The sequence below is a fragment of the Lepus europaeus genome, chromosome 13 (genome assembly GCF_033115175.1).
Source record: "Lepus europaeus isolate LE1 chromosome 13, mLepTim1.pri, whole genome shotgun sequence".
Lineage (NCBI taxonomy): Eukaryota > Metazoa > Chordata > Mammalia > Lagomorpha > Leporidae > Lepus > Lepus europaeus.
Window position 1 is genome coordinate 60,804,073 of NC_084839.1, and position 71,357 is coordinate 60,875,429.

The window sequence follows — 71,357 nt, forward strand, 5'->3', positions numbered from 1 at the left end:
TGGGGCTGGCGCTGTGGTACAGTGGATTAAAGCCCTGGCCTGAAGTACTGGCATCCCGTTCAGGCACCAGTTCTAGTCCCGGCTGCTCCTCTTCCGATCCAGCTCTCTGCTGTGGCCTGGGATAGCAGTAGAAGATGGCCCAAGTCCTTGGGTCCCTGCACTCACATGGGAGACCTGGAGGAAGCTCCTGGCTCCTGGCTTCGGATCGGCACAGCTCCAGCCATTGTGGCCAAATGGGGAGTGAGCCAGTGGATGGAAGACCTCTCTCTCTCTCTGTCTCTACCTCTCTCTGTAACTCTTTCAAATAAATATTAAAAAATAAATTTTTAATTATTTGAGAGTCAGAGACAGACACATACAGAGAGAGAGTTCCCATCCTCTGATTCATTTCCCAAACACCTTCAATGGCCAGGGCTGGGTCAGGCTGAAGCTGGGAGCCAGGAACTCAATGCAGTCTTCCATGGCTGCCTCCCACAGTGTTAGGAGGAAGCTGGAACCAGGAGAGCAGCCAGGACTGAAACACAGGCACCACAGCGTGGGGTGCGGGTGTCTCAGCCGCCATCTTAACCATTAGGCAAAACGCCCGCCCCCAGAAGCTTTATGAAGACCCCTTACATGTATGGGTTTCAATGCTTTTTTGTACATAATTAACTTGCCTTTTAGTTCCATTATTTCCATACGGTTTCTCAAGTAACCCCATATATTCAGCTGTCCCTTCATGGTGGAGGTGAATTGGTTTCAAAACCCCTTGATGATAGCAAAATCCATGGGTGCTGAAGTCTCTTATACAAAATGGTATAGTATTTTCATATATCCTATATGCATCCTCCAATATACTTGAAATCTCTGGGTTACTTATAACCTAACACAATGTAAATGGTTGTTATACTATACTGTTTGGAGATTAATGACAAGGAGAACATGTCTGTGCATGTTACGTACAGGTGTGACTTCTTTTCCTCCTGAATATTTTCAGGCCGTGGTTGGTTGACTCTGCAGATGCAGAGCCCGTGGATCCAGTGAGCAAGCTGGACCACATTGTGTTCCTCCACACATCTGTCCCTGGACACAGGTTGCTTCCACTTCTTGGTGATTGTGAGTCATGCTGATATAGGTGTGTACATTTGGGTGTACTTGTGTACATGTGTACCTGTGGGTGAACATTTCTCTTACAACACTTAGCTAGTTTTTTGACACTCTATCTACAGAAGTGGTCCTTCACCAGGTCAGACCTAGTACTTTCTTTACCCTGAAATGAAACTCCTAAGTCATAAAGACTACCTACTACATAATATTTTTAAAAATCAGTTAAGGGGCCAGCACTGTGGCATAGTGGGTAAAGCTGCCCATATGCGCATCAGTTCGAGTCCCAGCTGCTCCACTTCCAATCCAGCTCTCCACTGTGGCCTGGGAAAGCAGTAGAAGATGGTCCAAGCCCTTAGGCCCCTGCACCTGCATGGGAGACCCAGACGAAGTTACTGGCTCCTGGCTTCAGATCTGCCCAGCTCTGGCTGTGGCTGCCTTTTGGGGAGTGAACTAGTAGATGGAAGACCTCTCTGGCTCTGGCTCTGGCTCTGCATCTCTGGAACTCTGCCTTTCAAAGCATGAAAAAATCTTTTAAAAAATAAAATTAAAAAATCAGTTAATAAAATGATGTGTGCTTCACTGCAATCGTGTAGGAATGATCACCAGGGGGAAGGGAGGAAGTCAGAAGTTTGTCCACTGCACAGGGCAGTGACTGCCACAAATGCAGTCCTAGGAGTGCTGTACTGGTGAATTAGACACCAAACAGTGTTGCCTGCTGGCATGAGTCCAAAAAAGGGCAACCAACACTTAGTAAAGCCTGAAATAAGCAAAGAAAAACCTGTCTCCTATGTCCCTAGCAATTACGGTCTTGGAAAATCGGTGCCTATTCAGATCGGGCAAACAATTTGTGAAGTCTCCAGGTAAAACAGAATTAGGTTCTCAGTCTGGATGGTTTAAAAGAGAGTATCCCCTTGTGGACTTCATGTATGGCGTCAGAAGTGAAGGACAAGGGAAGGTCGGTTGTGCAGGATGGTTCTAGACACTACAAGACTTCCAGCATCTCTGGCCCAGGCCCAATAAACACCAGTCATTACGGCAGCCAAGAAATACCAAGTAGCCCTCGACATTTCCCAAAGGCGCCCTAGGAGGCAGTACCGTCCGTACGAAGGGTCGCTGTTCTCTAGTGAGCAGCTTCCACGCCTGTCTCAGGTAGGTCCCAAGCACAGTAATGTCTGTGGCTGCGACAGCCATAAGAAAGCAGCTGGCAGATTTGTTAGTCTAACTGACCAATTAGCGTGAAGTCTGCTGCCGTGCTTGTGCGAGGCCATGCTTCCCACAGGTTGCTCCCAGCCAACTGCTGAGCACAATGGAGATGCTAAGGTATACCGATCCCTAGGAGGCTCCAGACTCTTCTGACAGCTGGTTTTGCCTCGAGGTTCCCCAGTGGTGCTTTGCTGCACCTTCGTTCCATTGCATGACAGTCTAGGGCCTTTCCGCTCAGCCTTGCTTCTCTTTCCTTCACTAAGGGTCAGACCTGCGTTGCCTTCGGACAGCTCTCCTATCCCACAACTCCCTCCAGACGACGTCTCATAAGGATTTCCCCTAACACATTGTACATTTTAACGCCAGCTTGGCATCTGCTTCTTGGAGGACTTGGACCAACATAGTACCAAAGAACCACAAGACTCTATGGCCTACAACAATAACTGCTTGTTGCTCATGCTGGGGTGAGGGAGTGGAAGGTAGACAGCTCTGCGCACCCCTATATCTGGGGGTAGACTGGCTGGTACTCAATGCAAGATGTGCTCCACTGTGATGACTGGTGACTGCGCCCTATGCTTCTCTGCTTCTCCAGCAGCAAGCCCAGGCATGGCCTCCTGGCAACAGTTCAGACGTGAAAGAACAGCCCAAGGCCTTAGCCATTTTCAAACCTTTGTTTGCAAGGGCAGCTGCATGCGGGGCCCAGGAGAATCACGCAACTGAGCCACATTCAGCGATGGAAGGCCTCCAAAGTACTGGGAGGGTTAGCACACAGGCAGCGGGGAAGAACTGAATTGCCCTTGCAATCTGCCGCAGTCTGCACGCTTTCTTATAAGTGAAGTATCACTGTCAATTTTTTACAAATTGTAGCTTCCCTTACAATTTTCTACAATCATATCATGACGTAGTCACATTTTGACGGAGAGGAAGTGTGAAATGCTGACCATTACCAGAAGCCTGAGTTATCCATGTGAGGCATTTCGACTGGAAAGGGCTTCCATTATTTTCTCTGGTGAGGTAAGGTCCATTTTCTCTCCTCTGTGCAGTGACCAGAGGAGACAAAGCTTAGATCAGTTTCAGATGGTGAAGAATCTGTATTTTCTGTGTGTATCAGAATGACTGAGTGAATTTTCAAATCCCTTCTACACAAAAGTACGGAAGTTAGGATGTTATGTTTTAAAAATAAATTAGAGGGGTCGGCGCTGTGGTGTAGTGGAAAAAGTTGCCGTCTGCAATGCCAGCATCCCATATGGGCGCTGGTTCAAGTCCCAGCTGCTCCTCTTCCGATCCAGCTCTCTGTTATGGCCTGGGAAAGCAGAAGATGGCCCAAGTCCTTGGGCCCCTGCACCTGTGTAGGAGACCTGGCAGAAGCTCCTGGCTCCTGGCTTTGGATCAGGCCAGCCCTGGCTGGTGCAGCCATTTGGGGAGTGAACCAGCGAATGGAGGACCTCTCTCTCTCTCCCTCTCTCTCTCTCTCTGCCTCTGCCTCTCCATAACTTTGCCTTTCAAATCAATAAATAAATATTTTAAAAATTAAATACAAAATAAAGAAATTAGAATGAATTCAAAGTTACCTCTGTGATGACACCACTTACTGCCATGCCAACATTGTTTCCTGAGTGTCAGGAAAATCTATCGCATTCCAGGTCACTAGCCAGGAATCACATCTCCATCCAGGCCTACCCATGGCTGTGGGCACTGTGAATGAGGGCCATTTGTCCTGTGTGTCCCAATGGAAAATGATAGAGAGCCACAGCTCTAAGCCACACGCCCTCTCCCAGCTCTAAGCTTCTGTAACACATGCCTTTTCCCTAAGGTTGCTCAACTACTGTGCAGAAAAATCAAACATGGGGCCTTTTCCCCCCATCATTTATTTTATCTGGTAATTTTGGAAAATTTTAAACATACGGAAAAGTTCAAGAACAGCAAACACCTACAAGCTCATCTAGTTTCAGCAGGAGTTAACATCTTACCTCTTCCACTGCACCCTTCCCTTTATATTCACACACATTTCCCCTTTGCCAAGGCACCCAAGAGTAGTAGACAGATGCCGTGACACTCTGCCCCTAAATACTTCTCCACGGACTCTCAGGAGTGGGGCCGTCGTCCTGTCATCCAGAGCAGGGTTGCCACACCTGAAAACCCCTCAACATCGAATTCAGCACACAGTCCACCCAGAAACTTCCCTAATTGCCTCAAATATGCTCCAGCCTTCTTTCACTCTAGATTCTGTTGCATTTGGTGGTTATAGCTCATAAATCTACTAACTGAAAAAGCAAGAAAATATATATGTAGATGCCTGGTCCTACCATAGGGCTAAAATATCACCATCTCCAGAAAGAAGCCCTGGATTCTGTCCATTTCAAACTCTTTGTGGTCACCCAGTAAAAGTCAAGTTTGGGACCAGTAAGCTCTACTTGTAAGGTCAGTTATCTTTCTAGAGTCTATTATCCCAAATACACTTCATCCCACCTCAGTGAATTCTTGTGCCAAGCACTGTAAATCCGTGTGACAACAGTAACTCCCTGGATCCGCATCTGTTGCTTCTCTACCTGACCTGATCTCCCTCCTTCTGTCACTCCTGCTGCTCACTTTCCAGCTCACACTTGCTAAGGATTTGCCTGGTAGGCTGTGAAGGCCTAGCCCTGGACCTTATCTGGACTTCTCTTTAATTCTAAACTCCGTTCACTTAATGCCATTATACAATATTTCTGAGTTAAATAATGGGCGAGGGAGGGTTAGAGGGGGGAGACTGGCTTATTGAAATGCAGATTCCTAGGCCCCGATCCAGGAGGGTTATGCACTTCACCCAGCTACCCAAGTCATTTTAACTCTCCTCTCTTGTTCACTCTGTGGGCCTTGCGGGGCGATTTGCTGTTAGTAAGTAAACATCTGGTTATGTTGTTGAATTAAATCCCTGCTCTTAGATCGACTGCACACGAAATCCAGACACCGAACTGACGTACACCCTCAGTGCGTTCACTCTCCTCTTCTGACGTGGGTATTTCACAGTCTCCTCTAAGAGGAAAACATCAGTTCATGCCCCTTAGCTGCTCTCCAAACCCATAAAGCAGACATCTCGCTCGGGCTTCACCCTCCCACCCCAACTTGACCGGTATTGACTCAAACTGCTTATCTGAGTCCGGGCCTGACCTTTAGGTTCTACAGGACTTATTACAGTGCGCCCAGCCCCATTTTTGGCAGATTGAAATGATACTGAGGGGAGCCTACAGCAAGGATTACAGACGACAAAATCACCAGCGTTTTGATGCCAGAATGCTACTGTGTACTAAGTTGTCCACTGCGTAAGAAAAAGAATGGATTCTTTCAGATTTTCATTCTACTTGCTCTGTGTGCTAAGTAATCTGACTCGTTTGAGAATTCTTTTTTTAAATTGCATTGTACTTCCTATCAACTGTGTCTTGCACACATGGAAAGAATTGAACTGGCATTTGACCTTTTTCCTATAATTGGTAGCTAACCTATCTGGTGCTTAGTAAAGGTAAAGAAGTACCCGAGAATCCAAATTTGCCTGTGATGGAAAAACAACTGTCTATTTTCAGTTCGTACATGGCAAAAAATAATTCTGGCTCTGTGATTGCAGGCATGCTACTAGTGACTCCAGTGAAATAGGTGGGAAACATGTCACGGTATTCAGACAGCCTCTTTGCTAACAGAAGCCAACATGTGGTATAACACAAACTCAGTATTCTGAGATATTTAAGCACACTGGCAGTGACAACCCATCACTGCGTCAAGATAGGAATAACACTACTGTCACCACTCTAAGAAATCCACAACCATTGCCTTAATGAGGGAAACTGATTCTTCCTCATGATGGCTGATGCAATCCTGGTTTTAAGGACAAGAATAAATGATGCCAGCTGGCGCCGCGGCTCACTAAGCTAATCCTCCGCCTGTGGCGCCAGCACACCGGTTCTAGTCCCGGTCGGGGCACCAAAGTCTGTCCTGGTTTCTCCTCTTCCAGTCCAGCTCTCTGCTGTGGCCCGGGAGTGCAGTGGAGGATGGCCCAAGTCCTTGGACCCTGCACCCGCATGGGAGACCAGGAGAAGCACCTGGCTCCTGGCTTCGGATCAGCGCGGTGCGCTGGCCGCAGCGCGCTGGCCGCAGCGGCCATTGGAAGGTGAACCAACGGCATAGGAAGACCTTTCTCTCTCTCTCTCTCTCACTGTCCACTCTGTCAAAAAAAAAAAAAAGATTAAATGATGCCAAAGTAAAAAGTGTGTATATTTATGGCGTTCCACATGATGTCCTGATATATGTGTGCCATGTGGCAAGGCTAAATTAATGTATCTTTAATAGGTACTACCTTGCATCATCATTTTTTTGGTAGTGAGAACACCTTAAATCAGTGGGGAAACTTTTTGCTGCCAGGGCCACGTGGATATTTACAACATCCTTCGCAGGCCACACAAATTTTCACCTGCAAAACTAGTCTGCTATAAATTTGCTGAATTTTGAGTCCTGCCTGCGGTTGCCTTGGCAGGGTCAGACCACATGATTTTGTGGGCCTTGTACAGCCTGCAGGCCAGACATTCCCCGGCCCTGGCTCAAATGTGCTCTTCTGACCATTTTCAAGTATATGATATGCTGTCGTGAACTATGTCACCAAGATACACAACAGCTCTCCAGCCTTCTTCCTCCGGTCTAACTGAAATCTTGTGTCCTTTGACCCACAGCTCCCCAGTCCTCCCACCCTCAGCCTCTGGTAACCACATTTCACATTTTTCTTAAAAATATTCGATTTTATTTATTTGAAGGGCAGAGTGACAGAAAGAGATTTTCTAACCATTGGTTCACTCCCCAAATGGCCACAACAGCCAGGTCTTGGGCCAGGCTGAAGCCAGGACGTAGGGTCCCCCACATGGGTGGCAGGGGCCCCAGTAGTTGAGTCGTGTTCTGCTGTGTCCCAGGTGCATTAGCAGGGAGCTGGATCTGAAGCAGAGCAGCCAGGGCTAGATCTTGCACTCTGATAATGGGATGATGGCATCATGTGGTGGCTTAGCCCTGACACTGGCCCCTATTTTACTCTATTTCCATGATTTTCACTGTTTTAGATTTCACATATAGGCAAGATCATATCCTATTTCTTTCCATGCTTTCATTTAACAATGTTCTCCAGGGCTGGCAGTGTAGCTTAGCGGATAAAGCTGCTGCCTGCAGTGCCAGCATCCACATGGATGCCCGTTCAAGTCTTGACTGCTCCATTTTTTTTTTTTTTGGACAGGCAGAGTGGACAGTGAGAGAGAGAGAGACAGAGAGAAAGGTCTTCCTTTTTGCCGTTGGTTCACCCTCCAATGGCCACTGCGGCCGGCGCACTGCGCTGATCCGAAGCCAGGAGCCAGGTGCTTCTCCTGGTCTCCCATGCGGGTGCAGGGCCCAAGCACCTGGGCCATCCTCCACTGCCTTCCCGGGCCACAGCAGAGAGCTGGACTGGAAGTGGAGCAGCAGGGACAGAATCCGGCGCCCCGACCGGGAGTAGAACCCGGTGTGCCGGTGCCGCAAGGCGGAGGATTAGCCTGTTAAGCCACGGCGCCGGCCCTGCTGCATTTCTAATCCTGAAAATGAGCCAGAAAAAGTATCAGAAGATGGCCCAAGTACCTGGGCCCCTGCACCCACATGGGAGACCTGGATGCAGCTCCTGGCTCCTAGCTTTGGCCTGGCTCAGCCCTGGCTATTGCAACCATTTGGGAAGTGAACCATTAGATGGAAGGACTCTCCTCTCTCTCTCTCTCTCTCTCTCTCTCTCTCTCTCTCTCTTTCCTTCTCTGTAACTCTGCCTTTCTGACATTCAAATAAAAAAATCATTAAAAAAAAAAAAACACACAGGGTTCTCCAACTTTACCCATGTTGCTGCAAATGATAGAATTTGCTAAGGTTAAAAGCCTGAGCCTGGATGGGTGTGATTGTGCAGCCAGTTAAGTCGTGGCTTGGGGGCTGGCACTGTGGTGTAGTGGGTAAAGCCGCTGCCTACAGTGCTGGCATCCCATATGGGCCCCAGTTCGAGTCCTGGCTGTTCCACTTCTGATCCAGTTCTCTGCTATGGCCTGGGAAAGCAGCAGAAGATAGCCCAAGTCCTTGGGCTTCTGCACCCACGTGGGAGACCCAGAAAAAGCTCCTGACTCCGCATTGGCACAGCTCAGCCACTGTGGCCAATTGGGGAGTGAACCAGCAGATGGAAGACTGACCTCTCTCTCTCTCTCTCTCTCTCTCCTTCTCTCTCTCTCTTTCTGCCTCTCCTTCTCTCTCTGTGTAACCTTGACTTTCAAATAAATAAATCTTAAAAAAAAAAAGACATGGCTTGGAACTCCAGAATTCCATATTGAAGTGCCTGGTTCAAGTCCCAGCTACTCTGCTTCTAATTCAGCTTCCTGCTACTGTGCTTGGGAAGCAGCAGATGAAGGCCCAACTACTTCAGTCCTGCTACCCACATGGGAGACTTAGATGGAGTTCCTGGCTCCTGGCTTCAGCCTGGCTCAGTCCTGGCTGTTGCAGCCATTTGGGGAGTGAACCAGCAGATGGAAAATTTCTCTCTTTCTCTCCCTTTCAAATAAATGAATAAATCTTATTTTAAAAAAATAAGGATGAACAGTATTCCTATATATATATATGCATATATATATATATATATATACACACACACACACCTCATTTTCTTCATTCATCTGTTAATGGACATTTAGGTTGATTTCATATCTTAGCTACTGTGAATAGTGCAGCAATGAATATGAGCACAGATGTCTCTTTGACATACAGATTTCATATTACTTAGACATATACCCACTAATGAGATCACTGAATCATATGATAGTCCTATTTTTAAATTTTTGTTTAATTGAAAAGCAGAGAAAAAGAGACAGAGAGGTTTCCCATCCTCTGGTTTATTCCCTAAATGCCCACAACAGCTGGGTCTGGGTCAGGCCCAAACCAGAAGCTGGAAACTAAATTCCAGACTCCCAGAGGTGTGGCGAAGATCCATACACTTGAACCATCACGTGCTGCCCCTACGGTGTACATGAACAGAAAGCTGGAATGGGAGTGGAGTTGGAAGGAAAACCCAGGCATTGTGATATGGGATGTGCATTAACGACTGTGTCAAACATCTGTCCCTATTTTTAATTTTTAAAGGAATCTGCATACTGTTTTCTTACATACAAGGGCCCTATTTTCCCCATCTTTGCTTGCACTTTTTTGTATTTTTATAGTAGCCATTCTGATCGTGGTGTTGTGGCATGTAATGTGGTTTGGATTTGCATCTAGCAGGGTAGTCATTCGGCCTGGGGGTTAGGACATCGTTAGCCTGCTCACCACACGTGTAGGAATACAGGGTTCAGCGCTCAGCTCTGCCCCTGATTCTAGCTCCCTGCTAATTCGGACACTGGGAGGCAGTTGTGACGGCTCAAGTGACTGTGTTCCTGCCACCCATCTGGGAGACTGGGAGTGAGTTCTTGGCTCCTGGCCTCAGTCCACTGCTGTTGTGGGTTTTTGGAAAGGGAGCCAGTGGATTGGAGCTCTGTCTGTCTCTGAAATAAGTGAAGAAATAAAATTAATTTACATTTCCCTGGCAATTAGTGACACTGAACATCTTTTTCATAAACCTGGCATTTCCATCTTTTGAGAAATGCCTATTCGATTCCTTTGCTCATTTTTAAATTGGATTATTCTGTTATTATTGAGTTCCTCACATATTTTAAATATTAACCCTTGATGTGATGGATGGTTTGCAGATATATTCTCCTACTCCACAGATGGTCTCCTCACTCTGCAATGCAGAAATTTTCCAGTTTGATGTAACTGCATTTGTCTGTATTTGCTTTCATTGCTTGTGCTGTTGGGATCACATTTGAAAAAAAAGAAATCATTGCCTAGCTAAAGCCATGAAACTCTCCCCCCGTGTTTTATTCTAGGAGTTTCACAATTCCAGGTCTTTTTTTTTTTTTTTTTTTTTTTTTACAGACAGAGTTAGACTGAGAGAGACAGAGAGAAAGGTCTTCCTTCTGTTGGTTCACCCCCCAAATGACCGCTACAGCTAGCGCTGCGCCGATCCGAAGCCAGGAGCCAGGTGCATCCTCCTGGTCTCCCATGCGGGTGCAGGGCCCAAGGACTTGGGCCATCCTCCACTGCCTTCCCGGGCCACAGCAGAGAGCTGGACTGGAAGAGGAGCAACCGGGACTAGAACCCAGTGTGCCGGCACCGCAGGTGGAGGATTAACCTAGTGAGCCATGGCACCGGCCAATTCCAGGTCTTATATCAAAGCTTTTAACCTATTTTCACTTGGTTTTTGTATATGGTGTGAAATGATGGTGCAATTTCATTTTTCTGCAAGTGGACATGGGGCAATCCAGTTTTCCCAGCACCATTTATTAAGGAGACTGTCCACAGGAGCTTTCTAATAGAATTGTCCAGAGAGTCTCGAGAGCTTTGGCCCTTCTGGAATTAGTGATTTGTGTATTCTGCTCTGGCCCACACCACATGAGCATTTAGGCAGGGATACCACCATGAGTCAAACACGGCTGAGAGTTCGCTGGTACACCCTCCGCTGCAGGGGGTGTCTAATTCCCCTCCTTTGATTTGGGGCTAGGCTTAGTGATTTATTTTCTTTTCTCTTTTTTAAAGATTTATTTTATTTATTTGAAAGCCTGAGTTACACAGGGAGAGAGACAGAGAGAGAGACAGAGAGAGAGAGAGGTCTTCCATCTGCTCGTTCACTCCTCAAATGGCCACAGTGACCGGGACTGAGCCAGGCCAAAGCCAGGAACCAGGAGCTTCTTTTGGATCTCCCACATGGGTGCAGGGGCCCAAGGGCTTGGGCCATCTTCTACTGCTTTCCCAGGTGCTTTGGCAGGGATCTGGATCAGAAGTGGAGTAGCCAAGACTTGAATATGGGATGCTGGCATTGTAGGTGGCAGCTTAACCCATTACACCACAATGCAGTTCCCATTAGTGATTTTCATGACTATCAGAATGTAAAAGAAGTGATGCTCTGGGACTTCTGAGACTAGGTCAGAAGTCCTGCAGCTTCTCCTATTCCTCAAGATACATACTCTGCGGGATGTCAACCTCTATGTTAAAAGTTTGACCTCCCTGAAATTGTTATGGGTGAGTAAGCCCAACCTGGAAACACACACACACATACACATACACACATACACACACACACATGCAGAGAGAGAGAGAGAGGCCTAACCAGTCCCAGCTGTTGCAGCCACACTAGCTCAGGGGCCGGTCACATGAATGAAAAATTGACATGATGTGGGTTTACTAGAACAAGAGTTCTAGTAGAAAGCTATAGCCAAGGCCACAGGCGTGTGATGCCAGCCAAGCAGGTCCCAGCCATCCCCAGCCCCAGGTGGGACTTGAGTCATCATGGTGCAGATGCAAAGGCCGTGGGGTGAACTTGTGGCCTACAAAACCACAAACATCAGACGGTGGTTGTTGTCTTATGCCAGCCTATCTGATGGTGGCGTGTTACTCAGGAAGAGGTCATTGGAGCAGATGGGGGAGAGTATTTGCATTACTCAGCTGTGCCACAATAATGCAGCCTCATGCACAACTCTAAACTCTGTGAGTTTCCTACAAGCACTTATGAGGGTATGTCAACAAATTTGTCAAAAATGGAATTAGGGACTGGCATTATAGTAACAGGTTAAGCCACTGCCTATGACACTGGCATTTCACATGGGCACTCGTTTGATGCTGGGCCCCTGCACCCATATGGGAGACTAGAGGAAGCTCCTGGCTCCTGGCTTCTGCCTGGCCCAGCCCTGGCCCTTCTGGCCATTTGGGAAGTGAACCAGCTGATGGAAGATCTCTCATTCTGTCTCATCTTCTCTTTCTGTAACTGCCTTTCAAATAAAATAAATAAAATCTTTTTTAAAAATTGAATTAAAAGAGAAGTTTATTTTGGAGAAAAATTCAAATGCATGCATAGTTTTTAATGATACATATTTTTCCATGATCTTTTTGAAGACCTCTGCTGTTTTTCTCACTTGTCCATGAGTTGAGGGGATGCTCTTCTTCAGGCTGTGAGGCAGTAAGGTGTGGTCAAGATTTTTCTGCTACAGGCCCGAAGGGGCAGCATCTACCCAAGGCATGCTGTATTGTAGGTATGCAGAAGTCCAAGGGCAGGACTGGCATTGTTAAACTGCTGCCTGCAGTACTGGCATCCCATATGGACACTGGTTCAAGTCCCAGCTGCTCTACCTCTGATCCAGCTCCCTGCTAATGGCCTGGGAAAACAGCAGCAGATGGTCCAATTGCTTGGGCCCCTGCACCCACGTGGGAGACTGTGAATAAGCTCCTGGTTCCTGGCTTCAGCGTGGCCCAACCCTAGCCTATCCAAGTAGGAGGAAGAATGGAGGAAGCACCTGCTGAATGGTACTCCAATCTGTGACAAGAATCAAGCATTTGATGGAGGTGGTGATTATGGTCAGTGATGTCAGATTAAATCACTTTTAATGCATTTCTGTGACTTGGTATGCATGCATCTAGAACCCAGCAAGAACACATAGGTCATATTTTGGAGGTGGGGGCACCAAATATCTAAAAGCAGGAAACATGTAAAACTATGCAAGACAAAAAAATGAAAAAAATGTAATAGTGAAAGGAGAGTAATTAAGAAAAAAGGGATAAAGTGAGAGCCTTTTATGAAGGTACGGTAGCATCATCACTGTCCCAACAGGCTAGGAGAGGATGCCTGTTTCATGGTTTGCCTCACAAGTACACACAGCAGCTATAGGCAGCCAGTTCCTGAAAGAGGCCCCCAGAGATCAACTCCTTCCTAAGCAGATTTTTGCTAATTCAATGTCAGTTACACCGGGCATGGAATAGAGCATCCCCGAACACTGCTGTCCCACTCAGCATCACAGTTATATCTAATGAAAGTATTAGTCATCAAGGGAGTTCCCTGCTCCCAACAGAGGGTTAACGCTCAACACAGCTCTGGGGTGCACAGGAATGGCACAAAAAGCTATGGGTAGCAAGTGATTCACAAAGGCAATGGGAGGGAAATGGTATCTGAAATGCAACTGGATGGAGAGGCCAAAAATATATATATATATATAATGTGGGAGCGGTACAGTCCTATTTTTGCTCCATGTCTGGAGGGCACGAACTGGAGAGTGAGGTCAGCTCATGGTGGGGCCTGAATGTCAGGATGAGGAACATGCTCTTAAGCCTATGAAAGCTTCTGAGCAAGAAGAGACACGAAGGAGGTGCTCTTTGATAGCATTCTTCTGTGCTCCGTTAGTAACACAAAGCCCCATTTTTAACTGGGTGCATGCCTGTGCAAAATGAAGCAGCCAGGTGTGGTCATTGCACTGAATTCTCAGTAAGAAAACAGAAGCAAAATAATGTGCTCAAGTTTTAGGCAGTGTTCTTTTGTTTTGCTTTTTAAAATTTATTTATTTGAAAGGCATAGTTAGAAAGAGAGAGAGGTCTTCCATCCACTGGTCCTCTCCCCAAATGGCCACAACAGCTGGGATTGGGCATAGCTGAAGCCAGGAGCTTCTTCTGGGTCTCCTACATGGGTGCAGGGGCCCAAGCCCTTTGGCCACCTTCTGCTGCTTTTGCAGGCCATTAGCAGGGAGCTGGATTAGGAATGGAGAAGCTGGAACACAACCAGGGATCTTGGCGCCATAAGCCACTGCTTAACCCACTATGCCACAACAGCAGCCCTAGGCGGTGTTCTTTAAGGGAGAAGGCATGCCCTCCTTTCTCCTTTTTTCCTGCTGAGTGCAAGCTGAACGTAGTCCTAACACGTAAACTACTCATTTGGAAGTTTGACCTGGGGGCTGGAGGAATACAGGATGCTTGGAACAAGAGGCGCTCTGGAGGTGGGAAGACTAATTAGGAGAACATTTCGATAGCCCAGATAAGAAGAAAAATGAGTACTGGGCCAATGTGGTAGCAGCAGGAATGGTGCGGAGGCATGGATGTGGCAAAGATTGCAAAAGCAGAGCCCGTGGAACTTGGCGGCTGATCAAATGCGACACCAGAGAGGAAGAATCAAAGGTCACTCTGAAGTCTCCCAGATGTGAATGGGCCAGCAGTGCTGCTGCTACCAGAAGCAGGGGAGTCAGAAGGAGGGGCAGGCTGGGGAGCAATCGGGAGCTTGGCCTTGGCCGTGCTGAGTGGGATGTCTGCTGGCTACCCAGGTGCGGGGGGGAGGCAGGAGCTGGACAGTCCTTTCTGGGGCATAACTGGATCACCTTTTGCACGAAGGTGGCAGTAAAAACAAAGGGAAGGGCTGACTGGCAAACCAGAGCCTGCATCTACAGGAACTCACTCTCCAGTGCACACAGAAAGACACTGCGTTCTGGAAAATCTGATTTAAAAAAAAAAAAAAAAAAAAAAAACCAGGAGCTCAACTGTCAAGAACTCCTCCTCACTCTCCAAAACACCCTGCAACAAGCTTCCGCCAGTAAGTGGCTGGATTCAAGTTATAAAAACCCTCCCCGTCTCAAATTCCGGACAGCTCCCCAGTGTTCCTGTGTATCTGCTGTGACACGTTCTGACAGGGCTTTTTCAGGGAGAAGTCTCCCACTGCACCCCGCAGGCGACCCAGGGCCGGGCTCCGGGTTTGGTGCCATGGAGAGTCCCCTCTCACTTATGGGCAAACCTAGAACCCTAAACGGGCGGGTGCGGTCCCCCCAGCCCTCCGTCAGTCCTTGCGTGCACCCGCCACGCTTTGTTCCAAGGCCCGGGCCTATGCTGGTTACCACGCGTCGTCCAGGGAAGGATTTCGGGTAGCAGGGGGAGGGCCCCCGGCGTCCTCGTGGGAGAGCCCAGCAAAAGCGCTCGCAGGACCCCGCAGGGGGACCCTCTGCGCGCCCAGTCCCCTGGAGAAGGGCCTCCGCGACCTTCCACATCCTCTAGGCCTTCCACCACGGAAGTCCGAAACCCCGGCCGGCTGGCAGAGGCCCGGCGAGCGCCAACGACTCTGGGTGGTTCTGCCAGCGCCCGCGAGGCAGCCCAAGGCGCGGGTATCGCGTAGCCCTGGCCGCGCCCCCGCGGGCCGCCCCTCCCCCGCGGCGACGGGCAGCGGCCGGGCTCTGATTGGCCGACGGGCCGGGGGCGGGGCGGGCCGGCCGCGCCCTGAGCCCTCCCTCGCCGGCGGTCTGCGTCCCCCGCTCGCGCCTCGCGCGTTGCATCATCTCCAGCCCGCGGCTGCCCTGGGGAGGCTGGGCGCGGCGCGATCCGCTCTTACCGGAGCAACTGCCCGCTGTCTCACACCTCTCCTCGCTCTTCCGCACCTGCGCCCGCCCTAGCCCGGAGACCCCCACCCACCAACCCCGCCCCGGGGCTGGCTCCCAGAACCTGCGGGGCACAGCCGGCAGGCCCTGCCGAGCTCCGCCGGATCCATTCATTGGGAACCGCGTCTTCTCCCAGAGCCCCAGTTCCCAGCCGCCGCCGGCCCAGACGCCGGGCAGCGCCATGGAGAAGGGCAGAGAGACCAACGGCTACCTCGACAGCGCCCAGACGGGGCCTGCGGCGGAGCCCGGCGCGCAGGAAACGGTGGTGGGGCGCGCCGGGGGCCGCGCCGGCTTCCTGCGGCGCCACGCGCTGGTGCTGCTCACCGTGTCCGGGGTGCTGGCAGGCGCGGGGCTGGGCGCGGCGCTGCGCGGGGTGCAGCTGACCCGCACGCAGATCATCTACCTGGCCTTCCCCGGCGAGATGCTGCTCCGCATGCTGCGCATGATCATCCTGCCCTTGGTGGTCTGCAGCCTGGTGTCGGGCGCCGCCTCGCTCGACGCCAGCTCGCTCGGGCGTCTGGGCGGCATCGCCATAGCCTACTTTGGCCTCACCACGCTGGGTGCCTCGGCGCTCGCCGTCGCCTTGGCGTTCATCATCAAGCCCGGAGCCGGTGCGCAAACCCTGCAGACCAGCGACCTGGGGCTGGAGGACTCGGGTCCTCCCCCGGTCCCCAAAGAGACGGTGGACTCTTTCCTCGACCTGGCCAGGTAATGCTCTCCTCGCGGGGGGTGCAGTGGGAGGGAGGCACCAGCTCTCCAACGACCTCCAGTCCTACCCCCCCCAACCCCCCACTCCCCACACACACGCTCTCCTATTCTCCTAAAAATTAGCTCTTAATCTGCTACTGGTGGCCTTTAAGGCTGTTAAAAACATCCAGGTACCGCCCGGAGTCTGCCTTCTGCCTGCACCCGTACGGACTGCCGAGGCGCGCGGGGCGATCCTGCAGCGGGCTACATCTTCTAACAAGAACCAGGCCTGCCGTTCGGTGTGTGTGTGAGGCACGGCAGCTCCCGCCTCAACTTCAGCCCTTATACTTACTCTCAGGCTGCATGCGCCGGTAGAAATGTCTCCACCACGCTCCCGTGTCTTCACCCCAATTACCTCTCCCCACCGTGGCCCAAAGCCTCTAGGAACACTGGTTAAATTTTACCTGTTGGGCCATCCCACTTGCAACCCATGGCCTGCTGTTGCAGCGCCAAGGATCTGCATCTCCTGAGCTGTCAGTGGACCCAAGGTGAGGGTGGGAAGCCGTTACCTCTCCTGGGTCCTTGGAGCAGGTTGCTGTCCACCCCAGTCGGGACCCCTGGCAGAGGATTGCGGCTTTCAAAGGATTTGCTTTGTGGGAAGGCGTGAGAGCTAGAGGAGAGGGAGAGAAGCCTCTTCACTTGGTTTGCCTGCTTTTTGTGACTTGTAGAAGTTTCCTCTCAGCCCTTGAGCTGATGCTGTGTAGTTTCCAGGAGCTCAGCCTCTCCTGGCTTCTCCATTAGCCTGAGGTTCTCAGATGGGGGAGTCCTCCCTTGGCTGATGCAACCCCGTTCAGCTGAGTGAGGCGTGCAGCTGGCTCCTCCTCCAGGTTTCTGCTAACTGTGGATTCCGGGCCTCCGAGGTATGTTTTGTCTTGAGTCACTGAGGCAAAGCTCCTCATTGCTGAGGCTGTGCAAAGCGGCTAACCTTGGGCAAAGTGATTGCTTTTCTGCTGTTTCCATTTCTCCCTTTGGAAAATGTGATGCCTGTCTGTCTCTTAAGGGAGAGACTGTTTGTTTAAAGCAATAGCAGCAGCAGTAACAATCCAGGCCACTTATAAGGGGGAAAACACTGATGAGGACTAAAAGTTCTTGACTGTGATGGCACTGCAGCTTTTGTTCCCTGTCTGGCAGCTTGATAGTTGGAGTTTGGGGAGACTTTTAAAGTTCAACTACTGGTTCACTCCCCAAATGCTGGCAGTGACCGGGACTGGACTGGGCCGGGCTAGGCAGAAGCTGGGTACTCAATCCAAGTCTCCCACGTGGGTGGCAGGGAGCCATCTCCGCTGCCTCCCAGGGTCCGCAGGGCAGGAAGCTGGAGTCAGGAGCCAGAGGCAGGCGCTCTGGTGGGAAGGAGATGCCAGCATCTGAACTGCAGGCCAGACGCCTCCTCTGGAGAGGGACCTTTAGATGTATGCTGACAGAGGTCTGCTAACACTGAGAGCACCTTTGGCTTATTCCCTTCGGGATATCCGTCAGCTTTTGCAGGGAAGGAAGGCAATTATGGGGTTAAAGGATTTTTTTTTGGGGGGGGGGGCGGGATCTGTGGCCCTGGGAGAGAGGGTAGATATTAAGCTCTGTGCTGCTGGTGATACCCCATAAGGAAGGTCACTAATATTTTATCTCCAAAAGAAGGTCAAAACCCAAGGGAGCAGGTGCTGAGGTGGGTGGCTTCCTTGTTACCAGCAGCCCAGCTGGGACTTCTCGGTTCCTGATCAGCTTTTAGATGCAAGCCCCTCCAGCTGCTGCTTCTGCAGGGGATGATCTGGCGTCACAGCTTAGTGGTTAGCATAGGGCCCATTTTTCAATGACTTGGCCTGTGCACCTGTCCAGGAAGGCTAAGAAAGCCTTTGTGGTGGCTTGTTGGGGGTAGGTAGTATTTCTTAATGCTTCCCACAGCCAACCTCAGCCCCGCAGCTCATGGATAAAGGTGTAGCAGGTGGTATGATCCTATTTTATGATTGAGCAAACTGACATGTGGAGAGATTAAGTGATTTGCTCAAGGTCATGGAGTGACTCAGAAGAACTGAGGGTCTCCTCCCCCAAGGTTCAAGGCTTGGTTTCTCCTACTCTGTCTTCCCAAGTCAGTGTGTCCTGGTGATGATGTCACAGTCCTGGGCTGGTGTGGCTGTCTCAGAACTATTTGCTCTGGACCCAAAGGGGATCTAGGCATGAGACTGGGTTAGGGCAGTTGCCCACTTCTTTAACCAGGGGCTGTGACTGAGCCCCTTAAGGAAAGTGTGCGTGTCCCTGCTCAGGTTAGGCCTCCTGCAGAGCAGCTGGCGAGAGGAAATGGTCCTGAGCAGCCTGGCAAGGTTCCCCGGGTCTGAGGAGTCGCAGGGACAACAGTTTTAAATCGCTTCCTTCAATAAAACCTCACAGATGCCAACTTCCTGCGACTCTAGTCGTGTCTTTTGGCTAAGACAGTGCCCGGCCCTTTATGCCTGTGAGTGGGTACATGAAATGACACTGTGCCAGTAAACACCTCAGGTGTCCAGCAGGCCCTGGGAACTGCCCAGGACTCAAACACCTGAAAGAGTGGGAAAAGTTTGTATTGAGTTAGCGTAGCTGCCGCCAAGGCCGTTAGCTGGAGTCCATGCCCTTTGCTGGCGGCAGAGTGCCCCAGAACTGCCTCCCCATCCCTGCCAGGATTTCCCAGGTTTTAAAATTTTTTAAATTTGTTTTCATTGTATTTGAAAGGCAGAGAGACAGAGGGAAAAGGTCTTCTGTCTATCCCCTGGTTTACTTCCCAAAGGCCCTCAGTGGCTGGGGCTGGGCTGAACCAAAGCCAGGAGCCTGGAACTCCACCTGTACCATTCAGAGGGGTACGGGAGTTCCAGAACGCTGTGTGACCCAAAGTCAAAAGGTTGACTTTTGATATATTTTATTGGAGTGAATTGGCATGGGCACCAGTGAGGCAGAGACAGATTATCAAGAACGTGGCTGTGGGATGTGTTGACCCTCTCAGTGCTTACACGGGCATGTCCGTAGCTATTCTGCACCTTGGTTTCCTCATCTTCTAGCGGGGATTATCTAGCACCTGCCTCCTGGGATGATCCTGAACTTTAGATGAGTTATGTCCACAAAGCCCTTAGGACAGAGTTAGCCGCAGTATCACGGGGCGATTGGGTTTTTCCAGTTCAAGTAAGCTCATGGGCGTAGCCCTCCTTTCATAGCCTGAGAGAAATGAGAATAAATGGGAAGAAAAGGGGTGGTTAGGGGAACGCAGGATGACTTGAAGCTTGTGTCGCCTCGGGGTGTCGGGAGCCGCACGGCGTCTGGAGAAATGGGACTGTTCTGAGTCTTCAGAAAGCTGTGGAAAGTGTGTGTTATAGGAAAACTATCCATGTCACCAAAATAAACTTACAGCTCCTTTTCCCATGAACTTTTTGAAGTCCCCTCATAGACTGGTACTAAGGGCGTTTTGGAACATGGACAGACATCAAAGCAAAACACAGCACAGCCTGCCTTCCCAACATGGGGCAGAATTCCCCCCTGACATTCCAGTCCCAGTGCCTGTGGTCTCCAGAGTCGACTGCAGTTACCACCAGCTGTACGTGGAAGGGACTGGGGCGCCTGACTTAGAGTGTTCCTCAAAGGCTGCAGTTTTCCACGGGGCAGCCAGAGGCTTACCTGCAGAGGCGGCGTGCAGGACTGTGCCTGGGCCACTGTCTTGCAGTAGCCTGGCAGGGTGCCGCCATGTCCGTGAGCAACATGATTAGGATTTTGTCTGTCATCTGGGCTTCTAGACGTTTCTCTTTTCCCTGTGCTCATTTGCTCAGGCCTGATGAACTTTCTTTCTCAAGGACTGGTCTGAGTCTGTTTGATGCCTCTTCGCTGCAAAGGGCCCGTTTCTTTCATAGATGCAAAGACAACTAACTCTCAGAGTCTGGAACCTAATGTTAGCCCTCAGGATTGCAACGTCGAGGAAGTGACTTGTAACTGCTGTGAAATATTGACCATGGCTGTATGCACATCGTCTCTCTTCTACAGGCAAGGGAAAGCCGGCACACAGAACAAGGATCCAGATCTACAGAGGTTTCTCAGCTTCACTAGTCACTAAGGGAAATAAATAGCAGCTTGCAGTATTTTTTTCAAAAAAATTTTAACTTTTGAGCGTTCCTTCTACTGCCTGGAAAATACATGAAGTTTAGTTTAGAGACTGCCAAGGGCATAGGAAGGCCGGTAGTGAGTGAGGGTAGACACTACCTCAACGGCTGGGTGTAGGCAACTTGATTAGCCTCTCTGTGCCTCAGTTTCCTTCTCTGCACAATGAGACTAATAATAAATGCCTACTGCCTGAAATTGTCTTGAAGACTGAATGAGTTGATACGTGAGTGCCTTGCTGATATTCTAGCACGTTCCAGCCCCTCAGAGACAGCTAAGAGCGACTCCATACAGAGCATCAGTGCCATCCTTAGCTTTGTTACCCAAAAAGCCTCCCCAGGGGTCCAGCCCCAGTCTTTCCGCCTGAATCTAAAACTGGATGTCGACCTCAAAAGGGCCTTGTCAGAGTGGGAGCCCACTGCCCAGCCCTTCCTTAGCTTCCAACCTGGTAGGGGGTCGCAAGATCTAAAGGGACAACTCCCTGTTAACGGGTCCCATAGCAATCAACACCAAGGACAATAGCTGCTTACCCTGTGTACATACCATGCCACATCCTGTTCTGCAGAGTCTGACACTCTCATAGATGCAGTCCAGTATTTTTTTTTTTAACCTAAATAAAAGGAAACGCTTTGGGAACCAAAAATATACATATAGCTAAGCAAACAGACTGTTTGACGCTCTTCTCACAGGACAGGGAAATGTGTACCGTCCTTGACGACAGGACCAGCCCAATAGCAGTACCAGATGTGTAAAGATGGCTGTTCAGGCTGGCACAGTGGCGCACTAGGCTAATCCTCCGCCTGTGGCACCGGCACCCCGGGTTCTAGTCCTGGTTGGAGCGCTGGTTCTAGTCCCGCTTGCTCCTCTTCCAGTCCAGCTCTCTGCTGTGGCCTGGGAAGGCAGTGGAGGATGGCCCAAGTCCTTGGGTCCCTGCACCCACATGGGAGACTGGGAGGAAGCACCTGGCTCCTGGCTTCGGATTGGCGCAGCACACTGGCTGTAGCGGCCATTTGGGGGTGAACCAACGGAAAAGGAAGACCTTTCTCTCTGTCTCTCTCACTGTCTAACTCTGCCTGTCAAAAAAAAAAAAAAAAAAAAAGGCTGTTCTGAAGTCGCTCAAGTGGACCTGCCTGTGTGAGCACAGCCCCTCCAACAGCAGATCTGCACTGGCCAGGTCAGCCTCGGCTCACAGCAGCTTTTCTGGCTTCTCACCCTAAGTAACAGGTCCAGAGATTGTTATGGCACTGGAAGGCTTGCCCTTTCATCCCCTCCCAATCTGACCCTGCCCTGGGTCCCTGGATGTAGCAGTACAGCCTTGGCATCGTCACACGTTTCTGACTTATACACACAATAATAAACACATTTTACCTTACCGTATCCATGCACGGAAGCCCTCCACTTCAAACCCTCCCCAACACACACACCAGAACACAAGTTCCACCAAGCAATATTTTAAGTGTGTTACATACTGATGTTTTCCATTCTGTCCGAGGTGTTTCATCTTTGATAAAATGCTGGTTAAAGCCAAGAAACAGATGTTGAGGCCTCCTCACCTTTGAGAAACATTGGTCTTACTGCATAGATGGTATTATGTAATTCAGTAAACCTCTACTCGCGAACCTGAGTCAGATAAAGAGTCCTGTGGTTAGCAGCACCCAGTGTTGAGTGAGACGGAGCCATGTCAGAGCAAGCATAGGAAGACGGTCTGGTCCTGGCCCCCAGGCTGCAGGTCGCACAGCTCCACGTCTGTGCTGTCCAAGGTGACAGACGCCGGCCGCGTGCAGCTATTTAAACTCAGTGTAACTGTGAGCATAACTAGAGTTTCAGCTCTGCAGTAGCTCCAGCCCCATTTCAAGTGCTCGGAAGCCACATGACTGCCATCAGAGGACACAAGCATAGATGTTTCCATTGGATAGTGCTGGTCTCGGCGGAGTGGAAGCAGATGTGTCACCATCACAGCCCTGGGCTCCGGGGTCTCCACACGGTGAATGGTGGGTTGGATTAAACTGGATCACCTCTAAAATCCCTTCTGGCTCATTCTGAAAGCCCGTGAACTCACTGTGTGAATGGGAGAAGCTGGAAAAGCGCCTGAAAGTCGCAGGGCACAGCGGAGTCACAAAGACCGAGCACATGGCCACAGCCAAAGGAGGGAGGGCGAGCAGAGGGCAGAGAACCTCGGGGCCGGCAGGAGGCACTGCTCCTGCGCCTGGGCTGTGGCCACCACAGGACCAAGTGGATGTCTGGATGCCTGGGCCTCAGCCGCTGCTCCCCTCGCCCCCCGGGGCCACTCCTTCCTAGGGATTGACACCTGAGAACTGAGCTCATAATAAAGAGTTCAGACATGCACTGAGGGTGATTTTTGGTTGTAGGATCTTCTCTGCAGTTAGCACTGTTAACTGTTTTTCTCACTTTTTCAGCAACTTTGAGGTGTGGGAAAGGCTGCACTTGCACCCCCGAGGAAACAGCTCGGCCCTGAAGGACGAGACTCACTTGCAGGGGAAGTTGTTCCCGTGGGGAACTGGAGGTTTTCTAACCCCGCTCTTTCCTTAACTTCTGTGTCCTGTGTACCTAGAGCCCTGTGGCCAGCTTGGACTGGGAACTCCCGAGGGTTGTCATGTGGTGGATACGGAATGGGGAAACACTGGCGCAAAGCCCCTTCCTGCTTCTGAGGTGGCACAGCACGCGGAAGTGAGATGCCAGCCCTAGCCTGCAAGATTGGAATCAGTTGCTTTGTAATGGAAATAACAGGCAAGCCTGAATGGCTTTCTGTACACTAAAGACTAGCCAGTACAAGTGCTGGTCTATTCCTACATTTTGCTTTAAAAAAAAAAGTAAATGTATGTGTGATAAAAATCAAATTTATAATCACAAGTTTGCCACAGTTAATTCAGCTAAAGGTCACTTTCTTCTGCTTAAAAGCCAGCCTGTGCCTGCTGGCATCGCTTAAGGGTGCTGAAAGCAATTTAGGTTCACAGACAGAGTGGGAAATGCTGTGGGGGCTGATTCTGCATGCTGGTCTCCCTGCGACAGCACTGAAGGAGGCACCCAATGGGCTGGTCGCCTGCCTCTGGGTGTCTTATAATATCCCTTGTGCTAAAGTGAAATCCATAAATAGAATTACCTGCATACATAATTTCAACATCATGTGGCTCAGCTGGAATAGAAAAGACAAAAGGAAAATGGTTATACTGAAAACAGCGGGTTCCAAAACGGAAATGCTCTCAAAGTGCCTGGATGCTGGGAAGCTCCAGTAGTGAGACCTGCCTGGGGAACAGACTGACGCTTGACTCTGGGGTACGGAACTGAGGACACAGAGCCTGCAACTTGCCATCAGTGGGGTGATTTTCCAAGAAGATGAACAGTTCTTGGAAATGTTCTGAACAAACCGAAAGAAAAATCATCCCATAATTTATGCAATAGTTACACTTCTAGAAATTTCAATGCATGTTCAAATTGTGCAACAATATCTTTTAGAGTTTGTCTAGGTTCAGATGATTATCAAAAAGGTTTTTATCTACAAGTATGTCACACAGGACGCTGGAAGCCACCAGGGCCTTGAGACGATTGCTTGTGAAGACTTTGTTAAACTTAGCAGGATGCAGCCCCTCCCCACACTTACTCACCACTGAAGAAACACGGCCGGCGCCGCAGCTCACTAGGCTAATCCTTCGCCTGTGATGCTGGCACCCGGGTTCTAGTCCCGGTTGCTCCTTTTCCAGTCCAGCTCTCTGCTGTGGCCCGGGAAGGCAGTGGAGGATGGCCCAAGTGCTTGGGCCCTGCACCCGCATGGGAGACTGGGCGGGGGGGGGGGGGGAGAGGTGGGCCCCTGGCACCTGGCTCCTGGCTTTGGATCAGCACAGTGCACTGGCCATGGCGGCCATTTGGGGGGTGAACCAATGGAAGGAAGACCTCTCTCTCTCTCTCTCTCTCTAAATAAAAATTTAAAAAAATAAATAAAAAAAGAAACACCTCTCATTTACTGCATCATGGAAATCCCTCTGGATTTTACAGTGGGCACACCACTTGACACTGAAAGTCACTGCAGGGGCTGCCATCAGTGCACAGTGGGTTCAGCCACTGCCTGCAACACCGGCATCCCATATGGGTGCTGACTGTTCCACTTCGGATCCGGCTCCCTGCCAGCGCACCTGAGAAACCAGCAGAACATAGCCCAGGCTCTTGGCTTCAGCCTGGCCCAGCCCTGGCCACTGAGGCCATTTGGGGAATGAACCAGCAGATGAAAGATCTCTCTGTCTCTCCCTCCCTTTCAAATACATAAATAAACCTTAAAAAAGTAAACCAAGAAAAACTCACACCCTAGCTGAAAGGCCAGCAGTGCAGTGATCTTGGTGTAGTGGGACACAGCCAACCCTAAATAGCACAGGAGAGAGGGAGAGGAGAACCAATTGGGGCCCAGTCACGGAGCCGCAGTTGGGGTGCTTAGGCCAGGTGGAAGATCCCAGCACCGGCCAGGGGTGAGGGGAGAGAGAACGTCCTGTCAGGTGGGTAGGAGGGGACATCTCAAAGCAGACACGTGGTACTCCAAATTACACAAATCCTGATGAAATGCTTTCTTTTCCCACAGAAACCTGATTCCCTCCAACCTTGTGGTTGCAGCATTCCGCACGGTAAGGCTGGGCGCTTTGCTGAAAACACCAGGTGTGGCCATTCTGTACACAGAGAAAGGGTGTGAAAGAAAGTCTGCTTCCGCTAGGCTGATCCCACTGCTCTTAGGAGCAAAGACGGTTTTCATTTCAACTTCACAACCTTTCGTATTCTGTTTGTGTTTTTGAATCTGCATGTAAGCACAAGAGCGATTTGTGCACCTGTAATGTGAGGCTTTCAGTGCTCGTCACACAGGAGTGGAGTGTGGGGGTTTTTGTCTCTCTGCTGCCCTTGGCCACGGCAGAGCTGAACATCTCTGCCTTGGTAAATCAAAGCTGAGGGGAGCCAGAGCTCATCACAGGCGGGCACAAGGCAGGCTTCCGGCTCTGTACCTCCTCATGGGCTCCTCCTGAAGAGGGGTAGGAAGCACTGTGCTCCAGCAGATTTCACTCGATCCCTCTGGCTGCCATGGGCAGACCTCTGTGTGCGCCACACGATAGCGCAGTCAGCCCTGGGAGCCATGACTGGCCTCTGGTGAGCGAGTCTCCCAGGTGACACAGCCAGAAAGCGCCATCTTGCCTCACATCCCCAGCTCTGCAGAGCGGCGGCTCAAGCCAGGGTAGAAACAGATGCTAACGGGCAGCCGCACTCACACAAGCTGTGGGACACAGCGGAGCATAATCGGCACGTGGAAACACGATCTCTGGCATTGTGGCGCAGCAGGTGGAGGTAGCAGCTCTCACCAGGAAGTTGTGCAGACCTTTCTCCTAACCACTGCCTAAGGAAAATAAGGAAATTCTTATTTTCCTAGATAAGCCAGAGGCCTCTTGAGGGGCATGCTGCCTGTGACTTGAAGTAACTTTTGTGCCATCCCCAGAGGCCCTTGTCAGGCTAAGCGAGTGAGGCGTGTCCAGAACATTCGGCGAGAGTAATGAGGAGGCAGTGACAGGTGCCACCATGCTGTCCATCCCTCTGGGTCAGTCTTCCCCTGGGCATTAATGGTGTTTCCTTCCTCTTGATTGCAGTATGCAACCGACTACAACGTGGTGACCTACAACACCAGCTCTGGAAACATCACCTATGAAAAGGTAAAGTCATTTATGAAAAATATTTACACAGCAAACCAAGCTTCTTAAGGCGCACGCATACATGAAGTGTCTTCTGAGCAGAGCTGGGAGCCCTGGGTGTGAATGGACCATATGAAGCACACGGCTGGGGTTTGCTCCTTTGGTTCTGTACCAACATGGCCAAATGCACTTCTCAGAGCCCTGGAGTCCTCCAAAGATCCATACAAGTTTTAAAAAGGCATAAAGAGAAAGTTCCTATCTGTTGGTTCACTTTCCAGTTGCCCATAACAGCCAGGACTGGGCTGGGCTGAAGCCAGGAGCTGGGAGCTCCATCCAGGTCTTCCACAGAGGTGACAGAAACCCAATTACTTGACCCATCACTGCTGCTTCCCCGGGTCTGCATTAGCAGGAAACTGGAATCAGAAGCCGGGGCCAGGACTCAGACTCAGACACACTGCTTGGGGATGCAGGCATCTTAGCCGGTGTCTTAGTGGCTAGCCAGCTGCCCATGCCCGCCCTTCGTGTAGTGTCTTATGATACCTCTTCTGTCCTGAAACAATTCACAGCGGACTTCACCTGCCCCACCCAGGTAGCTTTTAAAAAATCAACATAAGGGAAAAACAAACGATTTATAATAAAACCTATATTTCACCATAAAAATGCACACCTCTACTAGGTATGATGGAACTTTCAGATATTCACACGTGCTTAGAATGAATTCATCTGGATTTGAAAGCAGTAAGACAGGATTTGACTAATTTTGTAAAAACAAGTGCCAAGTAGGTGTGTGTGTATATGTACATGGACTTACCCTGAATGCCACAGCTCACCTGCACTCTGACATTCTGTGTCGCACTGCTGGCCTGGACATCATCGGCACTTTGGCTGTTGGTGGTGCAGTTTCCGAAAAAGGCAAATAACAGTTGGTAAAGTCCAGAACGAAATAGAGTCTTCCTTCTCTTCCTGCCAGCTTGGTATTCTTGGGAAATCCAGCATACGTGAAAACTAGGCAGATAAAAACTGTAAAACGGAGTCCACTCCAGCTCAACTCACTATAAACAGGGTTTTCCTCCTATGTGACCGCAGAAGCCTGTGTGGTGTAGGAAAGTTTAGCTTCCGTTGCCTGTCAGGAGGCTTCCCAAAAAGACACCACATCATTGTGAGAACCAAAGCGCCTCCCCACGTGCACAGATCGTCACTTAATCAGTGGTCCTTGATTAAGGAAGACATGTCACCTCCACCCTCTAGCCAGAAGCCCCCACCTGACGATCCCTGTCCTCCGCAGCTGGCTAACTGGGGTGTGGGGTCAGCCAGGCCCACTCTCCAGTCAGAGGCCCCTGCGTGCCACCTTCACGGCACAGTCGTGTCACGTCTGAACTGTGGGACAGCCTGATCACGTGGGGTTGTTATCCCACTAGTCGGAGTGGCGGCCTTCCAAAGCTGATCAAGGCTATCCGAAAGGAAGAGTGAGGAGTAAGTCCGAAACTCTAATTGTCCCTGTAGCGCCTTCAGTTTTTTTTTTTTTTTTTTTTTTTTTTTTTTTTGACAGGCAGAGTGGACAGTGAGAGAGAGAGAGACAGAGAGAAAGGTCTTCCTTTGCCGTTGGTTCACCCTCTAATGGCCGCCGCGGTAGCGCGCTGCGGCCGGCGCACCGCGCTGTTCCGATGGCAGGAGCCAGGTGCTTATCCTGGTCTCCCATGGGGTGCAGAGCCCAAACACTTGGGCCATCCTCCACTGCACTCCCTGGCCACAGCAGAGAGCTGGCCTGGAAGAGGGGCAACCGGGACAGGATCGGTGCCCCGACCGGGACTAGAACCCGGTGTGCCGGCGCCGCAAGGCGGAGGATTAGCCTGTTGAGCCACGGCGCCGGCCTTCAGTTTTGACAAACGGTGCATTGATCGGTTGCTCTGATTTCCCTGCTGGGAATGCTGGTGATCTGTGAGCATCCGTGCAGCTGACTGCCCCAGCACCTACTGTGAATTAACCCAGGGATGCAAGGAGTCAGGCTTGAAGACAGAGAGGGACAGTGTGTCCACGCTGGTTCCAGGCTTTCATAAACCTTGTGGCTGTAAGAGTGTCCAGACAACCGTCCAAAGAGGGAGGGGCATTGGAGAGGGAGGGACATGTGGTTGTCTTCTTGGAGCTAGCTGTATCTATGGAATGCATAAAATCTGTTTTCACTTTATTAAAAAAAAAAAAAAAGACCCAACAGTCCTTGTCCCCAAGGGTAGGATGTTGGTGACAGAGAGAGAACAAGGGCCCCAAGGACACCCACAGAGCCCCTGCCCTGACCCCTGGCTCTAGCTTCCTTGCCTGCTTCAAGCCCATGTAAGATACTCACTTGTTAGGCTTTGCTGGAATCATCAATGCATTGGCCAGTGATTTATTCGGCAGCCACCATGTGCCCTTCGTGAGTGCTGGACTGTTGTAGTGCTCACTACGGACCAAGCCCTGCTCACGCAAAGCTCGGATTCTAGGGGTAGAAATCAGATAATAAATGTATGTCAGCCTGTGATGGGTGCCAAGATGAAAAATAAAGCAGAGTAGACTGTGTGTGTGTGTATGTGTGCGTATGTGTGTGCGCACGCGCACTGGCTGATGGTGATAAAAGCTATTTTAGGCAGGGTAGTGAGGGAGGTCTCCTGGTGAGGTGAGAGAGGAGCTGTGGGAAAGCCCAGGGGAAGTGATTAGGCAGTGGGGAAACATAAGCATAGGCACAGCTCAGACGCAGCTCTGATCATGTCTGTAGTCTCCTAACCCACCCAGGGCCAAGATTGCCAAGGTGGTTATAGCCCGGCACACCTTACTCTAAACCCATGTAGTGACAGTGTCCTCCACAGAAAGGGGGTCTTTTCTTTGGAAAGATTATTGGCCGGCACCGTGGCTTAACAGGCTAATCCTCCGCTTTGCGGCGCCGGCACACCGGGTTCTAGTCCCGGTTGGGGCACCGGATTCTATCCCAGTTGCCCCTCTTCCAGGCCAGCTCTCTGCTGTGGCCTGGGAAGGCAGTGGAGGATGGCCCAAGTGCTTGGGCCCTGCACCCGCATGGGAGACCAGGAGAAGCACCTGGCTCCTGGCTTTGGATCAGCACGGTGCGCTGGCCGCAGTGGCCATTGGAGGGTGAACCAACGGCAAAAGGAAGACCTTTCTCTCTGTCTCTCTCTCTCTCTCACTATCCACTCTGCCTCTCAAAAAAAAAAAAAAAAAAAAAAGATTATTGTTACTGCCCTCGAGTCAGAGAGTCACTTCTTTATTTGGGATCACGTGGCCTCCAACACCATATGAACTCCAGACCTGCTAACCTGAACTTCTGAATAGTAGTCGAATTCCTTGGTTGCACTAAGTCTGGGCCCTGAATTCCAGTTAGGACTTGGGGCATGAACAAAAATGTATAAGCTGGGACTGGTGTTGTGCCACAGCAGGTTAACTTGCGGCCTACAGCGCCAGTGTCCCTTATGGGTGCTGGCTCAAGTCCCAGCTGCTCCACTTCCAACCCAGCTCTCTACTTACACACCTGGCAAAGCAGCTGGGGGTGGCTGAAGTCCCTGGCCTCCTGCACCCATGCAGGAGACCCAGAAGAGGCTCTTGGCATCACCCTGACCCAGTCCTGGCTGTTGTAGTCATTTGTGGAGGGAACTAGCAGATGCAAAATCTTTCTTTCTCTCTCTCTGTAACTCTTTCAAATAAATAAACAAATCTTTTTTTAAAAAAGTGTAAGTTGACAGCCATAAGATCACAGCATGTGTTAGCTCTGTGCTTGTAGAATTATAGTACTGACTTCCACAGTCTACCCGCAAGCTAGAGCGGCACCAGGATCCATACAGCCCTTTAGATGGTGCCCAGCAAAGTGAGCCTAGGATGACCTCCAACAAAATACCCCAGTAAAATAATAACTAATTCTTGTTGATGTAACGAAGGCCACTTTGTGTTTGTTAACCTATCTAGTCTTCATAACCACCTTACATTTTAGCTACTACTTTAGCCCCATTATATAGATGGGGATTGGAGGCACAGAAAGGTTGATAGCTCATCTAACCTTGCACAGCCCGTAGTTATACGTAACTGCTGTATCCCCATGTTGTATGTTGCAGTCATCGTCTGGTATTTCAGCTTTCTTGATCATATTCGAACATTTTGATGATGAATTGTTATAAGAAAAGGAAAAGCCGCCCCATCAGTTTTTATGATGTGTGTGAACACATGGTTCTTGGTACATTTCTTGTGAATCAGACCTGTCACCTATGTGTCTCTAGTTGATTTGGAACGTTTTTAGAGAACTCTTTAGAAAGCCGTTTTTGGGGTAATTTTGAGTACCTGTTGGTTGCCGACACTGGACGAGGTCCCAGCCTTCGTGACAGTGCTGGAAGGAAGTGGGGGCCTTGGGGCTTGGGCAGGGCAGTGATCTTCACGCGCGTCCCACAGGAGAGGAGGGCTCTGAGTTCTGCCAGCCTTTCTTCGATTGTCTCTGCTCTGAGTCAGGGAAAAAAAAAAAAAAAAAAGCCAAAGCTACTGATTTCGTCCATTTGACTTCATCTTGTAGATGAAGAACCGCAAGCGCAGAGAGGTGAGCTGACAGCACAGCGCAGCCAGAACTCAGAGCTGCGGCCTGAGTGCTCTCTCTGTTTTCACCAAGCTGCCTCGTGCCTCCCCGTCACACGGCTGATGGCATGAAGGGTGTGTCTGCTGCAGGCGTCCATCGTGAGAGTCAGTGGGGCCGGGAAGAGTAAAGAACACAGGATGTCTGTTGGTTTGAAGTGAGTGATTTAGGAAACAGTCTCCGGAACGGCCTTTGTGAAACTTGTCAGCTGGGAATTCGCTGGCAGAGCCCAGCGCCAGAAACAATCAGGCAGTCATTGAATCTTGATCTGAAGAAGCTCTTTACCAACCAGCTCTTTTAATAGCATCCCTTTGAAGCGACTGTCCAACTCCCTGTTGATTCTACACAGTGACGGGAACTCACATCAAGCCATGCCATTTTACCAGTTTTTGGGGTTCACAAGGTGACGTTTTCACTCGTTGGCTTTCCATATCCTCAGATTCCATCCCCCTTAAGTTTTCTGTCCTCTTATTTGTGGAACTGCTAAAGGTCAAAGAAAATCTGGGTCTACTGACTCCTGGGCGTAGTGTCTGGTGAAGATAACAAGCAAATATGAGGGAGGAGACTTCAAAAGGTTCCTGGAAAATGGAATTCAAATATAAGTTGATTTTGATTTTAAAAATGAAATCCATTCATAATTTTTTATAACATGCATTTCCCATGAAGTTTTTGGAGACTCTTCATATGCATGGATTTCACATTATTTTTGCATCAAAGTTAACTTTTTTTAAAAGATTTATTTTATTGGGGCCAGTGCTGTTGTGTAGCAGGTTAAGCTGCCGTCTGCAGCACTGGCATCCCAGATGGGTGCTGGTTCAATTCCCGGCTGCTCCACTTCTGGTCCAGCTCCATGCTAATGCACCTGGGAAAGCAGCAGAAGATGGTCCAAGTGCTTGGACCCTTAAACCCACACGGGAGACCTGAAAGAAGCTCCTGGCTCCTGGCTTCAGCCTGGCCCAGCCCTGGCCATCGAGGCCATTTGGGGAGTGAACCAAAGGATGGGAGATTTCTGGCCATCGAGGCCATTTGGGGAGTGAACCAAAGGATGGGAGATTTCTGTCTCTCTCTCTCTCTCTCTCTCTCTCTCTCTCTGTAACTCTGCCTCTCAAATAACATAAATCTTAAAACAAACCAAAAAAAGATCTACTTGTTTGAAAGGCAGAGTTACAAAAAGAGAGAGAGCGAGATCGTCCATCTACTGGTTCGCTCCTCAAATGGCCACAGTGGCCAGGGCTGGGCCAGACTGTAGCCAGGACCCAGGAACTCCAACAGTTTTCCCACACAGGTGGCAGGGGCCCAAGCTCTTGGGCCATCTTCCACTGCTTTCCTGGCACATTAGCTGGGACCTAGAGCAGAAGTGGAGCAGCCGATATAGGATGCCAGCATTGCAGGCAGCGGCTTTACCTACTGCACCACAGTGCCAGCCCCTCAACTTACCTCTTAATTCCATTTAGACAGACGTTTTGAAGCGCCCTCCTGGGTCATTCATTCTCACTTGGTTGTCGTAAACGTGGCCTGTGCTCTCTCCTCTGCGGGTGTAGATCCCCATTGGCACCGAGATCGAAGGGATGAACATTCTGGGATTGGTCCTCTTTGCCTTGGTGTTGGGAGTGGCCCTAAAGAAGCTGGGCTCTGAAGGAGAAGAGCTCATCCGTTTCTTCAATTCCCTCAACGAGGCCACGATGGTGCTGGTGTCCTGGATTATGTGGTGAGTGTCGCTCCGCACCTCCTCTCCTTCTCATTTCCCCGGCCATGCAGAAAAGATCCCACAGCTACATGGCCCAGTGCTGTGTGTGTGGTTCACACACCATTGGCCAGTGCAGGGGCTGATGGGGGTGGAGACTGCGCCTCCCCTTGTCCATGGTCTCAGGATCCCAGGCACACACATGGTCATCTCCTTGGTGCTCACCCTGACCCTTGGTGGCTCTGTCACAGTGATCTATTTATAGGTTCCCACCATCAGCCCATATCATCTGGAGGGGCATTGAATTCCATCAGTTTGCTCTCTGCAGCATAAAGTAAAGCTCATTTATCTTACAATGATTTCAAGCTTCAAAGAGACAGCCTGGAGACCAGTCCATCTTCACCCCATGCATATATAACCTTGAGAAGTCTTCAGTTGTATAGGCTTAAATTTGTAAATGTTTCTCTGTGTAATATATATATAACATAAAATCAAATATATGTAAGCAATCATATATGTAAATAAAGAGTTCTGATTGCTGAAAAGGTTTCTCTAAACTGTTAGAAAATAGACAAAGTATGGACGCAGACAATTTACAGAGGCAGGAAGCTGAATGACCAGTGAACATTTTAAGAGATGCCCAACCTAACTAGAACTGAGGGAAATGTTTAGTCTGGGAATCACGAAGGGTCAAGGAGGGCTTTCCCAGCCACGGCACTTCTAGCACCTGGGGCTGGTCGTCCTTTGGCGGTGGGAGGAGGTGGTTCTGGGGCACTGTGGGGAGTTGAGCAGCGTCCTGGCCTGCACCTGCTGGAAGACAGAAGCATGCTCCCCTAAGGCTCTGACGACCAAAACTGGCTTCCAGGCCAAAACTCTCCTGAGGGCAAACTCACACCTTACCTCTGGCTGGGCCTGTGAGTTGGAACAGCCACACTGGAGAACAGTTTGACAGCCGCCGGAACTCAGCAGCTCCACTGCTGCAGGTCCCTGCCTAGAGACACAGGCGTGTGGGCACCGAGCTGCATGTCTGCAGTGGTGTTTGTAATGCTGGAAACCTGGCAGCAGGTTAAAGGTCCACGAGCAGAACCATGTCATCTCCATTCTGAAGAAATGCTTGGGACTAACAAGGTTAAGGTGGAAATAACCCGTTCAGTATTTCCATGAACAGACCTTAGCACATACACACGGTGGAAGGTCAGTCTGTCTTAACAAGGACGAAGTTCCATCACGTGCTGCGATGTGGATGAACCTTGGGGAGCCTCTGCTGAGCAGAGTCACCCAGACACAAGGGTCAAATATTGTACGATCGCACTTTTGTGTACCGAGAATAGTCAAATTCCGAGGGACAGAAGGTGGAACAGTGGTTCCCGGGAGCTGGGGGGAAGGGAAAAGGGGGAGATGTTGTGTTGGCTGAGCACAGAGTTTTAATCAGGGATGACAGTGTGGATGTACTTAATACCACCGAGCTGTATGCTTAAAACTGGTTAAAATGATGACTTTTATGCATATAGTGCCGCAATGAGAAAAAAATGGGGTGGGTTTCTATGTACTGATATGAAAAGATCTCAAAGACATAACGTGGGGGCCGCTGCCTGCGATACTGGCATCCCATATGGATGCCGCGTCTACTCCTGGCTGCTCCACTTCTGATCCGGCTCCCTGCTAATGTGCCTAGGAAAGCAGCGGAGGATGGCCCAAGTGCTTGGGCCCCTGCCACCCAGGTGGAGGATCTGGAGGGAATTCCTGGATCCTGGCTTCGGCCTGGCCCAGCCCTGACTGTTGCAGCCATCTGGGGAATGAACCAATAAATGAAAGATCTCTGTCTCTCTATGGGCAACTCTGATTTTCAAATAAATAAGTAAATCTTAAAAAAAAAAAAAAAAAAAGACATAACCTTAGGTGAAAAAGATATCAACACCCAGGTTTCAATTCATATGTATGTATGTAAACGCATGGTAGTCAGTGTGGTTATCTGCCCTTGGGATGGCAGCTAAGGAGAGTTTTGACCCAATCTACAGGATTTTTGTTTTTTTAAAAGGATAATGTATTCAGGTATTACTTTGGGACTTAAAAATCAATACCTCCCTTTAGACTATTTTTAGAAAATTCTAGAAGTCAGTGACATTGACTGGTTTTTGAGGAGGGGAAAACCCTGTGTTTAGGAGACAGATGTGAGAGACTTCACACTGTTCACCCTTTCCTATCCCTTGAAATTTGAACTATGTAACATTAACGCCTTTATAGTTATATTTACAGATAAAGTCAACCGTTAAAACGTTCTTCCTTAATTTCTATCAGTTCAGTAACAGCTGACTTTTGTTCTTTGTAGCTCCCGTAATTCATTCCTTTCCATCCTGTCTTTAAAAAAACAAACACACCTTCACGCTCCTGGAGTGCTCCCAGAGTGTCATTGTTAATGAACTTTTCCCACGGGATCATGTTTTCCAAACCACGAAGAGCGTACACCTTGACAGAAGTCCCAGCATTGGGTCAGTTTTGTACCACAGCAATCCTGTGGAAGAGGTGTTAGTCTGTTGTGGTTTTATAAAGACTCAGGAGAAGCCCGAGTCAAGCTCATGGTCCCAGGGGCTTTGGTCTTGAGCCCCTTGCCTTTCCGCCTGGGGTCTCGTGGTTGGTGGTGTCCATCCATAAAGAACATAATCTGTCCAAGAGGAAGCAAGTCGGCCTTGGGGTCCTGCCTGCATCACCCATGGGGAGTGTTACCCCCGTTTTCCTCAGTCTTGAGGCCTGTGAAATGGGGATGGCATGCCTTATCCCTCTTTTTTTTTTTTTTTAATTTCTCAGAGTTATCCTGGGGAGAGATGAAGACAGCCCACCTGAGAGGCCTTGTGTTCTGTGTCAGGAACACCTGCGCCTCCCGGCGCCACTCCCCCTGCCGCCCTGATGGATTCCCTGTGCTTCTGCCCTAGGTACGTGCCGGTGGGCATCATGTTCCTGGTGGGAAGCAAGATTGTGGAGATGAAGGACATCATCACGCTGGTGACCAGCCTCGGGAAGTACATCTTCGCGTCCATCCTGGGCCACATCATTCACGGAGGACTCGTGCTGCCGCTCGTGTATTTTGTCGTCACGCGGAAGAACCCCTACACGTTCCTGCTGGGCCTCCTCACACCATTTGCAACAGCGTTTGCGACCTGCTCCAGGTGAGCGGGTGTGGGGTGAGGCTGGCTACTCTGAGTCGTTGTGTGGATCCAGGTGAGCCCGGTGACAGACGCACACGCAGTTCTTGGTCCTCATGGGAAGATTTTGCACCCAAAGGCACCATGCAAGTCTTGAGAAATTTGAAAGAGGTGAATCCAAGTAAATAGTGTGACAGGTAAATCCAGAAAACCGTATTTTTGAATATTTGGGGAGTTGACAAGGTCTCGTGCTGTGCCAGAAACTTTGAAACTGTTCTGAGCTTTCCCCCTTGTTTCAAGTGATGAGAGCCAGAAACCAGGATGGTGCTCGTCTCGCTCTTCCGGGGCCTGAACTTCGTCACGTATTTGCCTGGCTGGGAGGGACCGTCCTCACATTCCATTGATGATTTCTCCATTTCCAGCTCAGCAACGCTTCCCTCCATGATCAAGTGCATCGAAGAAAACAACGGTGTCGATAAGAGGATCAGCAGGTTCATCCTGCCCATCGGGGCCACCGTGAACATGGACGGTGCCGCCATCTTCCAGTGCGTGGCTGCCGTGTTCATCGCCCAGCTCAACAACGTGGACCTGAATGCAGGACAGATCTTCACCATCCTGTAAGTTCCCTGTTCTCGCCCTCATCTCTGGGCCTGCCTCAAAGCTTGAGGGTTTGCTTGTGAATTTCTTTGAAGAACCAGTCTTGCCACCACTCAGCGTCTGGTTTGTAAATGGAGGGCAGTGTGAATTCATTACCCTCCTCCCTCAGTATTATTAGGGTTGGGTCTAGGATCCCCCACCACCCCAGGATACCAAAACCTTGGGAGCTGACATACAGCAGTACAGGGTATGTGTAGAACTTGGACACGGCACCTCAGATCACACATAATGCCCACTACAGGGTTGGCACAACGTAGATCGTCGTCACGCTGTGTTCTTCAGGCAATAATGATATAGAAGAGTCTCTACATGTTCGGTACAGTTTTTTTATTTACCAATTTTCATCCATGATTGGTTGAATCTGTAGATACAGAGCCCAAGGGTGAAGAGGGCCAACCATCCTTGGAGGGAGTAGACCACCTCATCATAGGCACGGTAGATGGTGGTGTGGTTTTGAGTTTCCAAGCCGCTGTGGCCACCAGGTCCTGCGTCTCTCTGCGCCAACGCCATGCACTGTGTTTGGAGCTGACCTTGCTTTGCCTCCCCCCTTCCCAGAGTGACCGCCACAGCATCCAGTGTAGGAGCAGCGGGCGTGCCAGCTGGAGGGGTCCTCACCATCGCCATTATCTTGGAAGCTATCGGGCTGCCCACGCGTGACCTCTCCCTGATCCTGGCTGTGGACTGGATTGTGTAAGTAGCAGTCGCAAGTCCTAAGGACACCAAAAAAAAAAAAAAAAGAGAGAGAGAGAGAAGTCTATGCTAAGTTCCCTAAGACCTTGCCACTCTGCCAGCACATGGGGCAGGCAGACACTGAGAGCACACTCCCTGCCTCGTGGGGGAGCCTGCCGTTGAGCTGGCAAAGCGAGATGGAGAGCTAGGAAAAATGCCACAAGATGGGCGTCAAATGCCACGGACACCCATGAACGACTGTGAGCTGTCATCACCAGGAACCTCCCAGAGTGTCCAGTGAAGTCAGGGCGGAAGGCTGGGGCAGCACAGGCCCAGGGCACACAGGTCCGTGGGGGCTGCTGGCTGAAGGGAAGTCAGAAGCAGCTAGGGGCAGAGATCCTCCCTGGCCTGGGAACAGCTGAGTGACTTCTGTGAGGACAGAAGCTTGGGCTGACAGGAGGAGGAGTTGGGCAAGGATCACAGCCACGGCTGTCGCCGGGATACCCGTAAAGACACACAGCAGTGTCAGGTGTTGACTCTTGGAGCTGTGACACCGCTTGCAGGTGTGACTAATGTTTGTTTTATAGGGAAGGTCAGTTGAGGTCCTAATGTTGGGTCCACAGAGCTGATCGGTAAGAAAGTGAGCTCTGGAGCCCAAGTGCCTGGGTTCAAATCCTGGCATTGTCACTTAGTAGTCGTGTGATGTGAACTATTCTGCGCTCTGGTGTGCTTACCGTACAAGGTGCTCCCCGGTTGTGAAGATGAAATGAGTTGGCACTCACATAGCACACAGTAGGGCACCGGGCACGTGGGAAAGCTTGCCATGGAGAAAGACCCCTGGGCAGGTGCAGGGTGGAGCAGCTAAGAGGTATGCTTGGGAGGCCCGCATCCCGCATCAGAGTGCTTGGGTTTCGTCTCCACTCCACTTCTCATTCCCTGCTAATACGCATGTGGGAGGCAGCAGGTCATGGCTCTAGTAGGTAGGTCCCTGCCATAGCTGGAGGAGACTCAGATTAAGTTCCCAGCTCCCGGCTTCTGATGGGCCCAGCCCTGGCTGTTGTGGGCATTTGGGGAGTGAACCAGCAGATGGAAGACCTCTCTCTTTACCTTTCAAATAACCTGAAAATTAATAAAAAAGAAAAAGAGGACACTCCTGCCAAGCCACTCAGAGCCTGGCAGTGGGCTCACCGGTCTGCCCGTAGTGGGTGTGGAGGTGGATTCTTCTCACAAGCTGCAGGGCTCCTCCTTAAGGAAGGGATGTCCCACAGAGACCCATGGGTCCTGACACCTCATCGGAGGGAACTCGGCCCCGAGCTGGTGAGTGGCCTGGACCAGAGCAATGACAGAGGCCCTGTGGCCTTCCTCACCCAGCTCCTTCCTGTGCAGCTGAGAGATGCTTAGCCAAGGAGGGTGACATAGGGCTCCAGGTTGGTGGCCCAGCAGGGACCTGGAGTCACGCGAGCCTCCCACCACCGCTGGCCCTGATGCCACAGCCAGGCCACCCAGTGAGGGGCTCCAGCCCTTCAGAGCCCTCTCTCCACATGATGCCTCCCCTACTGCAAGGGTCAGGGGGACGGTTATCAGACCCATGTGTGGTGGGACGAGGGCCGAGCCGGTGTTTGTCAACAGCATGGCTGTGTTGAGGTGGAAACAGGAAGGGAAACTGAATGGGAGAAAATCTCGACATAGAACCATGCCTACACTGGGACCCCAACTCTAAGTCCTCTCTGCATGGCCGGGTCTGCTCCATGTAAGATACAGGCATAGGAAGAGGACTAAAGGAAGCAGAGCAAAATATGAATTCTTTAAACAAACAAAAAAAAAGATTTATTTATTTGAAAGTCAGAGTTACACAGAGAGAGGAGAGGCAAAGAGAGGGAGAGAATCTTCCATCTGCTGGTTCACTCTCCAATTGGCTGCAATGGCCAGAGCTATGCTGATCCGAAGCCAGGTAGGCTCCCACATGGGTGTAGGGGCCCAAGGACTTGGGCCATTCTCCACTGCTTTCCCAGGCCATTGCAGAGAGCGTGATTGGAAGTGGAGCAGCCAGGACTCGAACCGGAGCCCATATGGGATGCCGGCACTGCCAGCTTTACCCGCTACGCCACAGTGCCAGCCCCAAAACACGAATTCTGATGCACCCAGGGTTGTGGAATATGGGTGAACTGTTTACTTCGTTGTACTTGTCCATATTTTCTACAGTGAAAGTCTATTACTTTTATCAGGATAAACAATTTCAAAGAAAATCAATTTAGAGTAAGGTAGAGGCAGGTGTTTGGCCTAGCAGTAAGATGCCAGTTACGATGTCCACCTTCCATATGAGAGTGCCTGGGTTTCCGCCCTGCTCTGCTCCTGACGCCGGCCTTCCTGCTAACATGCACCCTGGGAGGCAGCAGCGATGGCTCCAGTGTTTGGGTCCCCGCCACCCACAGAGGAGGCCTGGGCTGAGTTCTAGGCTCCTGGCTTCAGACTTGCCCAGCCTCAGCCACTGGAGGCATTTGGAGAGTGAGCCAGTGGGTGGAAGCGTGCCTTCTCTCTGCCTCTTAGACAACAAGAGACTTACAAAGTAGAGCAAGGTAAGCCTGCCGCCCTGAGTAGCATGCTGTCTGAGAACCAGCACAGCTCCCCCCAGACCCAGTGTCCCCGAGGCGTCCAGGCTGCCGCGCCAGGGCTCCTCCTCTGGTGGCCCCCAGAGAGTTTGATGACACCCCCACCTTCTTCTCCCCCAGGGACCGGACCACCACGGTGGTGAACGTGGAAGGGGATGCCCTGGGGGCCGGCATTCTCCATCACCTCAATCAGAAGGCAAGCAAGAAAGGCGGGCAGGAGCTGAGCGAGGTGAAAGTGGAGGCCGTCCCCAATTCCAAGTCCGAGGAGGAGACCTCGCCCCTGGTGACACACCAGAACCCCGCCGGCCCTGTGGCCAGCGCCCCGGAACTGGAATCCAAGGAGTCGGTGCTGTGAAGAGGCTGGGCCTCGGGCTCACCTGCCGGCGAGGGGTGCCCTGTCCCATGAGCCCAGCCCCCGTAGCCACGGGCCACGCCCCCACCAACTTTTAGCCTCCCGAACTCCACTTGCACCCGCCAGTGGTTTGAAGATGACCTCTGGGCACAGACATCAGGCTCCTCAGCAAACTGGTGCCTTGGACCAGGGCCTTCTGACGCTTGGTCTGATCCATGTCCAGGAACAGCCGTGTATGCACCCAGGCTCTGTCTGGAAACCTCCCGAGAACCGCCAGGTTCCAGGACTCATGGGCTCACAGGGCCTGTGGCTAAAGCTTGGAAAAATGCAGGTGTTTCTCTCCTTGCTCCTAGTCCAGCCTGCATCGGGTGCTTCCTGGGCAAACCAAGGCTGTTTGCAGGCACCTGTCACATCACTTCGTCAACAGTAGGCATTGGAAGAATTCCCACATTCTTAGCCTTGGCTGGAATTTTCTGAGCTGGGACTCAGGTGTTTAAAAAGTTTGTGCCCCAGCTTGGTGTGGGTGCCTCTGCCACGCTGGTGGCTGGGGGACCGGAGGCACTGCCCAGTGTCAAGTTAAAAGTACTCCAGGTGGTGTTGGCACAGCTGAGGGCTCTGGTCAGTAGCACGAAGTAATCCATTTATATTCTGAGGTCTAGAAGAGGAGAGCTGGGGTAGGGAGGGGGCACCCTCATCAGACCTGGATGCAGCAGGGCACACACACACAGTTGCCCCAGTTCCAGCCCAATCTAGGCACTTCTGTTTCCAAGGCGCGGGCCTCTGCCAACCCTGCAGCTTTGTCTGAATCCATTCTGATTTGACAGCAGGCCTGAGAGGGGCCGCCTCCTCCCGGGGGAGTGACGTGGTCCCCACAGTCACAATCCTTGCTGGTTTATCCACTCTAATTCAACTCGATCCTTCCCCTAACAGTGCCACATTGCAGCAGCAGCACCACCCACCCCGCCTCCCGACCCACAAGCCCAGGTACTAATTGGGGTGGGACCCCCCATTCCCAGGTTCCCAGTCCCCTGGCTCTGGCTGATTGCCACAGACAGGATTCCTCTCCCGCCAGGACTGGAGGTTTAGAATTACCAACGGGACAGGGCTTGCCGATGCCTGCTGTGGCTGCTGTGAGTGGCCCCTGCGCACAGAGCCCTGGGGCCTCACTCTAGCCCATTGGTTAAATGGGACTAACGTCACCACCTCTTACCTACCTCAGAGGGATTTGGTGAGGCAAACTGAAGCCCGTGGAAATGACCATTCCACTTGCTGACGTCGAGTGCTAACATGGGTGTTTCGCCGTGGGGCCTATTCCCGGGGTGAGGTCGGCTTTTGCGAGCAGGGCTTTGTTCTCTGTGTCGTGGTCTGGTAGCCTCAGACGCAGCCTCTTCCTGGTGTCGAGTTTTTGTGAACGAGCTGCTCCACTTCCGCCACATTTCACTGCGGCCCTCAGATCTGGCGTTGCTTCGGCCACCCCACAACAGGCCTTTAAAGCCCGCCTCCTCCTGCGGTGTTCAGCCTGTGGCTGGGTGTCACCTGGGCCCTCCAGCGGAGGCACACACCTTCGTGATGAACTATTGCCGTGCAGCTGGGACCGAAACAATCAGATGCCCCCTCTGTTGTAAAGCTGGGGGCATGAACGGAAGGCCTGAGAAAGAGCCGTGGGCACGAGGGCCGACCTGGCCGGTGGGAAGGCCCGGGTCTGTCTCCCGTGTTGCCCAGAGCGACCGGGGACCGAGCAGAGGTGCCTGGGAACGTTTCCCGGCTGGCTAGAGCTTGCCACCCACACTTTGCTGTTTGCAAAGCGGGAAAGATCTCATTGTTCAATTCTGAACCGCAAGTGAACATTCACTGTTTTTCAGGCTTCAGTCAAGCCTGTTTCTCCGTTTCTTCTTCCATGTGTGTATATAGTTTTAGCTCCAATCCAAGCGAGTTTGAGTTTGGATAGGGGTGCACTCAGCTACAAGTTGTACGTGTTTGGCATCCTGGTTCTCCCATTTCTAAGAATGAATGTCAACGTGTTGAAGTTAGAGCTGGACAAGACGATCCACTGGCTGATGTGTGTAATGTGGGTGCGGCGATCCCCTGGGGGGCAGGGAGAAGGCACCGTGTCTCTGTTTTTCAGCCACAGAGTGGGTAACCTAGGCAGGTTCCACTTCACATTGTTCAAAAAGTTCCCCCCAGCTGTTCTCTAACATGTTGTCGTAAATCCTGCCCAGATCCTGTTCTTCTCTGACTGTTTTGTATGTGTGACACTTGCCTTAAAACCTAGCACAGTCCTTAAAAGTGAATACAGTATTTCTACTGCGATCTGCCTGGCCCTCTGTTCCTTTCTCGTGTTGGAAGCAGCCCTTGGAGATATCCAGAGTTTATTGTTCCTCTTGGGGATGACCTGCAGGGGAACTGGATGGGCTTTTGTTTTTTCATTCCCCAAGCCGGGGTGAGTCCTTGCTGTGGCGTGGGCAGAGCTGCCATGGGGCTGGTGTGGCAGAGCCTGGTGTGGCCGCCAGCTCGCAGCTGCTGGGCACAAACTGCGCATGGGCCTCCCGCTGCACGCCAGCAGGGCTCGTGCAAAAAGAGTGCTTTTGCCATGCACTCCCACAAAGTTAAGCTTCATCGGACTGCCCAGTCAACAGGCCTTCATGGAGCACTTCCTGCAGGCCCAGGAGTAGCAAGGGAGACGGCATCACCGGAAAAGTCCCCGTAAGCGTGGTCCCCACCACACCAGCCCGCTCTTGTATAGAATCGCTGGTGACACCGCACCCCAGCACACCCAGAAACCTGGATGCCTCTTAACAAGGATTATGTTGCACACTGGAAGTCTTGGTTTTCAGACTCTGGGGCCACTGAAGGCACAGATCCCTGTTCTGGTCTGGATGTTTCCAGCTTTGCATGTCAGGTGAAAGCCGGTTTTCATTTCCGGGCCAGGCCAGATGGTGAGCAGGGAGTTCACGCGTCACGTCAGAGGCCTGATGGGGCTTATTACAAACAACAGCCTGGGTTCCTCTTGCAGAGTGTCTGCCCTGACTCTCTGTGGTACACAGTATTTGGGAGGTTGGGATTAGTACCCAGCGAGTCCACTTTTCAACACAGCCAGAGCAAGAGGAGCAGTTCCACGTGCTCAGGGTGCCTGGCTGCCTCCCTCCTTCCACCTCGGGGACTGGAAAGAGCGCTGGGCTGTTGGGTCTCTTCAGGTTGTTCAAAGGAGCTGTTGATTACATGTGTATGGGAGCGAATGGCACAGTGGTTAAGACGCCGCTCGGAGATGCTCACATCCCATATCATCCTGCCATAGGCTGTAGCCTCCACTCTGCCAGAGACCCTAGCCACAGCTCCGTGGGAGGCCCTAACCTTGGCCTTGTCAGAGGCTCCAGTGTGAGCCCTGCTGAAGGCCCTGGCCTTGGCCCTGCCACAGGCTCTGGCCTTAACCTTGTCAGAGGCTCCAGCGTCAGCCCTGCTGAAGGCCCTGACCTTGGCCCTGCCGCAGGCTCCAGCAGAGGATCAGGCTTTAGCACCACTATCAGCTAGGACACTTTCACCTGAGTCACATCCAAAGTGGGGCCTCTCATACAGAAAAAGTGGCAACAGTCTACCCACTTAGGGACACAGCACCTGTCGATTCACTTAGAGAGGGGGCAGGGCTGAAGATTACAAGCCCCATTTTCTGTTACAGCTGTCCAACAACGTTAATGAAGGCTAGGCAGGTCTTCCAAGGACCCTGAAAATTTCACTGATGGGTTCCAAATTCTGACACTAGGCTTTGACCTGTCCTGGAAGGACATTCAATTTATTTGGTAACTTGCTGCACTTCTGATGCAAAACAATTTTGGACGAAGCCAGGAAACACGCAGATAACCCTCTTTTGCAACTCAGCCAGGTGACAACAACCTGCAAACAGAAGAGACAGCCATAGCCTCGAGAGCCTGCTGGGGTTCTAATACCCCAGGGGAGAGACCTGCAGAGCTACAATGACAGGTGTCTTGATTATCCACCTAGAGAGTAGCAAAAGAAGCCTGTAAACCGTGGCAGAACCAGAGAACTCAGGGAGAAGGAGAAACCCCTGCTGTCTTTTGTAGTCAACTGAAAGCCTTTAGAAAATAGTCTGATCTTGATCCCTCTTCTGTGGAGGGAAAGACACTTCTTGGGCTCCATCTCATCGGGCAGTCAGCCCCAGCACCTAGAAGGCTCCAAAAGCTTCGGGTGGGCTCTCGGACTCCGTCAGACCAGTTACTAGACCCTTCCTTTCCCATTTACAGTAGAGACTCGGAGGAGGAATGAAAGGAGAGGGAAAGAAATAAACGGCAAATTGAAATCGTGGCTTGTATGACAACTGACAAAACTCAGTAGAGCCCAAAAATGAAAAGGGTACACCAAGGGCTCCCAAGACAACAAGGCAGGACTAGGCAAGCTTGCTTTAAGTGCAAGGGCCAGGCACGCTGGGCATGAGACTGCTCTAAGCTGCCCCCAGAGCCATGTCCTGAGTGCAGAGGAGCTTGAGATAGATCCCTAGTACTGGAAACTTTACTGTGCCCCACCCTGTCCCCCGAAAGGGACTCAGTCCCTGATAAATGCTGTGGCTATCAGAGAGGAAGAGGACTGAAGGGGCCCAAGGCAAAAGCTGCCCCCACCTGAACACACCCCCATTGTCACTGAGGAACCCCGAGTGGCCCTTGATGGCACAGGTAAGCAAATTCAATTTCTAACTGACACAGGGGCTGCTTACTCGACATTAACTTCCTTTTCAGGATGTCCCACCACCAACTCCACTTCTATAGTAAGGGCTGAAGGAATTCCAACCGAGAGACAGTTTACCCCTGTCCTAACCTGCCAATTCAGGGACCAAATTTTTGGCCTTATTATTCCTTATTATACCCCAGTGGCCACACCCTTCCTGGGCAGAGATCAGCTCACCAGATTGGGGACTGTTATCAAATTTAAATTAGACTCAAAAGCTACTCTGTGCAACAAAATTCAAACCTGGCTTTTTCAGTTACTATAAAACAGGCTGATCTCAAAGTCTGGGATAAAGGAACCCCGGGATGGGCTAAAAGAGCTCAACCTGTAATTATTAAAGTAAAAGACTCTAATTGCTTTCCCAACTGTAAACCATGTCTGATAAAAAGGGGAAGTACAATTGGGGCACCAATCAATTACTGTCAAATTTCTTCAGTTTGACTCACTAATTCCTTGCCATTCTCCTTGCAACTCACCTGTTCTGCCAGTACTCGGACCCACAGGAGACTACAGACTTGTGCAAGACCAATGCTTGATGAATGAGGCTGTCCCTCCAATACCTCCCATGGCAGCTAATCCCTACACTGTCCTGTTACAGACCATGGAAGATGGTTTAGTGTTCTCCATCTCTAAGATGCTTTCTTTGTGCTGTTGCATTCAGATTCTCAATTCCTGTTTGCATTTGAATGAGTAGATCCCAATACTCACACAAAGGTGTACTTGGACCATCCTGCCAGGGGGTTTCCATACAGCCCACAGTTGCATGCACAAGTCTTAGAGAAAGACTTAAGAGAACTTCAGCTCTCTCAGGGTACAATACTCCAGTATATGGATGATATTATTCTTATCTGTAGTCCCACTCAGAATTGTCAAATAAGAATACAATGAAAGCCTTACACTTCCTGGCCAGTAGAGGATGTACAATTTCACAAAAAAGGCCCAAATCTATTACAAAAAAAAAAAAAAAGCCAGTACTTAGGCTATATCATTATTTCAGGCCTGAGACAATTATCAACAGAGAGGATACAAGCAATTTATTAACTTACACCTCCAACAATTAAAGACAGCTGCCCTCTTTCCTGGGGATGGCCAGTTTCTATAGAATTTGCATCCTGAATTTTGGCTTTCTGGCAAAACTGCTCTGCGAGGCCACCCTGATCTAGAGCACCCGAGGTGGACCCCTGAAGCCAATAGGGTCTTTGAAGAAATCAAACGAGTGCTCATGTGACACCTGCCCTGGGGATCCCAAGCCTACAAAAGCCCTTCTTTTTGTGGCAGAAAGAAAGGGAAATAGCATTAGGAGTCCTAGGTCAAAAACAAGGCAATGAGTCATGACCTGCCGCCTATTTCTCAAAGAACAACTTGATGGAGTGGCAGCCGGACGGCCACGCTGCTTATGGGCTATAGGGCTGCTGCCCTTCTCACTGAAGAGGCTTCTAGGTTAGCGGTGGGACAGAAGCTAGGAGCCCTCACCCCCATCAGGCAAAAGCTGTCCTGGTGGCTAAAGGACGTCTTTGCTGGCAGGGGTAGACACTTAGGAAGTTACTTACACAATACTCTTAGTCCTGCTTCACTGACGCCTTCTCCGCCACCCAGTCTGTGCAGACTGTTTCTCAAGTCCGTGCCGGCAGAGAGGCCCTGAAAGACCTCCTGTTAGACAAGCTGAGGAACGCTGGTCGGCTGATGGCAGCAGCCTCTTCAAAGGACGGTGGGAGGCAGCACGTGCAATCGTCAGTCCCTATAGAACCATCGAGGCTGCCACCCTTCCTCCTGGGACATCGGCCCGGAGGGCGGAGCTCATGGCTCTAACTCAAACCCTTCTTTTAGGAAAGACAAAATACTAAACACCTGTACAGATGCTTTCCTAATACTACGTGCCCACGCTGCCACCTGGAAAGAAAGAGGCCTTTTTTATCAGCAAAACATTCCACTATCAAACACAGACAAGAAATTTTAAATCTTTTAGATGATATCCATCTACCTGAAAAATAGCCATCATACATTATAAGGGAACCAAAAAGACATGTCTCTAATATCTAAAGGAAACCAAAGGGCAGATCAAGAAGCAAAAATGTTAGCATGAAAGTCTCATAAAGAATTAGTTGTCCTGAGGCCAGCATTGTGTGCATCAGGTTAAGCCATCGGCATCCCAGATGAACACCAGTTCCTGCTGCTCCACTTCCCATCCAGCTCCCTACTAATGTGCCTGGGAAAAGGACTTGGGCCTCTGCCACCCACATGGGAGACCTGGCTCCTGGCATCCACTTGGCACAGACCCAGCTGTTGTGGCCCATTTAAGAAGTGAGCCAGCAGATAGAAGAGATTCATATTCTCTCGTTCTCTTTCCCACTCTCTCTCTCTCCCCATCTCCCTCCTCTCTCTGTAACTCTGCCTCTCAAATAAATAAAAATAAATCTTAAACATAATTAGCTGTCCTATTCCCTGCCCCTGAGCTCCCCTACAGCTCAGTTGCACTCCTGATGAACAAAAGTGAGCACTTGAACAGGGAGGGAGGTAGCAGAGATCTTGGTTTTGCATAGAAATAAGTTGGAAACCGCTGACGTTTCACAATGGAAAGCTATTAAAGGGATTCAGGTCGCCTTCCACGTGGATGGAGACACTACTCCAGGGATGATAAACAGGATTTTTACTGGACAAGGACTAACAGGTGTTGCTAAACAAGTAGCTCAGAGCTCTGAGCTTTGTTCCTATTATGGCCCAAGCAGGTCTCAACACCCTCCTCTTGTAACGCAGCACAGCCAGGAGGAAGCTACCCAGGGGGGTACTGGATAACCATATGACTAAACACCACGGTTATAAATCCTGCTGATATTTATCGACACTTTTACTAGGTAAAGAGGCACCAACTTAAGGAAATTACCCATGCTTTGGCCTTCCCTGATCTTCACGGTGAGCCAGTTTTACTTTCCGGATCACTCAAGCTGTACCAGAGCGCTAGCGATAAATATCACCTTCACTGCACAGTCATCAGGAGAAGTGGAAAGAGCTAATCCAACTTTCAAAACGATCTTAGCAAGATTAGGATATATGCCAAAAACAGGGCTGAATTTAAGTCCATTGAAAAAACCACTCCTACCTTCTGATGTGAGTGTAGACCCTGAAACTAAGAAACTTGTGCAATATCTTATCCACTTAGGTCAAGTTCAGCTAGCCCTACAAAAATATGGTAATGATGTTCCCTCAGCTCCTACACTGGGAGGCCCCAAAAGATTTCAACCAGGGCAACAAGCATCACTAAAGCCTTGTGAAGAGGGCACCCCCTCAGATCAGCCAAGTCCAAAGAGGAAGGGACCGTTCACAGTCCTCCTGCCACCCCTACAGCTGTCAAACCAAATGGAATAGACAGCTGTGTGCATCATTACAGGATGAAGCCGATGCCACCAGCTCCAGAGGAAGATGCTGTTCCCAGGACTGCCGAGACGCTGCAGACTCCTGTGAGCACATAGGAGACCTCAAATGCCTGTTCAAAGGGAAAACTCCATCTAGAGATCAGCTATTGTGTATTTCTCAAGGTCCTATCTGGTTCATGGAAACATCCCCCACCTACTGCTTTGTAAAACAGCCACACCACCACCGGGCAGGACTCCTGGGGCTGAGCTATCTTTTCTGTTCCATTGTTTATTTCACTTTCATTCTCTTGTTTTCCTGTCTTCCAACTGACTTCGTGGTACCACTATTTTTTTTTTTAAAGATTTGTTTATGGGGCCAGCACGTGGCATATAAGCCTCTACCTGTGGTGCCGGAATCTCATATGGGCGTCTATTCGTGTCCTGGCTGCTCCTCTTCCAGCTCTCTGCTCTGGCCTGGAAATCAGTAGAAGATGGCTCAAGTGTACCTTGAGATCTGCTGTACCCACGTAGGAGACCTGGAAGCAGCTCTTGGTTCTGGATTGGCTCAGCTCCAGCCGTTGCAGACATCAGGGGAGTGAACTATTAGATGGAAGAACTTTTTTTCTACCTCTCAAATAAATAAATAAAATATTTTAAAAACATGTATTTATTTGAAAGGCAGAGTTATGGGAGTGGGGGGAATGTGAGATCATCCATTCACTGGTTCACTCCTTAGATGGCAACAATGGCCAGGGTTGGGCCATGCTGAAGCCAGGATCCAAAAACTCCATCTAAGTCTCCCATTTGAGTGCAGGGGCCCAAGCACTTGGACCATCTTCTAACTGCTTTCCCACGCCACTGCAGAGAGCTGGATCAGAAGAGGAGCAGCCAGGACATGAACCAGCTCCCATATGGGATGCTGGCATTGCAGGCAGCGGCTTTACCTGCTATGCCACACCATGGTGACACTCTTAAGTGTAAGCCTTTACTAAGTTAATCCATTTGGGATAGAGTAGGGCTTTCTATGACAGCAGAACCTCTGCCAATGCTACTTAGAAACCTTAAGCAATTCATCAGAAAGGCAAGCTAGCTCAACAATGCTAATCCTTGTTTGGAATCAAATTCTCTGGAGACTTTCATGATTACTTCTCCAAGCAGATGTTCACTTACCTAGAAGTCCCCTCCACTTCAGCCCTGTGGGACATTTACAACTAAATGTGACTTATTTGATAATAATTCTGCCCCAATTAATGTCTCTAGTGATGGCTGCTTATCAACTTGCTATTCCTCCCTTGGAGGCTATGGCAAAACTTACAAATGTAACACAATGCCGACTCTGCCCTAAGTTCCAGGGACTACACAGAACTGAATTGGCTCTCAGGGCAGTCCCTTTAAAAGACACAGAGTCCATATGAGTCCTCTCAGGTCCTAGTTTCATGCTATATAATAAGATATGAGATGTAGAAAAAAGGAGCCACTACATCCGCCTTTATCCAAACTGGAAATTAACTCCATCAGGTAACAATTACCAACCATTGGGGTAAGACAGAAGCTGAGCAATCCTATGGTAGAGTGCCTGGGTTCAAGTCCTGCCTCCAGCTTCTGAGTCCAGCTGCCTGCCAAGGCACACCCTGAGAAGCAGCAGTGATGGCTCATGTAGTTGGGTTCATGTGGGAGACCACACTGAGTTCTTGGTTCAGCATGGCTCACTCACTCTTCTAGCTCCACTTTTCAAGGCAAGAAAGAAAAGAAAAAGGAAAAAGAAAGATTATATCTGTGAATAGCCTATGCAATGTAGGTAAGAGGAACATGGACTATCTAGGTTTGAGTCCCAGCTCTGCCTCTTGCTCACTTCTGATCATGGCATAACTTCTTTGGGCCTCATTCTCCTCTTTTTGAGGGGCAGAGAGATAAGAGGGAGAGAGAGAACACTCTCATCCACTGGTTCACCCCCCCAAATGCCTGCAAAGGCTGGGCCTAGACCAGGCTGAAGACCAGCCAGGAGCGCAATGCGGGTCTCCCGCGTGGGAGGCAGGAACCCAGCTCGGAGTCATCACCACAGCCTCCCGGGGTCTGCACAAGCAGGAAGCTGGAGTCAGGAGCCAGAACTGGGCCTCCAGTCTACATGCTCCAGTGCAAGACTTGGATGTCTTAACTTCTAGGCTAACCACCCACCCTCGTCTCTTTGTATTTAAAACGTGGCTAATAACTAAAGCAATAGTATAGTCCATGTGGGGATTTAGTGAATTCATTTATGCAAAGGGCTCAGCAAAGCACCTGGCACGGGGAACGTTGCATGTCAGGGTTTGCTCTCAAATCAGGCAGTAGCTGGAGATGTTCCCAGCCAGTCTGTATCCCTTCGTGCCCAGGCCCAGGTGGCACACACAGGTTTGATTCCTTTATCACCTGGAGAGACAGGAGAGCTATCTCAACTCCCCAGCCCCTCTGTGCCTGCATAGTACAGGACCGTGTCTATTTTGAACATTTAGCTCTAAACAGTATTTCAACAACTGCTTAAAAGGAACTGAGCCTTGATATGTGATTCTTAGGGTACACTAGAATACCCCATTCACGAAAGCAGCTTTCTGTACACAATTTCTTCTCTTTGGCCACATCCTTCCAAGCTGCGATTCAGGACGCAGTCAGCTCCTGACAACACCCTGTCTTCCAGACAGGAATTTGCTCTCTTGGCCCACACGCGACCCCTTATTCATCACACTCAGGGAATGTGAAGGTAGGCGTGGGTGTTTGGGTTCTGGTCTGGCTGCCAACCTCAGAGCCCCTGGCCTGCTGGCCTTGTTACTTGAGGCTCTCATTGAGGCAGGAACTGGCTACACAGAAAGAAGGAAAATCTGAAGACATCTGAAATAAAATTTCCCTCTCAAAGACAACCATGAATTCTTAACAGGGTTTTCACCTTTTTAGAGAGAAGGAAATATGTATCCTAAGATTTTTTTAAAGATTTATTTATTTATTTATTTGAAAGGCAGAAATATACAAAAGGAGGGAGAAAGAAAGGGGGAAAGGAGAAGAGAGGGGGAGAGAGAGAAAGTGAGCAATCTTTCATCCACTGGTTCACTCCCCAAATGGCTACAATAGCCAGGGCTGGGCCAAGTAGAAGCCAGGAGCCAGCCAGAAGATCCTCCTACTCTTCAAATACAGAGTCAGTCATGTTAGCCTATTCTACATCTATTCAGAGAGTTTTTTGTGGGACAGATATTTGGCCTAACGGTTAAGATACCAGCATCCCCATCAGAAGACCCAGGGGCCAGTATTGTGGTGTAACAAGCATACTTGGGCCCCTGAAACCCACATGGGAGACCTGGATGGAGTTCCAGGCTCCTGGCCATTTGGGGAGTGAACCAGCAATGGAAGATCTCTCACTCTCGCTCTCTCTCTCTCTCCCTTTCAAATAAATAAAAATAACTGTTTAAAAAAAATAAGATGATGACGATGATTCCCAGGGCTCTGGCTCCTGGTTCCAGTTTTCCAGTAATGCAGACCCTGGGAGGCAGTGGTAATGGTTCAAGTGGTTGAGTTCCCACTACTGTTGCAGGAAAACGGGTGAGATGAGTCCAGGTTCATGTCCTTGTATCAAAGAGAATTTACGAGACTGGACACAATGATGAGAGTAGAAGGTAAGTTTTATTTAAGAGGAAGAAAGACTCTTAACAAATGGAGGGACTGGTACAAAGAAAAACCAAGCCACTGAGGTCTCCAAGGCTGGGGTATTTGTGTATCTTAAACACATTATCTCAAAGAGCAGAGCAAATGCAGTGGTTATACATTAGCTGCTGTGAAGGCAGGAGCAGTTTTAATGGAGTGTTTTCTTTAAAGATTTATTTATTTATTTATTTATTTATTTGAATGGCAGAATTACATAGAGAGAGAAAGAAGGAGACAGAGAGAAAGAATCTTCCATCATCTGGTTCACTCCCCAAATGGCCACAATGACTTGGGTTAGGGCTGGGCCAGTCCAAAGCCAGGAGCCAGGAGCTTCTGCTGGGTCTCCCATGGGGATGCAGGGGCCCAGGGACTTGGGCCATCTTCCACTGCTTTCCCAGGCCATAGCAGAGAGCTGGATCAGAAGTAGAGCAGCTGGGTCTCAAAACAGTGCCCAGATGGGATGCCAGCACCGCAGGCAATGGCTTTAGCTGCTACACCACAGTGCTGGCCCCTAATGGGGCCTTTTCTAACTTGTTTCTGCAGAAACCCAGAATCTTGTTATCTGTTGGCAAATATTTGTTACCATGGGCTTCTGTCCTGTTTTGTTCAGTGTGTACATGCTGGCATGGAGCTGCAGGATGGAGCCAATCCACCTGCTTCTAGTCCCGGGCTCCCTCACTACCACATGGGAGACCAGGATTAGGCTCCCAGTTCCCAGCTTTGGCCCAGGCCTGGCCTCATGGGCACTTGGGGAGACAGCCAGTGGATGGGGACTCACTCTTTGTCTCACCAATGAAAAGCAATTTTCTTGTCAGGGAGGGGAAGATTTTTGTATCAGGAGTTTGGCCAAAAAAAAATATTTTTTTCTTGGTTAAAGGGTCAACTAGAACACTGAGCTAATTAGAAGAGTCTTCTGCCCAGACATGTCAACCACATACTTAGTTAAAATGTGGTCTGGACTCCGGCCACTCATTCTGCTAACATTGGCAGGGCTGCCGCACAGTGCAGTTCCATGGGGCTCCATTCCATGCAAATTGCAGTCCCCCGCCCCCTCCAACAACAACCAGGAGTTATGCAGTTAGAAAGTTCGACACTCAAACCCAAAGCACGTTGAGCCCATCTGCTCTGTGAAAAATGTGGGTTTTCCTGCCAGTGAGCGTGAGCCGCTGAGTCTCAGAGGAAACGGGCTGTGGTCAAGAGGCCCTCCTACCGTCAGCACCGCCGGTCGGGAGGAGTGCTGAGTGTGGGGCTCCTGTAACAAGGCTTTTAGGTCTGCAGCTGGGCACTTTGCAGCGTCCATGCACCTTTTATCTCCAGTTCTCGGAGCACCCTGGCTTGGCTGGCTGGATCGTGCACAGGCCTTCACCCACGCCACGTTCTTAGAACGACCTCATGACAGAAAGGTGGCCCTAAGATCTTGGAATCTTGGCCTGGAGTCAGCAACTTGGTGAATTAGGCCACTGTAGCCAGTGGCCTAAGTCAAGGCCCTCCCCAGCAGCCCAGTGACTCTGTCCTGAGAATGCCTCCAGTTGATGGCCATGGGTATCAGATGTGTCTTCCACTAGGGCTGGTCCACTCCAGGCAGATGTGGTAGGGTGGGACAGAACAGAATCTGTAACATCTCTTTTGTCTCCTATGAATGCTGCATAGCCTTGACTTTGCTTCCTGACCCAGAAAGCCTAGGTAATTCATTACTTGGTTCTTTATGGGAAAAAAAAGTCGCCAATTCCTGCTCTAAAGTAAGTATTTGCCCACTCTCCTGACCCATCTGTCACTGGTATCACTTGAGGGAAGCCTGGAAGCCTCATAGACACTGTGCTGTCATGCCCAGCCCAGAAAAGTCTCAGCCATCCCAATCCTGGGAGAATTAATGTCCTGGACAGGGGGTAGGGCCTGAGCTTTGTTGGAAGCTGGCTGCACTTTTTATTATCTGCAAGACACACTACAGCAAACTCGGAGGGCCTCCAAATGGCCCCCAATGTCCCTGCCTGCCAGTTCTTCAGACAACTGTCCAGTTTCCAGTCATGCCAAGTAGGCTTGATCTATGTCAACAATGGGAAGTGAAGGTATGCGACTTTCAAGGGGAGGTCGTCAGAGAGCAGGGCTTCTGTCCTCTCACTCCTGGCTCGCTCGCTCTGGAGGAAGTCAGCCACCATGTTGAAAGGGCACGCAAGCAGTCGTGCCGAAGAGCGCTCACCCTGGGAAGGAACCTAAGCCTCCCGTCAAGGTCAGCGCCAAGGGCAGAGTAAGATGAGCTGGGGAAGAGCCTCCAGAGACGCCGAGTTGAACAGCCATTCCCACACCAAGCCACCTTCACGAGAGCTGGGGAAGCCAGCCTAGAGACCATTCTGTCTGGTTGTAATAAGACAAGACCCACTGAAGAAGGCAGGATGGTCGGAGTTGCCATGTCAATCTTCCCATAGCCCCAAGTACTACTGAGTGGAGAGCAAGACCTCAATTCCAGGCCCCAGACTTGAAACCTACTATTAGGCCTGCTACGATGAAACTCATTACCAAACAGGGCTCCACAGCCCTGTCCCCAGGCTGTTACCTGCAGACTGAGCCAGCCAGCCAGCCATGAGGATGCCTCTACCACCCTAACCCCAACTTCCACCATATTGCAAAACAAGATGCCAGCCCCTGGGCTAGAACAGAAAAGTGAGCTTTCAGACTTTTCAGTGAAGTTCAGTGCTGGGTTTACTGCAGCAAGACAGCATTAGCCAGAGCCGCAGGCCACTAGCTGCAGGCCTGTACTTGAGACAGAGCCTCTGCATTTGCTTTGGCATCAGGTAGAGACCTGGTGCCCTGGTAGGATGGACTCGTGTTTTCGCCTGCAGCATCCCCAACCTCATGCAGGCCTGGTATGCATCAGTAAGGCAGCACGGGGCCCTGTGGCTAAAAGATTCAGCTTAGTGTCAGGCTGAGTGGCCATGGGACTGCCTGCACTGCCCCGCCCCCAACCTTGGGCAGACAGCAAGCAGCACGACTCCAGCCCCTGGAGGAAAGGACACCAAAGTCAACACAGAACTGTGTCTCGGGCTGGTAAAACTCAACACTAAGGGACCGATGCAGTGGTATAGCGGGTAAAGCTGCAGCCTACAGCACCTGCATACCATACGGACACCAGTCCATGTCCGGCTGCTCCTCATCTGATCTAGCTCTCTGCTATGGCCTGGGAAAGCAGTAGAAGATGGCCCAAGTCCTTGGGCCCCTGCACCTGTGTGGGAGACCTGGAAGAAGCTCCTGGCTCCTGGCTTCAGATTGGCCCAGCTTCGGCTGTTGCCACCATCTGGGGAGTGAACCAGCAGATGGAAGACCTTTCTTTCTCTCTGCCTCTGCCTTTCTGTAACTCTGCCTTTCAAATAAATAAATCAATGTTTAAAAAAAAACCAAAACACTGGATCCTAATGGTCCCTTTCACCTGGCCAGAACCTGCAGCTGCTGCACTTGGACCTGCCTTGGTGTCAATTGGAGACTCATGGTTCCAATCATTTGGACTTATTGCCCAACCAGCACCACCTGTGGCTGGCTGCAGTGGCCTTTGCCACCAGAAGAGGAGGTAGTTCATATAAATGCACCCCCTAGCCATATCTCCATGCTGTGCTGGGCTGTGTCATCTAGCATTGCAGTATTCGTGGCCACAGACTGCCCACTCCATTCCTCCCCCAATCCAAAGTAGCACAACACAGAGAGAAAAATTGTTTGGTGGAAGAAAAGGTAGGTGGATGCCAAAATCTTGCACAGAAACCTTGGGCTGATGTTTCAGGGACCTGGGCACTCCTGCCAGACACCAGACCAGCGCTACTATGATGACCCTCATCTTGTCCCTGCCAGCAGGAGAATCCAGGCAAATCCTCAGAATTCCAAGCTGGTGCTCCCACAGAAACAGCCACCATGGAGCAAGGGCTGAGCCCCTCCTGACCCCAGCTGCCCTGTGGGGCTTCCCATCCCGCTGCTGGGGTTGACACAAGTTCCCTCTGCTCTCGCTGCCACTGTCATTGATTACACCGGAAGATGATATGAGCAGATGACACTACAGCACCCAACTGGAACTGCAGCCAAAACAGCCTATCAAACGGACACCTGAAGACACACCTTCAGGAAAAAGCCTATACATGAAAGCGGCTCTTTAACTGTGTTAGAAACAACTGATCTACCAGGTACACAATTATCAGTGTAGGCAAATAGGAAGCATGAAAAAGCAATGCAATGTTTTACCCTCAAAGGAACACAACAGTGCTCTAGTAACTGACTCAAAGAAAAGGAGATTGATGGAACAACTGATAAGGAATGCAAAAGAAGGATTACAAGGATGCTCAGAGATACCAGAGAATACAGAGAGCTGAACACAATCAGGAAAAGAGCAAGAAATTCAACAAAGATCCTGAAAAAGAACCAGAAAAGATAGGAATTTGAAAAAGAATCAAAAAGCTTTTGGAAATGAAGAACTCAGCCAGTCAAATACAGTTGAAAGCTTCAACAACAGGCTAGATAAAGCAGAAGAAATGGGACCTAAACTTGAAGATAGGTCTTTTGAAATGTCCCAATCAAATTAGAAAGTCAAAAAGATAGGCCGGCGCTGTGGCTCACTAGGCTAATCCTCCGCCTTGCGGCGCCGGCACACCGGGTCCTAGTCCCGGTCGGGGCACCGATCCTGTCCCGGTTGCCCCTCTTCCAGGCCAGCTCTCTGCTGTGGCCAGGGAGTGCAGTGGAGGATGGCTCAAGTGCTTGGGCCCTGCACCCCATGGGAGACCAGGAGAAGCACCTGGCTCCTGCCATCGGATCAGCTTGGTGTGCCGGCCGCAGCGCGCCTACCGCGGTGGCCATTGGAGGGTGAACCAACGGCAAAAGGAAGACCTTTCTCTCTGACTCTCTCTCACTGTCCACTCTGCCTGTCAAAAACAAAAACAAAAAAACAAAAAAAAAACCTTTGAGGCAACATTAAACAAATATTCAATTTTTGGAGAGCTCTGAAGGAGAAGAGAAAAGCAGAGGCAGAGAAAACCTATTCAAAAAAGTAATAGCAGGGCCAGTGCTGCGGTGTAGCTGGCAAACAATATGAACACCGGTTCAAGTCCCAGCTGCTCCAATTCCTATCCAGCTCTCTGCTGTGGCCTGGGAAAGCAGTGGAAGATGGCCCACGTCCTTGGGTCCCTGCACACGTGGGAGACCCAGAAGAAGCTCCTGGCTCCTGGCTTTGGATGGGTGCAGCCCTGGCCATTGCAGCCATCTGGGGAGTGAACCAGTGGTTGGAAGACCTCTCTCTCTCTGCCTCTGCCTCTCTGTAACTCTGCCTTTCAAATAAATAAATAAATCTTTTTTAAAAATGTGAAAACATAAAACTCATTAGAAAAACAGATATATAAGAGAAATACAAAAGAATCAAAACTTATCAATATGGGAAACCACCAGACTACAAAGATGAACAACAAAAGATGAAGAAAAGAACAAAAGACACTCAAAAGAAGCAGAAAGAAAGTTTTAAATGACAGGATTAAATCGTTACTTATCAGTGATAGCCTTACATGTAAATGGACTAAAGCCCTCACTTTGGCCTAGCAGTCAAGGCATCCACAGTCCACATCAGAGAACTGGGGTGATGTCCGGCATTGGCCCTATTCCCCCTTTTTGCTAATGTGCACCTTGGGAGGCAGCAGTGATGGATTAAATAACTGGGTTCCTCTCACCCACCTAAGGGATCTGAATTGTATTCCCAGCCCCTAGCTTCAGCCCCAGCCCTGGTTATTGCAGGGGAGTTGATGGGAATGCACTGTCTACCTCTCAAATAAAACAACTTTTAAAAAAATATAGATATACAGACTAGCTGAACAGATAAAAAAAAAAAAGGCCCTATGGTACACTGCCTATATAAAAACACATACAGTCTGAAAGTGAAAGATTGGAAAAAGATATCCCATATAAATGGAAACCAAAAGAAATAGGAGTAGCTATACTTACATCAGACAAAATAGACTTTAAGACAAAAACTATAAAAAGAGGGGCCAACTTTGTGGCACAGTGAGTTAAATTGCCACTTGTAACACCAGCATCCCATATGAGCATGAGTTCTAAATGTGGCTTCTCCACTTTTGGTCCAGTTCTCTGCTCATGAGCCTGGGAAAGCAGAAGATGGCTCAAGTGCTTGGGCCCTTACCACTCACGTGGGAGACCTGGATGGAGTTCCAGGCTCCTGGCTGTGACCTGATCCAGCCCAGCCATTGTGGCCATTTGGGAGTGAACCAGTGGATTCTCTGTCTGCTTTCCTCTTTCTCTCCCTCTCTCTCTCCGTAACCCTTTCAAATAAACAAATCTTTAAAAAAAAAAAAAAACTATAAAAAGGGACAAAAATCGCTCTAATTGATCAAAGGATCAATTCAACAAGATAGAACAGTGTAAATCTTTATGTACCTAATAACAGAACAACGAATTTTACAAAGCAAGCATTATTAGATCTAAATGGAAAGATACGCTCTAATACAAAATAGTTGGAGATAGTTGGAGACTTCAACCCCACTCTCTCATCAATAGACAGATCATCCATGGGAAAAAAATGAAGAAAGAAATAAGGTAATTATACTATAGACTAATTAGAATTAATAGGCATTTACAGTACATTTCAACCAGCTGAATACTTTCTTTTCTTAGCACATGGAATATTCTCTAGGATGGACCATATATTAAGCCTAGCCAGAAAACAAATCTCAACAAAATCAGAAAAGCCAAAATCATATCATGTATCTTCTCTAACCACAATGGAATAAAAGTAGAAATTAACAGCAACAGAAACTTTAGGAAATATACAAATACAAGGAGACTGAACAGCATGCCTCTGAAGGAACAGTAAGTCATAGGACAAATCTAAGAGAAACTTGAAAATTCCTCAAAACAAACAAAAGTAGAAGTACAACTGCTTAGGGAGATAGCAAAAACAGTACTGAGAGGAAGATAGGTAGCAATAACTACCTACAACCAAAAAATAGAAAAATATAAAATTAACAACCTAATGATGCATCTCATGGACCTTTCAGAACAAACTAAACCCAAGTAATAACATAGATCAGTGCATAAATAAATAAAACAGAGACTGAAAAATACAAAATATTGATAAAATGAAGACTTTGTTTTTTAAAAAAGGTAAATAAAAAATTATAAGCCTTCATGTAGACTAACTAGGAATAGAAGAGAGAAGACTCAAAGAAGTGAGATCACAGATGAGAAAGGAGACCCTATAACTGACATCACGGAAGTCAGAGGACCATTAGGGGCAACTACGACCGACTATATGCCAACAAATTGAAGAACCTAAAAGAAATTTCTGAACACACATAGCTATCCAAAATTAAACCATGAAGACATAGCCTCAATAAGCCAATGAGCAATGAAACTGGGTCAGTAAGTTAAAAATCTGCCAACAAAGACCAGACCAGGACCTGATGGCTTCGCTGCTGAATTCTACCAAACTCTTAAGGAAAAACTAATACCAAACCTTCTCAAACTATTCCCAAAAAGTATTAGGAAGGGAGCCCTTCCAAACTCATTCTACAAGGCCGGCGTTAACTTGCTTCCAAAACCAGACAAGAGAACAACAAAACAAGCAAACTATGTACTAATATCACTGATGAACATAGGTATAAAGATTCTTCCCAAAATACACCATGAAGATCATTCATCATGATCAACTGGGATTCATCCCAGTGAGGCAGGAATGGCTCTGCTCATGCAAATCAAGAAACATAATATACCGCAGCAGCAGACTGAAGATAAAAATCATATGGTCATCTCCAGAAATGCAGAATTTGATACAATCCAACATAAATTTATGCTAAAACCTGGACAAATTTAGTATATAAGGAACATATCTCAAGATAATAAAGGCTACATGTGGCAAGCCCATAGGCCACATAATATTGAAGGGGAAAGCTGAAATCATTTTCCTCAGGATCTGGAACCAGACAAGGATATCCCCTCTCATCACCTCTTTTCAACATATAACTGGAAGTTTTAACCAGAACCACTAGGGAAGAGAGAGGAAGAAAAGGCATGAATGTGACAGGAGGAATTCAAATTATCCCTGTTTGGTGATGGCAGCATTCTATGTGTAGAAAAACCTAAAGACTCCACCAAAAGTGTATTAAAACAGATAAGTTCAGTAAAGTTGAACATATAAAACAATACCAAAAATCAGTAGCATTTTTATGCCAATAAAGAATTTACAGATTATTATAACAACCCCATGCACAATAGCTACAATAAAAATAAAATACTTTGGAATAGATTTAACCAAGGATATGGAAGACTTCCACTATGGCCAACAAATAGAAGAAGAAATGTTCAATATCACTAGCTACCAAGAAAATATAAATCAAAACCACAGTGAGGTTCATCTCATTCCAGTTAGAATAGCCACCATCAAAACAACAACAAAATTCAGGTGAGGATATGGAGAAAAGGAAGCCCTTGTACATTGTTTATTAATTAACATAGTCATTATGGAGACTAGTTGGAGGTTCCTCATAAAACTAAAAAAGATCTAATAGATCCAATATATATCCCACTTTTGGGTATATAGCTAAAAGAAATAAAACCAAAGATATATCTGTGTTCATTGCAGAACTGTTGGTAATAGCCAACATATGGAATCAACCATCAACTCTACAGCATAAACATGCATGTATTACGCTAATCAAAAAAACTTTTTTTAACTAAGAAAAAAGATCACCTTGCCAGCGCACTGCTAGAAATAGATTCCCCAGCCCATGGGAACTATTCTGATACAGCCTCGTGAAAGACCCTGGACAGGTGGATGAAAAGTCCAGCCTCCCCAGGACACTGGGCTGATGCCAGTGGGCAGCTGGGCTTTCAGAGCAGAAATACGGGGATGGGCTTTGTTTCCAGTTTTGTGCTCAGAAAAATGACCCCTCTCATACTAAATGGGGCACTGAAGCTCGGGGAGCCCTGCTGAGGCGAAGGTGACTGTATTCCTACCCCCTTCAAGCCCGTAGGTCTCCCCAGGGGTGCACCCTCCTTAGCAGCCCCTACCCCATACCCCTCTCCCAGGGAATAGGATTACACCAGGGCTTATTCAATAAACTGCTGGCTGAGAAGTCACTCATCCAGGAAGTTCTCATCTGACACGTGTACGCATATTCATGGAGATGTAGCCAAGGAAAACAGGAACAAACCGCTAGAATACGCCCCTGGAAGCTTGGCCCTCAGTCAGATCGCAAATCAGATCTGCCCTTGTGTGAGAGTGAGGACAAGAGCACGCCCATTCCTAGTAACTCTGTGGCCACGTCGGAGCACGAGTTCACCTCCAGGTAACCAGCTCTGCGTTCGTTATAAAGCAGGAGGACAGCCTTCAATTACAAAGCGATGGGGAACTTGGCCGTTCTTTAAAGGACGAATGTTAACACCACTTGTTTTCTGATGTTCTATAGCATTTGTTTCACGCAAAATGCCCCTGGTTTCCCAGCAGGCAGCATGGTGAGGGGGCCTGCATCATGGGGCTGCCTGCCCCAGCTGCATGTCCCTGGGCTGTCCCTTCACCTTCCTAGCCTTGGTCTCCTCATCCACAATGAGGGACCCTATGGTCCCTGCGTTCTAAGTGTCTTCTCCTCGGCTGATGGAACGCGAAAGAAAATCAGAAAGGCAGACTTTCCGAAAGGAAGAGGACTAGGAATGGAAGAGCAGAGGCGGGGCAGGTGCTGTGGCACACTGGTTAAGCCAGGGCCCGGTGTGCTGACGTCTCATGTCAGAGTGCCTGGGATCAAGTCCTGCCTCTGCTTCTCATCCAGCTTCCTGCCAAGGCCCACCCTGGGAGGCAGCGGGCGATGCCTCAAGTACCTAGGTTCCTGCCACCCATGTGGGAGATCCAGGTTGAATGCCAGGCTCCCAACTTTGGCCTGGCCCAGTGCCAGCTCTTGTGGGCATTTGGGGCATGATCCAGTGGGTGGGAAATCAATCAGTCTGTTTGTCTGTCTGTCTGTCTCACAACCTACTAAACCTACTTCTTCCTAAAGCCACAGACAGCACCCGGGCAGAAGGTGAGAAAGCCTTGTTGATGTTTGCCAGAATAGATGGGGCTGAGTAGGAAGCACTGCTCCCATGCCTCTCAAACTTGAAGGCTCCTTAGCATCACCCAGCGTCCCATCCATAAAGACTCTGATTTGACTGGTCTAGGTTTGAGTCTGGATATTGGCTTTTTGTTTTGTTTTCAATGGGCATATAACTGTTCATATCTGAGTGGGACAGGGTGCTTTTTTGATAAATGTTTATGTTGTGTAATGATCAAATCAGGGCATTGAGGGGCAAGCACTGTGGCATAGCAGGTAAATCCTCCACCTGTGGTGCCAGCATCCCATATGGACACCAGTTAGAGACCTGCCTGCTCCACTTCCAATCCAGCTCTCCTCTATGGCCTGGGAAAGCAGTAGAGGAAGGCCCAAGTGTTTGGGCCCCTGCACCTGTGGTGGGAGACCCAGAAGAAGCTCCTGGCTCCTGGCTTTGGATCAGTCCAGCTCTGGCTGTTGCAGCCATTTGGGGAGTGACCCAGTGGATAGAAGACCTCTCTCTCTGCCTCTCCATCTGTAACTCTGAATTTTTAATAAATAAATAAATCTTAAAAAAACAACAACAGGGCATTGAGCATATCCATCACCTCTGACATGTGTCATTTTTGTGGTGAGAACATTCAGAGTCCTTTCTTCCAGGTATTTTTAAATACTTAACACAAGATTGTTAACTACAGCCACACTGCTGTGCAACAGAACACCAGCCCTTATTCCCCCTTCCTCTAAGCCTAACTTGGTGCTCCTTGGCCATTCTCTCCCCTTCCCTCTCCCACCTACCTTCCCAGCTTCTGGCAGCCACTGTGCATCCCCGTTCTGCTTCTGCGAGGTTAGCTTTTTTAGATTTCGCACATGAGTGAGACCATGTGGCATGCGTCTCTGGGCCTGCCTTCTTTCACTTGTAGGCCTTCCCCGTTGTTGAGTGGGGCTTTCCTCAGCACAGGTGCCTTCTCTTACTGTCTGGTTGCTGCTGTTGAACACGAAGCAGCTCCACTTGGCTATATTCAGTCCTGTTGTCTGTCCTGAACATCGGAATGTACCACCCTTAGTATTGTTCTGTGCGGAGCTGTCAATGTTGTTCACTAGAGAAACTACAGTATTGAAGAACAGGAGTAACATGGATTTTTTTTTTTTTACAACTCCCCTTAGCCAGTCAAGCGAGAACTGTATGGAATGTTCTGGGTTGATGAGAGCCCTCATACCACACCTTCCTCTTCCTCATTGCCTGTGGTGCCTTATCAACGTGAACTTGTGCTTTGTTCTTCTATTTGGAGTCATGCAAATTGACTTCCCTACTGTTGTGTTCTCATAACAATAGTTGTCAAAAATGCAAATGACAGTGGAGATGCCACAAAAATGCCAACGCAGAGGCAGGTTTGGAAGAGGGAACAGAGGGGAAAAGTCAGCAGTTACGTAGGGCAGGTGGACCCCCGCTGGCTGATAAACATCGGGGGAGGCAGAGGTGGAGGTCAAAACCGTGAACAAGAACCAGAACAGAGTGAAAGGGGAACCTTGGCAGAGCTCTGGGGATTTGGAGAGGATGTGCAAACGTGTCCTTGCACACCATGGATTTGGTTAGAGTGCTCTTGGCCAGGGTTCCAACTTGCAGACCAAACGCAAGACCCACTTCAGTTACCCAAAGCAGAGAAGCAGTGAGCACAGGCTATTCCTAAGAAGCACACAGAATTTCTTGGAGGGGATAGGGAAACACTCAGGTTGCCAACATCCAGGAATAGCAACACAGCCAAGAGCTCTGAATTGTAGAACTGTTCTCACAGCAGTTCCACTGCTGCTGCCGCTGCCACTCCCTACCTGTGACATCAGGAACCAGGCAAGTGGGAGCTCCTGGAGAGCGGTTCCAGTTTTACCTCCCAACGTAGCTTCCCCCCGTATCATTCACGGCCACTTTCTCAGGTGCATCTGCTTGGCAGACCTGCAAAATCCGGAAAGGTGGGTTCTAGTTTTCGGCCTTCATAGCTCAGAAAGGTGCACCTGATGGGAATTAGAACTGGCCTCGAGTTGCCGATCTGAAGGGTTGTGCCAGTGCTAGTTTTTGTAGAACGCATCTCTTGCCCCACAGGAGATCTGAATCCCCCTAAGTGCCTGTCACACGCCAAAAGCTGACTTCTGTGAATGAGGGGAGCTCTGCCTACCAGATGCAGGTCTGTTTCGGCATTGTCACTGTTGAGCAGTGCTTGTTTCTCTCCTATCTGAGTATTTTGCTGCATTTCATCTCCTGCTATTATGTACTCTCACGCTCACAAACCTACTTTGCCGTGTCATTTCCATCTGAGTGGCAGCAGAGACTTCCAAGAGAGCCCAGGATCTTCACGTCACCAAGGAAACTGGCAACATGTCTCATATGGCACTAAGACATTGTTAACAACAAGCTACTGCCCTTAGAGCTGAATTCCCTCCCCCGCCTATGAAATGACTTGGAACTTCTGCAAACTACAGAAGCTGCTGAAATTGGGGGCCAATGGAGTAACAACCAGAGCTAGGGGCCACCTGTGGCTAAATGTCAAAACATGCAGTCTCCCCACCCCGTATCTCTACAATGGCTATAACCTTTTCTCCCAAAGAGGCAGGCAGGACCACTGGGCCAAAATAAGCCAAATTTCTGCTCAGATTGTTCTGCTGGGCTAAAGTAGGGGCCTGGGCCAGCATCACCCAGGAACTTGTTAGAAATGCACATTTATCTGGCCCATCGCAGGCTTGTGAGTCAGAAACTCTGAGGCTGGGCCCAGCCCCCGGCCTTCGGAGTTTTAACAAGCTCTCCAGACGATTCTGACACCAGGTGAAGTCTGAGAACCACCAGTTCAGACCTGCTGGGTGAGAGAGCAGCTCCATGGGCTGCACCAGCATACCAGCTTGTACTAATTGACTGTAATTACTATAGAAGTTATTCACTCATTTAACAATGATTGCATTTCTCCATTCCACAAGTATTTATTGTGCATTTAAAGAGCAACAATATGGGGCCAACAGTGTGGCACAGCAGGTAAGGCTGCTGCCTGCAGTGCCAGCATGCCATGTGGGTGCTTGTTCGTGTCCTGGCTGCTCCACTTCCGATAAAGCTCTATGCTGTGGCCTGGGAAAGCAGTAGAAAATGGCCTAAGTCCTTAGGACGCTACACCCATGCGGGAGACCCAGAAGAAGCTCCTGGCTTCAGATCAGCCCAGCTCCGGCCATTGCAACCACTTGGGGAGTGAACCAGCAGCTCGCTCTCTCTCTCTGCCTCTCCTTCTCTCTCTGAGTAACTCTTTCAAATAATAATAAATCTTTTTAAAAATTTCACTTTAAAAAAATTAAGTGCCTACTAAAGATACACTTTTAAAAAAAGATTTTCAGGGCCAGCGCCGTGGCTCACTTGGTTAATCCTCTGCCTGTGGCGCCGGCATCCCATATGGGCGCCAGGTTCTAGTCCCGGTTGCTATTCTTCCAGTCCAGCTCTCTGCTGTGGCCCAGGAAGGCAGTGGAAGATAGCCCAAGTGCTTGGGCCCCTGCACCCGCATGGGAGACCAGGAGGAGGCTCCTGGCTTCAGATCGGCGCAGTGCGCCGGCCGTAGTGGCCATTTGGGGGGTGAACCAGTGGAAGGAAGACCTTTCTCTCTCTCTCTCTCTCTCTCTCTAACTCTGCCTATCAAAAAAAAAAAGTTTTTCATTTATTTGAGAGGTAGAATTACAGATACACACACACACAGAGAGAGAGAAAGATGGAGAGAGAGAGAGAGAGAGAGATGTCTTCCATCCACTGGTTCACTCCCCAAAAGGCCACAATGGCCAGAGCTGGCCCATTCCGAAGCCAGGAGCCAGGAGTCTCTTCCAGTCTCCCACATGGGTGCATGGGTGCATGGGCCCAAGGACTTGGGCCATCTTCCACTGCTTTCCCAGGCCATAGCAGAGTTGGATGGGAAGAGGAGCAGGAGCAGACAGGCGCTTAAGACTACTACACCACAGCACCAGCCCCTAAAGACACACTTAAGACGTATCTTAAAGTTTGGTAGGTTTTAAATATAATTAAAATGTTTTAGTAGAAAAACCAAATCAAATTATGATTATGAATCATGTTTTTGTCTTTTAATATTTATTTATTTATTTATTTATTTGAAAGGCAGAGTTACACAGAGTGAGATCTTCCCCAGATGGCTGCAATGGCCAGATCTGAGCCAGGCCAAAGCCAGGAGGCAGGAGCTTCCTCCAGGTTTCTCACATCAGTGGCAGGGGATCAAGCGCTTGGGCCATCTTCTGCTGCTTTTCCCATGCACATTAGCAGGGAGCTGGGTTGGAAGCAGAGCAGCTGGGACTGCAGCCAGCACTTCTATGGCATGTTGGCATTGCAGGTGGTGGCTTTACTGCCTCCGTCACAACAATGGCCCTATGGGTCAGGTGTTTTTTTTTTTCACACAGTTGACCTGTTTTAGCCAAATATTTAATTTTTTTTAATAAAAATGTGTTTGAATTTCAGCAAGTAGCTTTGAACTTCACAGACAATATAATACACTGGTGTCTATAATGAATGTAGAGGCCGTACAGAAGTCAAGGACTATTCTTCATAGAAGTAGAAAGCGGATTCTTTTATCAAGTTGCTGCTTTTATTCTTCCTACTCTATAAATTAGCAGCAATTATGTGTGTCTACAACCATATATTTTAGTATATAAAGGAGTCATACTCACATTCAATTCAGCAGCCGCATTCCTGGCAACCTCGGTGATTTGGAGCTCAGGTATGAATTCCCAGATGATACTCAGGAGCTCAAGGGATGGGTCTAAAATTACGGTTAATGATTTAACAAGTTTAATTATTTGGTTTCTTCTGGCAAACTTCCCGTCTTTCCAGGAGCTATTTCTCCTCCCACCCCTCCTTTTTAAACTTTTAAGGGAAATTTAAAAATACATATAAGACTAAGTAAAAAAGCATAAATAGCTTTTATGTATTCATTATCACAGTTACTCTCACTTCATCTATACCCACCCACATCCCTATTTTGAAGCAAATCCCAAATATCATATAATTTTATCCATGAATATGTCACTATGTATCCTCTTTTTTAAAAAGTTATTTATCTTGAAAGGCAGTTACAGGGAGAGTGAGAGACAGAGGGAGATCTTCCACCTTGCTGGCTCACTCCCCAGATGGCTGCAAGTCAGGAGCTTCATCCAGGTCTCCCACATGGGTTCAGGGAACCAGGCACTTGGGCCATCTTCCACTGCTTTCCCAGGCCATTAACGTAAGTAAAAGGGAGGCAGAACAGAGAGGAGACAGGATATAAACTATAGCCAAAACAAATTTATTCAAGAAAAAAAAAATTCATACAGATGGCCAACTGCTGGTGTGCACACAGACTGAACATGTGGCAGAGGGCAAGAATTTAGTTATGGGCTAGGTTTAAATAGCATAACCCAGGTAGGAGCCATGCTGGGGGGTGTGGAGCAGAGCCAGCTTTTCAAGGGCTTTTCAGCCTTCCTCTCTGCAGGCCAGTTAGCTGGAAAAGAATGCAGGGGTCTGGTGGGGAAAAATACAGGGCGTGGGACTGAACTGGTCTCTTGAAGAAGGCAGGAATAAAGGAATAAAGGGAATTTTACCTGCTTTCAGGCAAAGAGCTAAAGTGGCTGAAGCTTATGTCCTTGTTCCATCAATTAGCAGGGAGCTGTACTGGAAGTGGAGCAGCCAGGATATGAACCAGTGCTCGTGTGGGATGCTGGCTTTGCAGGCAGCAGCTAAGCCCACTACACCACAATGGCAGACCGTGTATCTTCTAACAAGTAAAGACTCTTTAAAATTTCCATTATTATGCTTTAAAAAAACCTAATGATAGTTCTTTAATCAATATCAGCTCAAACATCCAATTGCTTCACAAAGTTACAACTTTTGAGCAAGAGTTTATTTTATTAGGGTTTGCCACTAATTGACACAGGGGATGTGTGATTGACAGTCCACATGTTCCCCAGTACCTTGTAACATTTTTTCATTTCAATTAATGTGTTGAATTCAGTAAGATCTAGAGAATTTCCCAGCCTGGATTTTGCTGACTACAATGCTCGTGGCATCATCTGTTCCTCTTCTTTCCTTTGAATTCCTAAAAAGTGGCTGTTGGAACCAGAGGCTTATTTAGATTCAAGTCCACTGTTTTTGCAAGACCACTGCACCAGTAGCAATGTGTTCTTCCAGCAAGAGGCTCTTCCTGTCTGCTGTCTTCCTTTTTGTTATGACAATAGCTATTGATACTCAGTACCTAGATCTATTTATACAATAGGGATCATATAATGGTAACAGCCTGATTCTACCATTTCTTAAATTGCACTAAAAACAGCCTTCTTCGACTTGACACCCAGGGGTACAGTTCATGCAGAAAAACAGGAAAATATCTCAGTCTTTTCTTTTAAGAATTAAGGTTATGTGAAAGACAAACAACAGGAAGGAGAGACAGAAAGAGATCTTCCATCCACTGGTTCACTTCCCATACGGCCCCAACAGCCAGGGCTAGGTCTGGCCAAAGCCAAAAGTTGGGAACTCCATCCAGATCTCATACATGGGTGCAGAGGCCCAAGACTTCAGCCATCTCCCACTGCCTTCCCAGGTGCACTAGCAGGGGGCTGAATTGGAACAGAGCAGCTGGGACTCGAACCCAGCAATCGGCAGTGTGATGGCTTAACCTGCCATGCCACAATGCTGGCCCCATTGGACTCTTTATATTTACCATTTGCAGAATACTGAGTTGACTTCCTAGCATCCTCCAACAGGTGTTAGAGTAGAATTCTAGAAGTATAATCCAAAGAAGGTGCAGAGATGATTGGTGGAGACAGAAAAGAATTTTCTTTTAGGAGGGATAGCATAGTGGGGCCGGACAGTAAGATTTCAGCCCACCGGGCAGCAGGCAGGGAGTCCTTTCTAAGCTTCTTGTGGGAGAGGGCTGTACTGGACATACAGAGAGCCCCGATGAAAGCTGCTGACCAAAATGACGATTTGGAATATCTCAGGTAAGGTATTGAGGCAGGTGAGTCGCTGGCAATAAAAGTTCCACCAAGTTTTAGGGTTATCTGTTTGTGCCCAGTTTCCTCAGATGAGGAATTTTTTTTCTCCAGAAACCTTTTATTTAAGGAATACAAACTTCATGCATTTCATAAGTACAACTTTAAGAACATAGTGGTACTTTCCACCGTACCCACACTTCCCCCACTTCCACCTCACACTCCTATTCCCATTCCTATTTTGTACTAAGATATATTTTCTATTTTTTCAAAAAAAAATCTTTTATTTAATGAGTACAAATGTCATAAGTACAACTTCAGGAATATAGAGATTCTTCCCACCATACCCACCTTCCCACCACCCCTCCCACCCCACCTCCTCCTCCCTCTCCAATTCCCAGTCCCATTCTCCATTAAGATTCATTTTCAATTAACTTTATAAACAGAAGGTCAACCCTATACCAAGTAAAGATTTCAAAAAATCGCACAGACACACACACTGCACACTGTCTGAGAACAAGTTTTACAGGTTCTCATAATACAACTCATTGAGGACAGAAGTCCTGCATGGGAAATAAGTACACAGTGATTCCTGTTGTTAATTTAACAATTAATACTCTTACCTATGACGTCAGTGATCACCCGAGACCCTTGAAATGAACTGCCAAGGTTATGGAAGCCTTTTGAATCCACAATCTCTGTTAGTATTTAGACAAGACCATAAGCAAAGTAGAAGTTCTCTCCTACCCGCAGAGAAAAGTACATTCTTCTTTGATGGCTACTTCTTTCCACTGGGGTCTCTCTCATAGAGATCCTTCATGTAGGATTTTTTTTTTTTTTTTTGCCAGAGTGTCTTAGCTTTCCATGCCTGAAATGCTCTTATGGGCTTTTCAGCCAGAAAAGAATGCCTTAAAGGCTGATTCAGAGGTCAAAATGCTATTTAAAGCAGTTGTCATTCTATAAGTCTGCTGTGTGGACTGCTTCCCATGTTGGAACATTCTCTCCTTTTTAATTCTTTTTTTTAAAGATTTATTTATTTATTTGAAAGTCAGAGTTACACAGAGAGAGAGGAGAGGCAGAGAGAGAGAGAGAGGTCTTCCATCCGATGGTTCACTCCCCAATTAGCCACAATGGCCGGAGCTGCACCTAACCGAAGCCAGAAGCCAGGAGCTTCTTCCAGGTTTCCCACGTGGGTGCGGGGGCCCAAGGACTTGGACCATTTTCTACTGCTTTTCCAGGCCATAGCAGAGAGTTGGATGGGAAGTGGAGCAGCCGGGTCTTGAACCGGTGCCCATATGGGATGCCAGCACTTCAGGCCAGGGCGTTAACCCACTGTGCCACAGTGCTGGCCTCATCTCCTTTTTAATTCTATCTATTACTATTACCAGACATTTGATCTAATTTATGAGATCCCTTTAACACTTAATCCTATCTATATGATAACTTTAACACTTGATATGGTCACTTTAACACTTAAAAGATGGAATTTTTACCACCCAACTTAATGGAATTTGGGCCCACATAGCAAGTATTTAAACTGTACCCTTAGAACTAAGTCTATAGGAATGTATTCAGAACTATACAGCTTTACAGTTACAAACTTCCTCCTCCCTCTCTTATCCCCACTCTTTTTTTTTTACTGAGATCTATTTTCAATTGACTTTATACACATATGATTATGTTAAGTAAAGAGTTCAACAAATAGTATGAAGAAAATAACTGTTCCTCGATAGTCAAGACAAGGGCTGTTCAAGTCATTGCTTCTCAAAGTGTCAATTTCACTTCTACAGATTTCCTTTTAGGTGCTCTATTAGTTATCACAGATCAGGGAGAACTTATGGCATTTGTCCCTTTGGGACTAGATTATTTCACTAAGTATGATGGTTTCCAGATTCATTCATTTTGTTGCAAATGACCAGATTTCATTTTTTAACCACTGCATAGTATACCATACAGTATATATCTCATAATTTCTTCATCCATCTTTATTTGAGGGGCATTTAGATTGATTCTATGTCTTAGCTATTGTGAATTGAGCTGCAATAAACATGGAGTTGCAGATAACTCTTTTATTTGCTGATTTCATTTCCCTTGGGTAAATTCCCAGGAGTAGGATGGCTGGGTCATATGGTAGGTCTATATTCAGATTTCTGAGGTATCTCCATACTGTCTTCAATAGTGGCTTTACCAGTTTACATTCCTACCAACAGTGAATTAGGGTACCTTCTTCCTCACATCCTTGCCAGAATTTGTTTGTTGATTTCTGTGTGAAAGCCATTTTAACTGGGGTGAAGTGAAACCTCATTGTGGTTTTGATTTGCATTTCCCTGATGGCTAGTGATCCTGAACATTTTTTTTTTCATGTGTCTGTTGGCCATTTGGATTTCCTCTTTTGAAAAATGCCTCTTTAAGTCCTTTGCCCATTTCTTAACTGGAGTTTCTTCATCTCTTTATATATTCTTGTTATTAATCCTTTTTCAATTGCATAGTTTACAAATTCTCCCATTCTGTCAGTTGCCTCTTCACTTTGCTGTTTCTTTTACAGTGCAGAAGCTTCTCTGCTTGATGTAATCCCATTTGTCAATTTTGGCTATTATTTTCTATGCCTCTGGGGTCTTTTCCAAGAACTCTTTGCCTATGCCAATGTCTTGCAGGGTTTCCCCAATGTTCTCTAGTAATTTGATGGTATCAGGTCATAGATTTAGGTCTTTAATCCATTTTGAATGGATTTTTGTGTCAGGTGTAAGATAGGGGTCCTGCTTCATACTTCTGCACAT

The 71,357-nt window shown here is 49.0% G+C and overlaps 1 protein-coding gene across 1 annotated transcript; it reads left to right on the plus strand.

Moving 5' to 3' along the window:
- The first annotated feature begins 15,447 nt into the window (after positions 1-15,447).
- SLC1A4 (solute carrier family 1 member 4) lies at positions 15,448-42,101 on the plus strand. Its single transcript, XM_062209542.1, has 8 exons — positions 15,448-16,268; positions 24,997-25,039; positions 26,042-26,104; positions 32,222-32,388; positions 35,295-35,528; positions 35,927-36,121; positions 36,717-36,851; positions 39,560-42,101. Exons 1-8 carry the CDS (start codon positions 15,742-15,744, stop codon positions 39,792-39,794), a joined length of 1,599 nt encoding a protein of 532 aa, XP_062065526.1. The 5' UTR covers positions 15,448-15,741; the 3' UTR covers positions 39,795-42,101.
- The last annotated feature ends 29,256 nt before the right edge of the window (positions 42,102-71,357 follow it).

Excerpts from the sequence above, each read along its gene's own strand:
- SLC1A4 (XM_062209542.1), top strand. The coding sequence starts at position 15,742 with ATGGAGAAGGGCAGAGAGACCAACGGCTACCTCGACAGCGCCCAGACG. Across the intron at positions 26,105-32,221 it reads GAAACATCACCTATGAAAAG|ATCCCCATTGGCACCGAGAT; the intron begins GTAAAGTCATTT and ends CTGCGGGTGTAG. Across the intron at positions 35,529-35,926 it reads GCGTTTGCGACCTGCTCCAG|CTCAGCAACGCTTCCCTCCA; the intron begins GTGAGCGGGTGT and ends CTCCATTTCCAG.